This window comes from Ranitomeya imitator, chromosome 10 (genome assembly GCF_032444005.1).
Source record: "Ranitomeya imitator isolate aRanImi1 chromosome 10, aRanImi1.pri, whole genome shotgun sequence".
NCBI classification, from domain to species: Eukaryota; Metazoa; Chordata; class Amphibia; order Anura; family Dendrobatidae; genus Ranitomeya; species Ranitomeya imitator.
The window spans coordinates 42,229,328-42,301,416 of record NC_091291.1 but is presented as its reverse complement, the minus strand read 5'-3'; the positions used below and the strand labels follow the sequence as shown (position 1 = coordinate 42,301,416).

General features: G+C 44.4%; 1 protein-coding gene across 1 annotated transcript; it reads right to left on the bottom strand.

Annotated features, from left to right (window-relative positions):
* Nucleotides 1-39,272: 39,272 nt before the first annotated feature.
* On the bottom strand, nucleotides 39,273-43,824 carry FGF21 (fibroblast growth factor 21). The gene is made up of 3 exons (XM_069741392.1): nucleotides 43,297-43,824; nucleotides 41,512-41,615; nucleotides 39,273-40,689 (listed from the first exon to the last, which is right to left on the bottom strand). The coding sequence occupies exons 1-3, from the start codon at nucleotides 43,559-43,561 to the stop codon at nucleotides 40,396-40,398; spliced, it is 663 nt and encodes a 220-aa protein (XP_069597493.1). The 5' UTR covers nucleotides 43,562-43,824; the 3' UTR covers nucleotides 39,273-40,395.
* Between the last annotated feature and the right edge of the window lie 28,265 nt (nucleotides 43,825-72,089).

Below are 72,089 nucleotides of genomic sequence, written 5' to 3'. Positions count from 1 at the left end.
CCAGGTGTATAACTTATGTTGACGTGTCGTTTAATTCTTCTCTTGTAGTAAAAGTTTATTACAAACCTTTGATAAAGCCCAGTTCTTTCTTTCACAAACACTTTGCATTTGTGACTCATTGACCCGTAAAATTTAAGGCGCAGTCATAGCTGCTAAGCTATTGTATGACATTGACCATGCTTTATCCATAAAAACGCAATTCTTCCAGAAGGTTGCATCAGATCTGGCTACACTTATAAGGAAATCATCTTGACAGGTGGAAAATATAGCTTTAAGGCAAGAAGTAAAATACCGAGTGATCATTTCATCATTTCATCATCATCAGAGCCACAGTATAGATTTACCTTGGACTTAAAATAACTAGATGGACAAATATAGTTTTGCGTGAGAGATGTGGCTGTTTAAGCTCGTCGCTGATGCAACATATGAAGAAAAGACAGCAGAATTGATACTAATTGCCTGCGTGACCGCACATAGGACTTGTCATGTTTGAGGAAAAACTCAAATCTAAAGCATATATTGTGTCTTATGTAATATTGATACTGATGCAATGGAGAATACTTTCCCACATCCTTTCCTATTCGTAAGAATATATTCAGAAATGGCAAATTCGTTGCCGTAAATTCTGTGATGGTTCCATTAACTAAACGGGGCTTGCAAAAAAATCCATGCAACTATTGCAAAAACTACCGCTATTTATGGAAGAAATTTGTTAGATGGAGCTAATTTCCTTACTTGGTATATGTGGACATATCTAAGAGACGCACAATTAGTCATCAATTAGTGACAACATTTTACTTTTTTTTAAATGTTCAATTAGTGAGTATAAACAAGCAATAAAATTGAAAAAAGTTTTAGATTGGCTGAAAATTCAGCTTGTTTGCAACGTTTAAATGTCAATTCTTTGTTCAAAATAAGCTCAGATTTCACCCTTGGATGAAATCTGCATCCAAAAACGCAGCGAAATGCAGCAGATTCTGTATAAGAATTTCCACCAAATATGCAATGTGTAAAGTCAACATAAAGTCTCATTCATATATCCATGTTTTTTCACGTATGTAAAGAATGGTTTGAGCGTACTGACACTGTGAAAATCACTTATAGAACACGAACGTGAAGCATGGACGTCTGAACGAAGTTGTGTTTCATGGGCTGAGTTTGGGCGATAATGCATAGACTGTCTCTTATTTTTTATGCTTTACTAATACAGCGCCATCGTATTCCACAGCGCTTTAAAGACATCATCATCACTGTCCCCATTAAGGTTCACAATCTAGATTCCCTATCAGTATGTCATTGGAGTGTGGGAGGAAACCAGAGAACCCCAAGAAAACCCACGCAACCCATACATACTCCTTGAAGATGTTGTCCTTGATGGGATATGAACCCAGGACTCCAGTTCTGAATAGCAATAGTGCTATCCACTGAGCCACCATGCTGCCTTGTCTCTTCACCTGTAGCGCTGCACAATATGGTAGCCGTGGTCGAGGCACTCACCTTCTCCTATTACGTCCCAGTGCGCTACATGAAGAGTGGTTGCTGGCTGGGTGTTGGTGTTAGGGTATGTTCACACGTTCCTGATTTCCATCCTTTTTTTTTCAGGACTGAAACCGCAGCTCTTGGCAGAAAACGCAGGTCTTTTTTTTGGTCCTTTTTTTGTGCTTTTTTGGTGCGTTTTTTGATGCGTTTTTTGATCCTTTTCTTTATGCAGTTTTCTATGCAGAGTCTGTGTGTTTTCTAGGAAGTTTTTTTAGGGTTAAAATGGCTGAAAATACCCTAACCCTAACCCTACCCCTAACCCTAACCCTACCCCTAACCCTACCCCTAACCCTACCCCTACCCCTAACTCTACCCCTACCCCTAACCCTACCCCTAACCCTACCCCTAACCCTACCCCTACCCCTAACCCTAACCCTATTCTAACCTTAGTGGAAAAAAAAAAAAATTCTTAATTTTTTTATTGTCCCTACCTATGGGGGTGACAAAGGGGGGGGGTGTCATTTACTATTTTTTTATTTTGATCACTGAGATAGGTTATATCTCAGTGATCAAAATGCACTTTGGAACGAATCTGCCGGCCGGCAGATTCGGCGGGCGCACTGCGCATGCGCCCGCCATTTTGCAAGATGGCGGCGCCCAGGGAGAAGACGGCCGAACGGACACCGGGAGGCCGGGTAAGTATAAGGGGGGGAGATTAGGGCACGGGGGGGCATCGGAGCACGGGGGGGGGCATCGGAGCACGGGGGGGGCATCGGAGCACAGGGGGGGGCATCGGAGCACGGGGGGGTGGGATCGGGGCAGCCACACTCCGCCCACGCACTTCCGCCCGCTTCCCCGCACTTCCTGCTGCAGCGGTTCGGCACCACAAACCGCAATAAAACCCGCAGATATATTTTTGATCTGCGGGTTTTACTGCGGATTTGACCTCATAATGGAGGTCTATGGGTGCAGAACCGCTGCGGCTCCGAAAAAAGAAGTGACATGGTACTTCTTTTTTACCGCGGCTATTCAGCGCGGCTTTTTTTCCAGATTCCCGCATCATGTGCACAGTGGTTCCTGTTTTCCATAGGGTACATTGTACTGTACCCTGCATGGAAAACAGCTGCGGAACTGCAGCGGCAAAAACGCTGCGGTTCCGCAGAAAAAAACGCACTGTGTGAACATGGCCTTAGTGTTGCGCCCGTGCAATCCGCCTTTTGCTGATGATATTGGCTGACCAAAACCACAAATTCCACAGATTACTAAAGTAGACTTCCATTCAAACATGGGGACTTTACTGAACTTGATAAGGGTTGTGTACAAGGGATAGTGGACACACTGTCTTAAGCACGTTTCCTTCATAGTAAGAAGCCTTTTCATTCCCACTGTATCCTTCTTTTGTAGGCTACGCCAGGGCTCTGCAGCTCATCTGTTTCGTCTCTATGTCGCCACGACCCGGTATCTAGGCCACAGTCCTGATCAACGAGTTTCTCTCTATGCATTTAGCGGTTCCACGTCTTATCACTATGGACATCCTGGATCTACCACTCGGGACCCCTACTAGCCCCACGCTCTCTATCATCTTTAGGAGGTATTACCTTCGGCACTAGCAAGCACTCTGGTTTATTGTGACTCTGCATCTTATCTGATAACGCCTTCTGGAAGGTCTCTCAGTCTCGTCAGTAACTCTTTAGGATCTTGCTATTCCTCGTTTCATTCTCTTCTAGCTGTAGATCACCTCTTGGCAGCACTGCACACTTGTTACTCTCCAATCTCTATCTGACTCTATCCAGGTAGTACAGTCCTGTCCCTATCAAAGCCCTCCCCTTGTGGGCTAGTCCCAACACTTAACTACCTTTGACCCTGCTGCCTGTTGCTGGGCAGAACGGCCTTACACTACACACTATGCATATTATATTAAAGGGAATCTGTCACCCCATTTTTCGACCATAAACTGCGGCCACTGCCATCAGTGGCTTATCTACAGCATTCCGTAATGCTGTAAATAAGCCCCCAATGTATCCTGAAAGATAAGAAGAACAAGTTAGATTATACTCACCCAGGGGCAGTCCCGGTGCGGTCCGGTCCAATGGGCGTCGTGATCCGAGTCCAGCACCTCCCACCTTCATACGATGACGTCCTCTTTCTTGCTTCCTGTCGCGGCTCCTGCGCAGCCGTACTTTTTCTGTCCTGTTGAGGGCAGCGTAAAGTACTGCAGTGCACAGGCGCCGAGCCTCTCTGACCTTTCCCGGTGCCTGCGCACAGCTGTATTTTGCGCTGCCATCAACAGGGCAGATAAAGTACGCCTGCGCCGGAGCCGCGACATTAAGCAAGGAAGAGGACGTCATCGCATGAAGATGGGAGGTCATCGCATGAAGATGGGAGGTGCCAGACCCGGACCGCGACGCCCATCGGACCGGACCGCACCGGGACCGCCCCTGGGTGAGTATAATCTAACTTGTTTTTCTTATCTTTCAGGTTACATCGGGGGCTTATCTGCAGCATTACTGAATGCTGTAGATAAGCCCTAATGGCGGTGGCCGCAGCTTATAGTCGAAAAATGGGGTGACAGATTCCCTTTAACAATACTTATCATACTCTATACATTACACAGGCAAACACCACAATGCAATACAATTCACATGACACAATTTCTACAAAAAGAATGAACATATGCACAGCAATGTGAAAACGCCTTGCTGTGCTTATGTTCTGTCTTTTGAAAATTCTTTCAACCACTTCAGGCTTCGAAAGCCCTAAAGTGGCTAAAAGACCTGACCTGCCCATTCTTCAGGCTACTTTCGCTTGAAAATCATCACTATTTTACATATACAAGTAAAAAAGCAAAAAGCTGGCGTCAAACCTGCCACAAAAACACTACAGAGGATGCCAGATATGATTCAGGGAAAACACCAGCGGCGTTTTCCTGAATTGTCTTCTGCTTAAAAAGCAATGCAGGTTCGCCGCCGTCCATAAGACGCCTTGTGCGCATAGTTTTTAGCTGCGACACTACAGTACACTGCTATTGCTTTAAACTGCAGTTGATAGCCATGACTACTTTGTTTGCTGTAGGTTTGGCCATATAGCGATTGCAGCATGTCAGGACATTGTTAGACACGCACGCGTACACTCGCATTTTTTATTGTAAGTTCAATTAATGACTTTTGAAGCGAAGAATTAAATTCCTTCGATTTTGCAATGTCTTTTGCTTGTTGCATAAGCTGCCAGGTGTGTGCAGACGTGAATTCACCTTATACAAACGCTCTCTCCTTGGAACACAATAAGAAGAAAATCCTCCGCTTCAGGGAAAAAGTTCAGAAACTTTCCTATACCGTTTCTGTACTTCCTGCTTCTTAAAGGAAAAGCAAAACTGGCCTAAAAAGCATAAATGCTAATTTGTACAGAATTCATTCAAGATGTTTTCAGATGCCCATTTTTCATGTTCGTTCTCTATTGATGTATTTTATGGATACAACATGTAGGCATTAGTGATGAGTGAGAGTGCTGGGATAAGGTGTTATCTGAGCATGCTCGGGTGCTAACTTAGTGTCATCGGCGTGCTCGAATAATATGTTCCAGTCCCCGGGGCTGCACGTCTCGCGGCTATTCGACAGCCACAACACATGCAGAGATTGTCTGTATGTTAGACAATCCCTGCATGTGTTGCACTGTCGAACAAGCCGCGAGACGTGCAGCCCCGGGGACTGGAACATATTTTTCGAGCACGCCGAATACACTAGTACACGAGCATGGAGGATAATGCCTTATCCCAGCACGCTCGTGCATCACTAGTAGGCATTATAGTTTATGGGGCTGTACAAGTGTTTTTTTGCGCATTATTTAAGTAAAAATGGAGACGTGCTATGGATCAAAATCACCCATATAAGTGTATGAATCCATGAAAGTCACGGACAGGGTTTGGATGCCATCCATATGCCATCTGTGCCCTGTTTTTCATATTGCAATGAATAGAAGATGTGTACTTTGTATACAAGAAACTCACAGATGAAGAAAAGAGACAAACACAAAAAAATTGGTCCATTTTTTTATGTACAAGAAAAAAAAATCAGATGTTTGTATGAGTCTTTATTTCTATATTTCTCAATTTCCCCCATTCTCCCATCATTCCATATTACAGGTGATAGTTTTCTTTTTATTCTTTGTTTAATTGAATTTCCTGTCAGGCTACACAAAAAAACATATCCCCATTTCTCTTGTGAGGTTTATACAGAATGACGATAATGGGGCCTCGTTCATCAGAAATGTCTTATGTCGCCCATAGCAACCAATCAGAGCTCAGCTTTCGGTTTACCTCAGCCGTGTAATAACGGCCCCTCGTACCCATCCAGTCAGACCAATGGTCCTGTGCGGAGGGCTGTGGTGTTGTGTGCGAGTGTCTAACGTGCGGTATACAGTACCACAAAAAATTGGGATAATGGAGGCCGATGTACACACAGGATTATTAACCTAAACATACAGCTGTTTTTGACGACGTGTGACATTTTCGTAATAGGTTGTTAAGGAATGTATGCAGTTGGCCGAGGAGTCTGCTTCATACCAAGCACTCGGTCACTGGCTCCCACTCACTAACCACAACATGATTGCAGGGAAATCGATGAGCTGTCATGGCAGTCAGGGCCTACTAAAGACCTGTGTCTCTGCCATTTTGGTTCCCCAACGAAGCTTAGCCACAAGCTGAGCTTGATAGAACCACGATTTTTCCACAGACTGCAGTACTGTGCTATTGTGGTATATAGTATAAGTGATCAAGGGTTCAAGTCTGCTAGTCCTTAGCTGACTGTAAAGTAAAAAGAAAAATATGAAAAAAATATAAAAATTTGGAATCATCCCCCTTTTACGTCATTAAAAATAAAGAAATAACAAAAGTAGGCACGTCCCCAAAAAATAAAATTGTTAAAATCATACATTAAATGCATAAAAAAAGTCTAAATGTCAGAATTGCATTTTTTGGGTCACTGCATGTCCTCCAAAAAAAAAACATCAAAAAGTGATCAAAAAGTCATATGTACTCCATAATGGTAAAAATAGAAAAGTATAGTGCACAAAAAAAAAAACAAGCCCTCACCTAGCTCCATGGATGTAAAAATAAAAATGTGATGTGTCTCAGAAAATGGCAAAAGAAACATTTTTTTTCACAAACTGCAGAATTTTTTTGATCACTAAAATAACAAAAACTGAACAGGTTTAGTGTCACTGTGATTTTATTGATCTCAAGAATAAAAATGCAAAGTAATTTTTAACGCACAATGAACACCATCAAAATGAAACCCACTCAAACAATTATGGAATTGTGTTGTTTTTTTTTGCTTATTTACCCCACTTGAATTTTTTTTTTCCTTTTTTTTTCAGTAAATTATATGTTAACTGAATTCTTCTCACAAAATTACAAGCCCGCATTTGGTCATTAAAGGGACTCTGTCACCTGAATTTGGAGGGAGCAATCTTCAGCCATAGAGGCGGGGTTTTCGGGTGTTTGATTCACCCTTTCCTTACCCGCCGGCTGCATGCTGGCTGCAATATTGGATTGAAGTTCATTCTCTGTCCTCCATAGTACACGCCTGCGCAAGGCAAGATTGCCTTGTGCAGGCATGTACTACGGAGGACAGAGAATGAACTTCAATCCAATATAGCAGCCAGCATGCAGCCGGCGGGTAAGGAAAGGGTGAATCAAAAACCCCAAAACCCCGCCTCTATGGCTGAAGATTGCTCCCTCCAAATTCAGGTGACAGAGTCCATTTAAGGCTCTAGGAAGAAAGGGAGGAAAACAAATGAAATAGCCGCCTTCAAAAATCTAATTTAAATACCCAAACCCAATAATAGCTTGGCTTTTCTTGATGCTTTTTGACATTATAGCTAATATTTGGGGTAGATGTATTAAGCACCTGAAAATATTATTGCAACAGTTACATGTGCAAATAATCTCTTCAGGTCAGGAACTCCATGCCACCTATTAGATGTAGCAATCCTAAAAGTCAGTATTAAGCCATTGCCACATGACTTAGGATAAAAAGCGAAACCAGAAACTCCTGTTTCAGGATGTTTGCTGTTGTGAATTCTGTGGCTGAATTCACTCCTGTGGTCACAAGTGGTACTGCAGCTTCTGAGCTTCCTCCCTCAGGTGTTCTGGTGAGCTCGTTAACTGCTTCATTACTTAACTCCGCCTGATGCTGCTATCCTTGCTCCTTGTCAATGTTCCAGTGTTGGATCTGAGCTTCTCCTGATTGTTCCTGTGACCTGCTGCTCTGTATAGCTAAGTGCTTTTTTGTTGCTTTTTTTCTGTCCAGCTTGTCTTTTGTTTTGCTGGAAGCTCTGAGACGCAAAGGGTGTACCGCCGTGCCGTTAGTTCGGCACGGTGGGTTTTTTTTGCCCCCTTTGCGTGGTTTTGCTTTAGGGTTTTTTGTAGACTGCAAAGTTCGCTTTACTGTCCTCGCTCTGTCCTAGAATATCGGGCCCCACTTTGCTGAATCTATTTCATCCCTACGTTTTGTCTTTTCATCTTACTCACAGTCATTATATGTGGGGGGCTGCCTTTTCCTTTGGGGAATTTCTCTGGGGCAAGTCAGGCCTATTTTTCTATCTTCAGGCTAGCTAGTTTCTTAGGCTGTGCCGAGTTGCCTAGGTAGTTGTTAGGCGCAATCCACAGCCGCTTTTAGTTGTGTTTAGGATAGGATCAGGTGTGCAGTCTACAGAGTTTCCACGTCTCAGAGCTCGTTCTTGTATTTTTGGGTATTTGTCAGATCACTGTGTGCGCTCTGATCGCTAAGCACACTGTGTTTCTGGATTGCCTTCATAACACCTGTCATTAGCAAACATAACAGTACAAGGAGCCTAACTAATGATTCTCAATATAGGGAAAGAAAAAGTTCTGACATCATTTTTTTTTTTTTTTTTTCTGCTCTGTGTTCACTTTTTTTTTTTTTCCCCTAGACATTTGGGTGATTCTGGACACAGGTGTGGACATGGATATTCAGGGTCTGTGCTCTTCAATGGATAATCTCGTTATAAATGTACAAAAAATTCAAGATACTATTGATCAGAAATCTATGTTAGAACCAAGAATTCCTATTCCTGATTTGTTTTTTGGAGATAGAACTAAGTTTCTAAGTTTCAAAAATAATTGTAAGCTATTTCTGGCCTTGAAACCTCATTCTTCTGGTAATCCTATTCAACAGGTTTTGATTATTATTTCTTTTTTGCGCGGCGACCCTCAAGACTGGGCATTCTCTCTTGCGCCAGGAGACCCTGCATTGAGTAGTGTCGATGCGTTTTTCCTGGCGCTCGGATTGCTGTACGATGAGCCTAATTCAGTGGATCAGGCTGAGAAAAATTTGCTGGCTTTGTGCCACTCAGTGGAATGAATCTGCGCTGGCAGCTTTGTTCAGAAAGGGTCTCTCTGAGGCTCTTAAGGATGTCATGGTGGGATTTCCTATGCCTGCTGGTTTGAATGAGTCTTTGTCTTTGGCCATTCAGATCGGTCGACGCTTGCGCGAGCGTAAATCTGTGCACCATTTGGCGGTACTGCCTGAGGTTAAACCTGAGCCTATGCAGTGCGATAGGACTAGGACTAGAGTTGAACGGCAGGAATACAGACGTCTGAATGGTCTGTGTTTCTACTGTGGTGATTCCACTCATGCTATTTCTGATTGTCCTAAGCGCACTAAGCGGTCCGCTAGGTCTGCCGTCATTGGTACTGTACAGTCCAAATTCCTTCTGTCCATTACCTTGATATGCTCTTTGTCGTCGTTTTCTGTCATGGCGTTTGTGGATTCGGGCGCTGCCCTGAATCTGATGGATTTGGATTATGCTAAACGTTGTGGGTTTTTCTTGGAGCCTTTGCGGTGTCCTATTCCATTGAGAGGAATTGATGCTACACCTTTGGCCAAGAATAAACCTCAATACTGGGCCCAGCTGACCATGTGCATGGCTCCTGCACATCAGGAAGTTATTCGCTTTCTGGTGTTGCATAATCTGCATGATGTGGTCGTGTTGGGGTTGCCATGGCTACAAACCCATAATCCAGTATTGGATTGGAATTCCATGTCGGTATCCAGCTGGGGTTGTCAGGGGGTACATGGTGATGTTCCATTTTTGTCGATTTCGTCATCCACCCCTTCTGAGGTCCCAGAGTTCTTGTCTGATTATCAGGATGTATTTGAAGAGCCGAAGTCCGATGCTCTACCTCCGCATAGGGATTGTGATTGTGCTATCAATTTGATTCCTGGTAGTAAATTCCCTAAAGGTCGATTATTTAATTTATCCGTGCCCGAACACGCCGCTATGCGCAGTTATGTGAAGGAATCCCTGGAGAAGGGACATATTCGCCCATCGTCATCACCACTGGGAGCAGGGTTCTTCTTTGTAGCCAAGAAGGATGGTTCGCTGAGACCGTGTATTGATTACCGCCTTCTTAATAAGATCACTGTTAAATTTCAGTATCCCTTGCCATTGTTATCTGACTTGTTTGCTCGGATTAAGGGGGCTAGTTGGTTCACTAAAGGTACCTTCACACATAACGATATTGTTAACGATATCGTTGCTATTTGTGACGTAGCAACGATATCGTTAATGAAATCGTTATGTGTGACAGCGACCAACGATCAGGCCCCTGCTGGGAGATCGTTGGTCGCTGAATAAAGTCCAGAACTTTATTTCGTCGCTGGACTCCCTGGAGACATCGCTGGATCGGCGTGTGTGACACCGATCCAGCGATGTCTTCACTGGTAACCAGGGTAAACATCGGGTAACTAAGCGCAGGGCCGCGCTTAGTAACCCGATGTTTACCCTGGTTACCATGCTAAAAGTAAAAAAAAACAAACAGTACATACTTACCTACAGCTGTCTGTCCTCCAGCGTTGCGCTCTGCACTCCTCCTGTACTGGCTGTGAGCCGGAAAGCAGAGCGGTGACGTCACCGCTCTGCTTTCCGGCTCCCAGACAGTACAGGAGGAGAGCAGAGAAGCAGAGCGCAGCGCTGGAGGACAGACGGCTGTAGGTAAGTATGTACTGTTTGTTTTTTTTTACTTTTAGCATGGTAACCAGGGTAAACATCGGGTTACTAAGCGCGGCCCTGCGCTTATTTACCCGATGTTTACCCTGGTTACCGGCATCGTTGGTCGCTGGAGAGCGGTCTGTGTGACAGCTCTCCAGCGACCAAACAGCGACGCTGCAGCGATTCGGATCGTTGTCGGTATCGCTGCGTCGCTAAATGTGAAGGGGCCTTAAGATAGATCTTCGTGGTGCGTATAATCTGGTGAGAATCAGGCAAGGAGATGAATGGAAAACTGCATTCAATACGCCCGAGGGTCATTTTGAGTATCTAGTGATGCCGTTCGGACTTGCCAATGCTCCATCTGTGTTTCAGTCTTTTATGCATGACATCTTCCGTGAGTATCTGGATAAATTCCTGATTGTTTACTTGGATGACATTTTGATCTTCTCAGATGATTGGGAGTCTCATGTGAAGCAGGTCAGAATGGTTTTTCAGGTCCTGCGTGCTAACTCTTTGTTTGTGAAGGGATCAAAGTGTCTCTTCGGTGTGCAGAAAGTTTCATTTTTGGGGTTCATCTTTACCCCTTCTACTATCGAGATGGATCCAGTTAAGGTCCAAGCCATCCAGGATTGGATTCAGCCGACATCTCTGAAAAGTCTGCAAAAGTTCCTGGGCTTTGCTAATTTTTATCGTCGCTTCATCTGTAATTTTTCTAGCATTGCCAAACCATTGACCGATTTGACCAAGAAGGGTGCTGATTTGGTTAATTGGTCTTCTGCTGCTGTGGAAGCTTTTCAGGAGTTGAAGCGTCGTTTTTGTTCTGCCCCTGTGTTGTGTCAGCCAGATGTTTCTCTTCCGTTCCAGGTCGAGGTTGATGCTTCTGAGATTGGAGCAGGGGCGGTTTTGTCACAGAGAGGTTCTGATTGCTCAGTGATGAAACCATGTGCTTTCTTTTCCAGGAAGTTTTCGCCCGCTGAGCATAATTATGATGTGGGCAATCGAGAGTTGCTGGCCATGAAGTGGGCATTCGAGGAGTGGCGTCATTGGCTTGAAGGAGCTAAGCATCGCGTGGTGGTATTGACTGATCATAAGAACTTGACTTATCTCGAGTCTGCCAAGCGCTTGAATCCTAGACAGGCCCGTTGGTCGTTATTTTTTGCCCGCTTCGACTTTGTGATTTCGTACCTTCCGGGCTCTAAAAATGTGAAGGCGGATGCTCTGTCTAGGAGTTTTGTGCCCGACTCTCCGGGTTTATCTGAGCCAGCGGGTATCCTCAAGGAAGGAGTCATTGTGTCTGCCATCTCCCCTGATTTGCGGCGGGTGCTGCAAAAATTTCAGGCGAATAAACCTGATCGTTGTCCAGCAGAGAAACTGTTCGTCCCTGATAGGTGGACTAATAAACTTATCTCTGAACTTCATTGTTCGGTGTTGGCTGGTCATCCTGGAATCTTTGGTACCAGAGAGTTAGTGGCTAGATCCTTCTGGTGGCCATCTCTGTCACGGGATGTGCGTACTTTTGTGCAGTCCTGTGGGATTTGTGCTAGGGCTAAGCCCTGCTGTTCTCGTGCCAGTGGGTTGCTTTTGCCCTTGCCGGTCCCAAAGAGGCCTTGGACACATATTTCGATGGATTTCATTTCTGACCTTCCCGTTTCTCAAAAGATGTCAGTCATTTGGGTGGTCTGTGATCGCTTTTCTAAAATGGTCCATCTGGTGCCCTTGGCTAAATTGCCTTCCTCCTCTGATTTGGTACCTTTGTTCTTTCAGCATGTGGTTCGGTTGCATGGCATTCCTGAGAATATTGTTTCTGACAGAGGTTCCCAGTTTGTTTCAAGGTTTTGGCGAGCCTTTTGTGGTAGGATGGGCATTGACCTATCCTTTTCCTCGGCTTTCCATCCTCAGACTAATGGCCAGACCGAACGAACCAATCAGACCTTGGAAACATATCTGAGATGTTTTGTTTCTGCAGACCAGGATGATTGGGTGTCCTTTTTGCCGTTGGCTGAGTTCGCCCTTAATAATCGGGCCAGCTCGGCTACCTTGGTTTCTCCATTTTTTTACAATTCTGGGTTCCATTCTCGTTTCTCTTCAGGACAGGTTGAGTCTTCGGACTGTCCTGGTGTGGATTCTGTGGTGGATAGGTTGCAGCAGATCTGGACTCAGGTAGTGGACAATTTGATCTTGTCCCAGGAGAAAGCTCAACTTTTCGCTAATCGCAGATGCCGTGTGGGTCCCCGACTTCGTGTTGGGGATCTGGTTTGGTTATCTTCTCGTCATATTCCTATGAAGGTTTCCTCTCCTAAATTTAAACCTCGTTTTATTGGTCCGTATAGGATTTCTGAGGTTCTCAATCCTGTGTCTTTTCGTTTGACCCTCCCAGACTCCTTTTCCATACATAATGTATTCCATAGGTCGTTGTTGCGGAGATACGTGGCACCTATGGTTCCATCTGTTGAGCCTCCTGCCCCGGTTTTGGTGGAGGGGGAATTGGAGTATATTGTGGAGAAGATTTTGGATTCTCGTGTTTCTAGACGGAAACTCCAGTATCTGGTTAAATGGAAGGGTTATGCTCAGGAAGAAAATTCCTGGGTTTTTGCCTCTGATGTTCATGCTTCCGATCTTGTTCGTGCCTTTCATGCGGCTCATCCTGGTCGGCCTGGGGGCTCTGGTGAGGGTTCGGTGACCCCTCCTCAAGGGGGGGGTACTGTTGTGAATTCTGTGGCTGAATTCACTCCTGTGGTCACAAGTGGTACTGCAGCTTCTGAGCTTCCTCCCTCAGGTGTTCTGGTGAGCTCGTTAACTGCTTCATTACTTAACTCCGCCTAATGCTGCTATCCTTGCTCCTTGTCAATGTTCCAGTGTTGGATCTGAGCTTCTCCTGATTGTTCCTGTGACCTGCTGCTCTGTATAGCTAAGTGCTTTTTGCTTTTTTGTTGCTTTTTTTCTGTCCAGCTTGTCTTTTGTTTTGCTGGAAGCTCTGAGACGCAAAGGGTGTACCGCCGTGCCGTTAGTTCGGCACGGTGGTTTTTTTTTGCCCCCTTTGCGTGGTTTTGCTTTAGGGTTTTTTGTAGACTGCAAAGTTCGCTTTACTGTCCTCGCTCTGTCCTAGAATATCGGGCCCCACTTTGCTGAATCTATTTCATCCCTACGTTTTGTCTTTTCATCTTACTCACAGTCATTATATGTGGGGGGCTGCCTTTTCCTTTGGGGAATTTCTCTGGGGCAAGTCAGGCCTATTTTTCTATCTTCAGGCTAGCTAGTTTCTTAGGCTGTGCCGAGTTGCCTAGGTAGTTGTTAGGCGCAATCCACAGCCGCTTTTAGTTGTGTTTAGGATAGGATCAGGTGTGCAGTCTACAGAGTTTCCACGTCTCAGAGCTCGTTCTTGTATTTTTGGGTATTTGTCAGATCACTGTGTGCGCTCTGATCGCTAAGCACACTGTGTTTCTGGATTGCCTTCATAACACCTGTCATTAGCAAACATAACAGTTTGCTCCTCATCAGTGCAAAGCAGGAAATCTGATTTCGTTGGGTGATAGTCTTCTGACATAGGTTTTAAGGGGTAATGTTTCTCCTTGTGGAGAAGCTAAGTGTGCCATGGCTCATTAAAGGGTTGATATTGAAATTTAGGATTGCTACATCCATTGGGTGTTGCTAGAGTTCCTTTTTTCTTCCTTTGTAAAAAGGCTATTTGCATATTTGCACAACACTGAAATGGGTTGTCCAGGACTATTAAATTTTTTTTTATTATGGGCCTAAAACCTAACAGGTCAACTACCTGCCTGTTCTACCCAGCGCCGGCTCAGAACAACTGCTCCTGCCAACAATTCAGCTGCTCCACATCAACGAAGCAGTTCTTCTTCTTCCGGCCGGGGAGCCGACTGTCAATCAGCATGACGTAAGTGGAGCGCCCCCAGACACAGGGCCACAGGTTTCTCGGTACCGGTCCTCTCTGTCTCAGTTCTGGGGTTGCCACGGTGGCGGGACCCGGTCCGTGACCCTGCTAAGGGGCGTCCAATGAAAGGGTTGATAGTAGTTTGTCAAGGGTTCGTGACGCCACCTGTTGTGTTCGGTCAGGGCGACCGACGCTGCTTGGGGGTCCGCTGGGGTGATGGAATGGCAGCTAGATGCTATACCTTCCCACAGGTGAAGTGTATCCCCAGGGCTTCCCAGTAGTGTAGGTGGCGATGGTGTGATGCGCAGTTAATAACGAGGACACAGGGTTGCAGTCTCTTTACCTCTTTACTGGTGACTTCAGGATCCTCAATCCGGAGCACCGTTAACAGGGCTGTCTGAGACCGGCCGGTCCGAGGGCACATCCAGAGTTCCCTTTGCAGGTGGAAATCAGTGCCTACCAACTAGCGCCTGTGTGTTGCAGTCCTTCCCTGCTGAGCATTCGAGATAGTCCTCACAACACAACTGTCATTTCTATTCTGATGTTCTGCTTCGTCCCCCAGTTTGTTATGGCTAGGACGCACCCGTTTGACGGGAAGGCTCGGAGCTATTCTGAGACCCTAGAGACGCCCCTCTCCAACTTTGCCCCCTATGTCTTCTTAGGTGAAGTATGTTAGACAGCCAACCTGTAATCAACTGTCCTGCCTCTGTTTGAAGTAATGCTTGGAGTCAGTTACTTCCTCGGCGTTCTGGCCACCGGCTACGCGCCTCAGTAGGATGTTGCCGATCTCGGGGCACGACTCATACTGGTTCTCCTTTGTGCTTTGATCTCGTTTCTCACTTTTCCACAATATACTTCGCTTCATGTCCTTTCTTTAGATACCGCCGCAAGGTAGTGCAGGTGCGGTTCTGTAACGATCTGTCCTTGTCGCTAAGTCACTGCCAGGTTCCCACGCCTGACAGGGACTCCTCTGAATCTTCCCCGCAACACCCCCTGCCACGGGATGTTGCCTGGACAAAACCCAGCCAGCTTCTGACTAACTTCCTATCCAACCCCCAGTTTTACCAAAGTGTAAGGAGTGGCCTAATAAATAGAACCTTTTGCTCCCCCTAGTGGCCGGAGTGTGAAGTGTAGTATGTGACTGTGATACCTGGTCAGGTGAACTCCTTTAGTGCCATCAGACGTACCATCACTCCCCTTAGTGGCAGAGTGACATACTGCAACGACCAGGTCTCTGGGGCGCTGCATAAGCAGTCACGTTCCTTCAACATGGCAAATTGGAAGAGTAGCTGCTGCTCTGTCAACGAGACTTCAGTGAAAGTCGGTGAATCACCAGAAGGACTGGTCCGTGCCCGTTGTGTGGCGATAGAGATTGGCGCTGGGCACAACAGGTAGTTAGTTAGCAACTACCTGCCTGTTAGATCTTAGGCCCATAGTAAAAAAAGAAAAATAGTCCTGAATAACCCCCTTAAAGATTTGTCTAGTGTATAGGGTTCCCAATATGAAGACTAGATCAGTAGAATAGTAGAGTTCTTTCTTCATGGATCCACTACTTTGGTAAAAAACTGTATCAATATTTGCGTATAGTATGTGATCCAGCATTATACTGTTCAACATTACCACTGGCTTTGGCTAAAACAAACTACATCAAAAACGTAATACTTTGGATCCAATCTAATAACTAAGCACTATTAGTTCCTAACATATATGCATTTATTAATGAAATGTTGGGAGAAAAGGTGGAAAGGAAGAACTGATATGTTGGATCAATTTGGCTTCCACTTTAAGAACTATATTAAGCACTGCACCAAACCAGCACATTTCGATCTAGAATTAGTAAAATAAATTATTTACTTTTATTATAGCTCAGGGTCATTAACCCTATTACGGATTAGTACTCTTGTATTTCATCACCCATAGCCAATTACAAAATTGAAATGATATCATACTAACACTTTAACCTTTAGGCCTTTTTCAGACTCTCAGTTTTGCATTTTTTACCGAGATCATGTGCCTATTATAGTCTATAGGGTTGTTCATATTCTTTTTACAAATGAGAAAAGCTAACGAAAAGATGATGGTAAAACCAGACACCTAGACCAAAAATGGATAAAAATCAGATTCTGTACACTGATGAAAAACGGTCTGTTTTTCAAGCAAAAAAAAAGAAGAAAAAACAGAACTTTATTTTTTTTGTGCTAAACAGGAGTGGATACAAAAATATGTAAAATTAAAAGAAATCACCGACTCTTCTTATTTGTATCCATGTTTACGTGGAATTGAAAAAACTTTAGAAAAAAATTGGTCAATCACTGCATGTGTGATTTTAAGTTTAAAGGGAACATGTCACGTGTACATGGAGTCTAATTTGTAAACCGCTAGGTATAGCTTATGTTACTGTGAATTGCAGTAAAATTACCGGCTTAGGCTGGTTTCACATTTGCGCTGGGCAGAGCTGCGGAGGGCTGCTTACTTCTTCAGTGAAGCCCCGCCCACTGCCGCAGCTCTTCCATTCAGCTCCGCCTACGTCTGCACGCATCCTGCGTACCTATCTTTAACAATTGGGTACACAGACCATGCGGATGTATGCGGATGCGTCCGCATACGTCGTTTTGACGCTGCGCCGACTGCAACAAAATGCAACATCTACTGACCCAGCAGGACTGCAGTAACACCAGCTTGGCAGTGGGGAAAAACTGCATTTAACCCCCACTGGCCTGAAAGGAAAAAAGTTTAATGTGAGTGGAACCAGAGCTGCCATAAATCCAAAAATGGATTGTGACAAGGGCTACCTTATTGTTGCCCACCACCTGAAGCGGATACAGCGGGGACAGGCCCCAATGCGGTTGTCACATACAGTCACTGTTCCCATCTGATCTGCATACCTGGCTCTGCTTAATCTGTGCTACCTGCTCCATCTGTTTTTCTGCAGCTTTCCTGGTCCTCACTGATCCATGTGTTGTCCATCAAAAATCACTCTGCTGAACCATTGTCGCTGGTCTATGTTACTGACCTAAACCTATGGCTTAGAGACTCCACCTCACTAGGTGAGCCAGTTTACAAATTGTGGGCCAATCTGCATCTCCTTTGAAAACCATATGAAATTTAAAGCCTTTTTCAAACCAGATTTGTTTCTAACCTTTTGAAAACATTTTTATATAGGCAACACTGCCATGATTATTCTGTGGTTTATAAAGATATAAGTATTTGATGTACTTCTTTTACAATGGAAGTTAGTGGGATGACTTGAAAAAAACAATCCAATTTCTCTCAGATGTGAACACTCAACTATTTAATAATAAATTAAAATATTTCTCTAAAACTTTCAATCCTCAACTGTGAGACATAATAAATTAGTTCTTTTCCATTTAGGCCAGACTTTACCAGCACTTTACGTTCAGTGAGGGTTTGACCTCTGAGTCCTCCACAAGTCCTGACAGTAAAGAGGATGCCTAATTTTGCAAGATGAATGGGTTGGAACTAAGGCATACATACATTTTGCTAATAATATTTCTCATTCCAGATGGTTGTTTAGATGAAATTCATAATGATTTCCTATTCTTATTCTTTGAACATCACAAGATTCTATGTCAGTGTTGTAACCTGGGGGGGTGGGGGACTAGCGGCACCGCATACCCCATAGCAGTATAATGCACCCCCATAGTAGTATAATGCAACCCCATATAAGTATAATGCACCCCCATAGCAGTATAATGCAGCCCATAGAACTACAATGCACACCCATAGTAGTATAATGCACCCCATAGTAGTATAATGCACCCCATAGTAGTATAATTCACCCCGATAGTAGTATAATGCACCTCCATAGTGGTATAATTCACCCCCATAGTAGCATAATGCACCCCATAGTAGTGTAATGCAACCCCATAGTAGTATAATGCAACCCCATATAAGTATAATGCAGCCCCATAGCAGTATAATGCAGCCCATAGAAGTACAATGCACACCCATAGTAGCATAATACACCCCATAGTAGTGTAATGCAACCCCATAGTAGTATAATGCAGCCAAAAAGTAGTATAATGCACCCCTATAGTAATAATAATAATAATCTTTATTTTTATATAGCGCTAACATATTCCGCAGCGCTTTACAGTTTGCACACATTATCATTGCTGTCCCCGATGGGGCTCACAATCTAAATTCCCTATCAGTATGTCTTTGGAATGTGGGAGGAAACCGGAGTACCCAGAGGAAACCCACGCAAACACGGAGAGAACATACAAACTCTTTGCAGATGTTGTCCTGGGTGGGATTAGAACCCCGGACTCCAGCACTGCAATGCTAACCACTGCACCACCGTGCCTCCCATAGTAGTATAATACACCCCCATAGCTGTATAATGCACCCCATAGCAGTACAACGCACACGCATAGTAGCATAATGCACCCCATAGTAGTATAATGCAGCCCCATAATAGTATAATGCACCTCCATAGCAGTATAATGCACCCCATAGTAGTATAATTCACCCCGATAGTAGTATAATGCACCTCCATAGCAGTATAATTCACCCCCATAGTAGTATAATGCACCCCCATAATGGTATAATGCATCCCCATAGCAGTATAATGCACCCCCATAGTAGTACAGTGCACCCCCATAGTAGTGTAATGCATCCCCTAGTAGTATAATGCATACCATAGTAGTATAATGCACCTCCATAGCAGTATAATTCACCCCATAGTGGTATAATGCTCCCCCATTATAGTATAACGCACCCCATTGTAGTATAACACACCCCCATAGCAGTAAAATGCACCCCATAGTAGTAAAGTGTACCCCATAGTGGTATAATGCATCCCCATAGCAGTATAATGCATCCCCATAGCAGTATTATGCACCCCCATAGCAGTATAATGCACCCCATAGTAGTACAGTGCACCCCCATAGTGGTATAATGCATCCCCCTAGCAGTATAATGCACCCCATAGCAGTATAATGCACCCCCATAGCAGTATATTTCACCCCCATAATAGTATAATTCACCCCCATAGTATAATGCACATCCATAGTAGTCTAATTCACCCCCATAGTAGTATAATGCACCCCATTGTAGAATAATGCACCCCCATAGCAGTATAATGCACCCCCATAGTAGTATAGTGCACCCCATAGTGCTATAATACACCCCATAGCAGTATAATGCACCCCATAGTAGTGTAATGCACCCCCATAGTGGTATAATGCACCCCCATAGTAATTTAATTCACCCCCATAGTAGTATATTGCACCCCCCAGAGCAGTATAATGCAGCCCCATAGTAGTATAATGCACCCCCATAGTATTGTAATGCACCCCCATAGTGGTATAATGCACCCCCATAGTAATTTAATTCACCCCCATAGTAGTATATTGCACCCCCAGAGCAGTATAATGCAGCACCATAGTAGTATAATGCACCCCAAACTGCAGCTTTCCAAAAAAAGTTTCTCTTTACCTGGCCGAGGTCCAGTGGTGTCCTCTGCTCGATTCATCTGAGGAGTGGACGTCCCGGAGTATGGCAGCGACGTCATACGCCGGTGACATGCACGCTGACATCAGCTGCCAGCCTGTGATTGGCTGGTGGCTGTTAACTGTTGTCGTACGGGAAGATATCCTCCCGCACGGCTATAGATTTTAACTGAACGTGCGTCCGAGGGCTCACGATCAGTTACTGAATCGGCAGAATCCTACTTCTGGGGCCTGGTGAGCAGAAGAGTAGCAGGCCCCCTCTGCTCGCTGGGCCCCATACGCCAGCAGGGCCAGTAATGCCCTGATAGCAGCCCTGACTGTGTGAGCTGAATGTTGAATACTTTCTGTGCAAGCATAATAGTGTTAATGCTCCTATACATATAATATATCTGTCAGCCAAATAATGCTTAAGACAACCATTGAACTAACAGCTCTGTCTCCCGACTCCTCCATACTCAGGAGTGCTCACTCTGCTGAATGTTCCTGTATTCTCTCTGTATTTTCAGACTCTAGTGGCACCTTAGCCCATTGAAAACAAAAGGATTGGCAGTCAAAATCAGACATACCAGATCCTTATCTCCTCTGTTGGAGGTGGATGGGGGTTGAGGTGGGGAGAGTCAGGAGACTGCTTGACAATCTTGCAGGTATTGACTGATTTGGATGACGTTAGTCTAATATGTTTTAGTCCATTAACCATGTAACCTACAAGATGCACATCTTTTTCTACCATTTTCCTCCACCCTACAGAATGGTTGGAAAGAACAAAAAGTCCTATGCAAATAAAATCCCCATATTAAGTTTACATTGGCTTCAGGCTGAATCATACCTGCCTGTGTCATACTTTTCTTTACAGTTGTTGAAGAAATTACACATTAAAGGGAATCTGTCACCCCAAAAATCATATATGAGCTAAGACCACCGGCATCAGGGCTTATCTACAGCATTCTGTAATGCTGTAGATAAATCGATATAACCTGAAAGGTAAGAAAAAGAGGTTATATTATACTCATCCGGGGTGGTCCCGCTGCGGTCCGGTCCGATGGACGTCGCGGTCTGGGTCAGAGATGCCTGGCATCTGCGCACTGCAGTACTTTGCTCTGCCCTCAACAAGGCAGACAAAGTATGCCTGCGCCGGAGCCGGCAGGAAGACAAGAAGAGGCCGTCATCATATGAAGAAGGGAGGACCCGAACCGCGATGCCCATCAGACCCGAAACGAACCGGGACTGCTCCTGGGTGAGTATAATATAGCCTGTTTTTCTTACCTTTCAGGTTACATCGGGGGCTTATCTACAGCATTACAGAATGCTGCAGATAAGTCCCTGATGCCGGTGGCCTTAGCTCATATATGATTTTTGGGGTGACAGATTCCCTTTAATAAGTCTTCCTGAAGGCAGTTTTCAAAAGTCGGCAGGTATGCTGTCAATCGATCTAGCTCTGGGGGCATCAAGAATTCACTGAGCAGTAAATCACGCTTCTTCTTCCACAACGAGCAGCCCCCAACAGCCTATGAGGAGACTGGGTAAAGCAGTGGCTTCTTTGTCATGTCGATTGCTGCCACCAGGACATATGCAGAATTCGAGATGACTTTATCATTCATCAGCTGCTGTGCTCTGCTCAGTGACATGACAAAGCTCAGTATAAGGCAAAGAGAGGAAGATAAACCACCATCAGAAGAGTATGGCTCCCTGATAGAAGATACAGGAGCACTTGGCTGAGCCTTCCTGTGTATGTTGGAGAGTAGTGGAGTAACTACAGTCCGATGGGCCCTGGTGCAAATTTTGGACTTTCCCACCCTGCATGTTGGGCAGGTGTATGGGCTCTTGTAGCATTCTAAATCCTTTAAGGGCATACGTGTCCCCCCATTATGTAGTAATGTCCTTCATCCTGGTATATATGTCCCCCATCCTGGGCCCCTAACTGGTATATATGCCCCACATCCCGGTTTCCTTCCTGGTATATATGTCCCTGTTCTACTGCTGTTCTCTAGCATATGATAATAAACATTTTTTTTACTCACCTGCCCCGCTCCCACGATGTGTGGCGTCCTCATTTGTAATCGGTATAGAGGCCGGTGGCCTGCTATGGACTACATATGACGACACTGCCATGCACTGCCTGCCGACGGCAGCTAATGGCATCTCTGATTGGTCGGTGGCATGTATTATGGCGGTCACCCTTCCTGCATGGGCTCGTTATGCCCCTGGGAGAGGGCTAACTGTATGTTGAACAATTGTTAGGCTGAAAGCGATCTAATCTGTGTGAGGGCACAAAATACTTGCCTTGAATTTGGCACTAAGAAGGCATGTTATGCCACTGTTCTATACCGTATCACCCTTATGAAACCTCACATGCCTGGACACTCTGTGCCTACAATGACTAAGGCTAAAGTTCTGCTGTGTGAGATAACGTCACCTCCAGACCGTGAAGATTATGCAATTATAAGATTTACAGTTGTTTAAAAGCAATGCTGTGTTCAGAGCTGGGTCTTTTATAATAATAGATACAGTAGGCATGTCAGGACCTGTTTCAGAAAGATTCGAGAAAATACAGAATTTTTAATGGATGATTGTATAACAGGACATAATGAGAGTTTTGTGAGGAATGTAATTAGCATGTTAATAAGGGGAAATAGCAATGTCATGATGTCTTGTACAATACACTGTAGCATATTCACTTTTTAACTTAAAAACATCATCTAGTGGAGATTACATTTTTACTATATACTGCTTTTACTTGAATGCCTTTATTGTGTTGTTCCATGGGTGAGCCTGTTTTATAGTTCTCAATTACCGTACTTGGTAGTGTTACTAGGAAAACACAATGCCACTTTGCCTACTGTATTTGGTGGCTGTATATTTGGTCATAGTTATATATGGACAGTGACACTACCATTCAGTCCTGTGCTACAGCATTCTGGAATGCTGTATATAAGTATCCAAGCCATCCGAAAAAAACAAAAAAAAGCCCCTTTTATTATCCACACCTACAAGGCGGTCTGGTCCCATGGACAATGCTGGTCTTGGTCAGGTGCCTCCTGTGTTCTTGTGATGCCATCCTCCTTCTCCAGCAAAGCAGAGACAAGTACGCCAGCACAGTAGGGCGATGGAGAACACTGTGTTGATGACGTAGAACGCGTGATCCACACGAAGCAAGAATAAGGACTTATATACAGCATTCCAGAATGCAGTAACACAAGCATGAAAGTTGGTGACCTTAGGCTATATGGGAAAAACCTGGTGACAGTTTCCTTTTAAGACAAAACGCAAGCCAGAAAGACCCTCAAACAAACAACAACTGAAGTCAACTGCAGTAAAGGCATCACAAAGGAGGTGACCGTGCGTTTGGTAACGTCCATGGCTTCCAGACTTCAGGCAGCCATTGCCTGCAAAGTATTTTCTATAAGGTATAAAAAAAGAAAATTTTATTTTTGGCAAAGTTAATTTGTCCATTTACTTTTGAGCCCCTGAAAGGAGGCGGCTCTGTAGAAAAATGGTTACATTTCCTAAACATTTCTCAGGCTATTTTTGTTCAATCTCTTTAATTAAACCTGAAAGTCTCCACTTCAATTGCATCTCAGTTGTTTAATTTGAAATTAGAGAAAGTGGCATGCAGAGCTGAAATCACAAAGATTCGGTCACTGTCCAAATATTTCTGGACCCAACTGTAGCCTATAAGGCTTCGGTCATGCAGCTTTCGAAGAAAGCCAAGTGAAACGGACAAGAAAAGAAGTGGCATGGCAGTTTTCTAATGTAGCAGCCACTTTCTTCTAGGGGTCACAGTGATAGGAACTGGTAGCATATATTTGTATTGTTAGACTATATTCGTATTAGACATTGGTAGCATATATTATTGATTTACTATCATTATCTATCTTTAGACATCTCTTATGAGTTTCAGCATATCATTAAATTATATTACTTGACATATTATCAGCAATGCTGTAGTGCTAAAGATAAATATGAAAGGCTCAGTATTTACGACATCCAGTCACTTATAGTATCAGCTTTTTCCCAAACACATAAAACCCAACACTGTTCTTTAATCACTGATTTTGACTGATGATTAGAGATGAGCGAACTTGTTCGGAAAATGATCGCCAATCTCAAATTCGGCACATTCTTGTGACAGTGGCAAGTGGGGTTCATATTTGTGGGGTTAATGTCACCTTTATATTGTCCAGTGACATCAAGCCCACGGCTTCGTAACGGGGAGGTGTTTATAAGATGTCTTTTTTTTTTTATCAGATAGATTTTTATTATCCGCAAAGAATAAACAATCAGAATATTTCTCATGGCAATGTTTCATTAAACATTTACAGATAACTTTTTCCCCCCCGACCCAGAGCCCCCCCACCCTGCCCAACCCGAGACCTCAGCCAGAGCCACCCCACTTCCCATCATCATACAACCATTTGAATAAACATCCGTTATATTTCCATTGAATACTAGGTTCCCTATATTCTCATTTATCATCCTAATTCAAGTCCATCCACGGTTGCCACAGCTTGTGGAAGATGTCCAGCTTATTCCTTTTGGTGTAGATACTTTTCTCCAAAGTAAGTATATGCTCCGCTTGCTTAAGAAAGTCTCTTCTTGTTGGAGGTTCCTCTCTAATCCAAAATTTGGCGATCAATTTCCTAGCAATGAATAACAATCGTGCAATAGCTATTTTAAACATGTTGTCCGTAACAATTTCCTCCACATATCCCAATATGCAAGTCAGTGGAACCCTAGGGACAGAACATCCATACACCAGTTCAATACGATTTAAAACAACTATCCAGAAGGAGGACAGTCTAGGGCACTGCCACATCATATGCAATATCCCCGCCTGGGATTGTGAGCACCGAGGGCAGTCCGAGTTCTGCCTAAGCCCAGCCTTGAACAACCTGTCAGGGGTTCTATAGGCCCTATGGATTACGAATAACTGTGATAGCCTGCCTGGTTCACTCATTGATATCTTGGGCACATATTCTAGGACCGACTCCCATCTATCATTGTCAATTATTCCCAATTCAGCTTCCCATTTCCCTTTGGCTCGGATGGGATATTTTTCCAGGAAAGAAAAAAGTAGAAACCCATATATTTCTGAAATCGCCCCCTTCGTGCAGCTATTCTTAAGGATATAGTCGATCATGAGATCAATCTGTACCACTATGGCTCCCCTTTTATTCTGTGCCTGATAAGCATGAGAGATACGATTATACTGGAACAATTCAGACCGTGGCAACTGAAATTCTTCCTGCAACTCCTCAAATGTTTTAAGTCTGCCCTGACTTATCAGCTGCCCCAGCCATTTAATACCTGCTGCAGACCAAAAGTGAAAACCCTCCCTCTGCCTAAATTCCGGTAGATAAATGTTGTCCCAAATAGGCGAGAATCTGGTGAACCCACTCACTTCCCTAATGAGTTTGACTTTTTCCCATACTCTGTGAATTAATTTGATAGTGCACCCATGTGAACCCATTTTTTTGAATTGTCCTCCCTCCAAACTGTCACTCAAAACGTCTGCCTGTAGTAAGAACCTCAAGCTATTAGGTATTTGCACACTCCCTGCCTCCTCCCCCCATCCTTTGAGATGTTGACACTGTGCTGCTAAGAAGTATAGCCATGGATTAGGAAGTGCAAGACCCCCCTCTGTTTTGGCCCTCTGAAGTATCTCCTGTTTAAACCTAGGACTCTTTCCTCCCCATATTAATTCCCCAAACAAAGACCTAATCTTACGGAATCTGCATTGTGTAATCCAAATGGGAGAGTTATGTAGCACGTACAACAACTGTGGCATTACAATCATCTTTAAGAGGTTCACCCTACCAACCACCGATAAATGTAATTTGTTCCATGCCGCAATCTTGGTACGAATTTTCTGCATTAATGGACTTAAATTCAGTTCCTCAAAGGTAGTTAGAGGAAGAGCAATCTGAATACCCAAATATTTGAATTTTTGAACAATCTTTAATTTTGTGGTTATCGCCCTCTCTCCACTGCCCATACTGTCCCCCTCAATCAAGTTTATAAGATGTCTATCCATTACTAATCCTATAATTATATTGTAAATAAACACACAGCCAGAATGAAGTCCTTTAATTGAATCTAATAGATGCACCTTTTCTGGGGTGGCCGTAGGCTGCTATTTTTAGGTTGGGGGGTCAATATCCATAGCCCCTTATCATCCTGAGAATACCAGCTCCCAGCTGTCAGCTTTAGCTCAGCTGGTTGTCAAATATGGGGGAACCCAACACTGTTTTTTTAAATTATTTATGTGGGGATCCCTTTATTCTTGATAACCAGCCTTGCTAATGCTGACAGCTGAAGGTTGCTGCCCTCAGCTGTCAGTCTTGCCTGGCTGGTTATCAAGAATACGGGGGAACTAATGTCAATTTTTTTTTTAATTAGTTGTTTATAGCGCAATTGATGGGTCAATTGGTGCCACAGTTCCTAGTGTCTGCCCCTAATTTTAGCTGTTTTTGGCAGCTCTTTGGCCCCCTGGAAAGTGTTGTCTATGCGTTTAGGCTATGTTCAGACTAGCGTTGTGCGCCGCTGCGTCGGCGACGCAACGCACAATGCACACAAAAACACGGCAAAACGCACGCAAAAACGCTGCGTTTTGCGATGCGTGCGTCGTTTTTTGCCGAAAATCGGACGCAAGGAAAATGCAACTTGTTGCGTTTTCTTGGTCCGACGCTTGCGGCAAAAAAGACGCACGCGTCGCAAAACGCAACAAGCAAAAACGCATGTGTCCCCCATGTTAAACATAGGGGCGCATGACGCGTGCGTTGCCGCAGCGTCGCCCGACGCTAACCCGACGCACACTAGCACAACGCTAGTGTGAACGTTGCCTTAGCTTTGCCTCCCATTGAAATTAATTTTGTTCGGGTATTTTCGGCGAACATCGGGACATTCTCCAATCTGAACCAAACCTTGAAAGGTTCGCTCATCTCTATTGATGATTTATATTTAGCGACAGCAATATCCATACACAGAGAAGGAGCAATGCTTCAACGGAAAAATATCTTTATGGTGTAGGCGAGAAAAACCCTTGTTTGCCGCTGTTTAAAATTGGCAAGACACAAAGAAACATATTGGTCCAAAGCAGGCTATGTATACCCCATATTACCTCTACCTATAGGAATCTATGACACAGTTATGTGCATATATCCTAAGTCTTTGGGGTTCTGCTGTAACGTTCATTTCTGTCTGTGTGATTTCATATGAATCGATTATATACAAAACTGTGGCATACTCCATTGGATCCAGTGTTATTACATTATTCCTTTCCAAGAGTCTCGTGCTGCATAAAGCACCATATTGTGCCACATGGAGGGCCTAAGGCTGTGTACACATGTTCCGGATTTTCGTGTTTTTTTTCGCTATAAAAATGCGATTAAACGGCGAAAAAACGCTCACATTAAGCTTCCTATTAAAAGAATGCCATCCGCATTTTGTATGCGCACAGCATGTTCATTAAATTGCGGAATCGCGGGGATTCCGCACACATAGGAATGCATTGATCTGCTTACTTCCCGCATGGGGCTATGCCCACCATGCGGGAAGTAAGCGGATCATGTGTGGAGGAGAGGAGACTCTCCTCCAGGCCTTGGGAACCATATATGTTATGGACCTGGTGGTTAGGAGCACCCGGAACGACCTGATGGTTAAACTCACACAGGACAAGCTCTGGGAAGTGGGAGCTCTGCTGACCGCAACCCCTAATCCTATCACACAACTAGGAATAGCCGTGGAGCGTACCTAACACGACCTAGACGCCTCTTCACAGCCTAAGAGCTAACTAGCCCTAAAGATAGAAAATAAAGCCTACCTTGCCTCAGAGAAATTCCCCAAAGGAAAAGGCAGCCCCCCACATATATTGACAGTGAGTTAAGATTAAAGTCACAAACACAGAAATGAAACAGGTTTCAGCAAAGGGAGGCCAGACTTACTAAACAGACTGAGGATAGGAAAGGTATCTTTGCGGTCAGCACAAAAAACTACAAAAAGACCACGCAGAGTGTGCAAAAAGACCTCCGCACCGATTCACGGTGCGGAGGTGCCACTCTGCATCCCAGAGCTTCCAACTAGCAAGGAAAAATCATGATAGCCAGCTGGACAAGGAAACAATGAACAAATAAATGACTAGCAGGGACTTAGCTTCTGCTGGAGTAGACAGGTCACCAGAAAGATCCAAGAGCGAACTGAACCAGTACAAGAACATTGACAGCTGGCATGGAGTAACGATCTGAGTGGAGTTAAATAGGGCAGCCAGCCAAAGAATAACCTACGTCACCTGTGGAAGGAACCTCAGAAGCAGCAGCTCCACTCACAGCCACCAGAGGGGGTCCATGGACAGAACTCTCCGCAGTACCATTCATGACCACAGGAGGGAGTTCGATATCAGAATTCACAACAGTACCCCCCCCGGAGGAGGGGGTCACCGAACCCTCACCAGAGCCCCCAGGCCGATCAGGACGAGCCAAATGAAAGGCACGAATTAGATCGGCAGCATGAACATCAGAGGCAAAAACCCAGGAATTATCTTCCTGACCATAACCCTTCCACTTGACCAGGTACTGGAGTTTCCGTCTCGAAATACGAGAATCCAAAATCTTCTCCACCACATACTCCAACTCCCCCTCGACCAACACCGGGGCAGGAGGATCAACGGATGGAACCATAGGCGCCACGTATCTCCGCAATAACGACCTATGGAACACATTATGGATGGCAAAAGAAGCTGGAGAGGAAACCTTCATAGGAACATGACGAGATGACAACCAAACCAAACCCCCAACACGAAGTCGGGGACCAACACAGCGCCGGCGGTTAGCGAAACGTTGAGCCTTCTCCTGGGACAATGTCAAATTGTCCACCACATGAGTCCAAATCTGCTGCAACCTGTCCACCACCGCATCCACACCAGGACAGTCCGAAGGCTCAACCTGCCCTGAAGATAAACGAGGATGGAAACCAGAATTACAGAAAAAAGGCGAAACCAAAGTAGCCGAGCTGGCCCGATTATTAAGGGCGAACTCAGCCAAAGGCAAGAAGGACACTCAATCATCCTGATCAGCAGAAACAAAGCATCTCAGATATGTTTCCAAAGTCTGATTAGTTCGTTCGGTTTGGCCATTTGTCTGAGGATGAAAAGCCGAAGAAAAAGACAAATCAATGCCCATCGTAGCACAAAAGGACTGCCAAAACCTCGAAACAAACTGGGAACCTCTGTCCGAGACGATGTTCTCTGGGATGCCATGCAAACGAACCACATGCTGGAAAAGCAATGGCACCAAATCAGAGGAGGAAGGCAATTAAGACAAGGGTACCAAATGGACCATCTTAGAGAAGCAATCACAAACCATCCAAATGACGGACATCCTTTGAGAGACAGGGAGATCTGAAATAAAATACATGGAAATATGCGTCCAGGGCCTCTTCGGGACCGGCAAGGGCAAAAGCAACCCACTGGCACGAGAACAGCAGGGCTTAGCCCGAGCACAAGTCCCACAGGACTGCACAAAAGAACGCTCATCCTGTGACAAAGAAGGCCACCAAAAGGATCTAGCCACCAAATCTCTGGTACCAAAGATTCCAGGATGACCCGCCAACACCGAACAATGAACCTCAGAGATAACTCTACTAGTCCATCTATCAGGGACAAACAGTTTCTCCGCTGGACAACGGTCAGGTCTATCAGCCTGAAACTTCTGCAGCACGCGCCGCAAATCAGGGGAGATGGCAGACAAAATTACCCCCTCTTTGAGAATACCCGCCGGCTCAGGAACACCCGGAGAGTCAGGCACAAAACTCCTTGACAGGGCATCAGCCTTCACATTCTTAGAGCCAGGAAGGTACGAAACCACAAAATCAAAATGGGAGAAAAACAGCGACCATCGAGCCTGTCTAGGATTCAACCGTTTGGCAGACTCGAGATAAGTCAAATTCTTGTGATCCGTCAAGACCACCACGCGATGCTTGGCTCCTTCAAGCCAATGTCGCCACTCCTCGAATGCCCACTTCATGGCCAACAACTCTCGATTGCCAACATCATAATTGCGCTCAGCAGGCGAGAATTTTCTAGAAAGGAAGGCACATGGTTTCATCACCGAGCCATCAGAACTTCTTTGCGACAAAACAGCCCCTGCTCCAATCTCAGAAGCATCAACCTCGACCTGAAACGGGAGCGAAACATCTGGCTGGCACAACACAGGGGCAGAAGAAAAACAACGCTTCAACTCCTGAAAAGCCTCTACAGCCGCAGAGGACCAATTGACCACATCAGCACCTTTCTTGGTCAAATCAGTCAACGGTTTAGCAACACTAGAAAAATTAGCGATGAAGCGACGGTAAATATTAGCAAAGCCCAGGAACTTCTGCAGGCTCTTCACAGATGTCGGCTGAGTCCAATCATAAATGGTCTGAACTTTAACAGGGTCCATCTCGATAGTAGAAGGGGAAAAAATGAAACCCAAAAATGAAACCTTCTGAACCCCAAAGAGACATTTCGACCTTTTCACAAACAAGGAATTCGCACGAAGGACCTGGAACACCATTCTGACCTGCTTCACATGAGACTCCCAATCATCCGAAAAGACCAAAATATCATCCAAATATACAATCATGAATCTATCCAGGTACTCTCGGAAGATGTCATACATAAAGGACTGAAACACAGATGGAGCATTAGAAAGCCCGAATGGCATAACTCCAAAATGGCCCTTGGGCGTATTAAATGCTGTTTTCCATTCATCGCCCTGTTTAATTCGCACAAGATTATACGCCCCTCGAAGATCTATCTTGGTGAACCAACTAGCCCCCTTAATCCGAGCAAACAAATCAGACAGCAGCGGCAAAGGGTACTGAAATTTGACTGTGATCTTATTAAGAAGGCGGTAATCAATACAAGGTCTCAAAGAGCCATCCTTCTTGGCCACAAAAAAGAACCCTGCCCCCAACGGTGATGACGACGGGCAAATATGACCTTTCTCCAAGGATTCCTTTATATAACTCCGCATAGCGGCGTGCTCTGGCACAGATAAATTAAACAGTCGGCCCTTAGGAAACTTACTACCAGGAATCAAATTGATAGCACAATCGCAATCCCTATGAGGAGGTAAGGCACCGGATTTGGGCTCTTCAAATACATCCCGATAATCTGACAAAAACTCAGGGACTTCAGAAGGAGTGGAAGGGGAAATTGACAGCAATGGAACATCACCATGTACCCCCTGGCAACCCCAGCCGGACACAGACATAGATTTCCAATCCAATACTGGATTATGGACCTGTAGCCATGGCAACCCCAAAACGACCACATCATGCAGATTATGCAACACCAAAAAGCGAATATCCTCCTAATGTGCAGGAGCCATGCACATGGTCAATTGAGTCCAGTACTGAGGCTTATTCTTGGCCAAAGGCGTAGCATCAATTCCTCTCAATGGAATAGGATACTGCAAGGGCTCCAAGAAAAAACCACAGCGCCTGGCAAACTCCAAGTCCATCAAATTCAGGGCAGCGCCTGAATCCACAAATGCCATAACAGAATAGGACAACAGAGAGCAAATCAGAGTAACGGACAAAAGAAATTTAGACTGTACCATACCAATGGTGGCAGACCTAGCGAACCGTTTAGTGCGCTTAGGACAATCGGAGATAGCATGAGTGGATTCACCACAGTAAAAACACAGCCCATTCCGACGTCTGTGTTCTTGCCGTTCGGCTCTGGTCAAAGTCCTATCACATTGCATAGGCTCAGGCCTATGCTCAGAGAATACCGCCAAATGGTGCACAGCTTTGCGCTCACGCAAGCGCCGATCGATCTGAATGGCCAAGGACATAGACTCATTCAGACCAGCAGGCGTGGGAAATCCCACCATGACATCCTTAAGGGCTTCAGAAAGACCCTTTCTGAAAATTGCCGCCAGGGCACACTCATTCCACTGAGTAAGCACAGACCACTTTCTAAACTTCTGACAGTACACCTCTGCTTCATCCTGACCCTGACACAAAGCCAGCAAGATTTTCTCTGCCTGATCCACTGAATTTGGTTCATCATAAAGCAATCCAAGCGCCAGAAAAAACGCATCTACATTCCGCAATGCAAGATCTCCTGGCGCAAGGGAAAATGCCCAGTCTTGAGGGTCACCACGCAACAAAGAAATAATGATTTTTACTTGTTGAACGGGGTCACCAGAGGAGCGGGGTTTCAAAGCTAGAAACAGTTTACAATTATTTTTGAAATTCAGGAACTTAGATCTATCTCCAGAAAACAAATCAGGAATTGGAATTCTGGGCTCTAACATCGGATTCTGAACCACAAAATCTTGAATGTTTTGAACCCTTGCAGTGAGATGATCCACACAAGAGGACAGACCTTGTATGTCCATATCTACACCTGTGTCCTGAACCACCCAAAGGTTAAGGGGAAAAGAAAGACAAAAAACACTGCAGAGAAAAAAAAATGGTCTCAGAACTTCTCTTATCCCTCTATTGAGATGCATTAATACTTTTGGCCAGCTGTACAGTTATGGACCTGGTGATTAGGAGCACCCGGAACGACCTGATGGTTAAACTCACACAGGACAAGCTCTGGGAAGTGGAAGCTCTGCTGACCGCAACCCCTAATCCTATCACACAACTAGAAATAGCCGTGGAGCGTACCTAACACGACCTAGACGCCTCTTCACAGCCTAAGAGCTAACTAGCCCTAAAGATAGAAAATAAAGCCTACCTTGCCTCAGAGAAATTCCCCAAAGGAAAAGGCAGCCCCCCACATATATTGACTGTGAGTTAAGATGAAAGTCACAAACACAGAAATGAAACAGGTTTCAGCAAAGGAGGCCAGACTTACTAAACAGACTGAGGATAGGAAAGGTATCTTTGCGGTCAGCACAAAAAACTACAAAAAGACCACGCAGAGTGTGCAAAAAGACCTCCGCACCGACTCGCGGTGCGGAGATGCCACTCTGCATCCCAGAGCTTCCAACTAGCAAGGAAAAATCATGATAGCCAGCTGGACAAGGAAACAATGAACAAATAAATGACTAGCAGGGACTTGGCTTCTGCTGGAGTAGACAGGTCACCAGAAAGATCCAAGAGCGAACTGAACCAGTACAAGAACATTGAGAGCTGGCATGGAGTAACGATCTGAGTGGAGTTAGATAGGGCAGCCAGCCAAAGAATAACCTACGTCACCTGTGGAAGGAACCTCAGAAGCAGCAGCTCCACTCACAGCCACCAGAGGGAGTCCATGGACAGAACTCGCCGCAGTACCATTCATGACCACAGGAGGGAGTTCGATAACAGAATTCACAACACATATAATTGTTAAAAAAAAAAATTTAAATAAAAAATCGTGATATACTTACCTTCCGATGGCCCCCGGAGTCCTCCCGCCTCTCAGCAGTGCATGCGGCGGCTTCCGTTCCCAGGGATGCTGTGTGCGAAGGACCTGGGATTACGTCGCGGTCATGTGACCGTGACATCATCCCAGGTCCTTCACACACAGAATCCCTGGGAACGGAAGCCGCCGCGTGCACCGCTGAGGAGATCCGGGGCTGTCGGAAGGTGAGAATAACCATTTTTAAATTTTTTTAAAAATATTTTTAACATTAGATCTTTTTACCATTGATGCTGCATAAGCAGCATCAATAGTAAAAAGTTGGTCACACTTGTAAAACACTATGTTTGACAAGTGTGACCAACTTGCCAATCAGTTTTCCAAGCGATGCTACAGATCGCTTGTAAAACGCTAGCATTCTGCAAGCTACCGGTAATTACGCTTGCAAAACGCTAGTGTTTAGCAGGAATATGCATGACAATTCCGCATGTGATATACCCGCGGCAGGAGTTGCGGAATTGCCACGGAAATTTCCGTGGAAATTCTGCAAAGTGTGCACTTAGCCTAAGGCTCAAAAATAAAAAGCTGCAAAGACTTTATGTGCCCACATGTCTAGATTGTGTTCATGTGACCTTAATAACAGTTTTTATTAGTTTATAAATCATTTGCCTCAATTAAGGTCTCTTTGAAACAATAGAAAATTAACACTAATGTCAGGGTACCACGATTATGGGTGTTTCACAACTTCCTTTGCTAATGAAGCTGAGCTAGCAATTAGTAAGGAGATATCGAGCTGATCACCTATTTCCCCTGCAGCCACTGAAATTATTGACCATGTAAAATTTGGAGGGGTCAAGTCTACCGGTGCAAAGAATATAATTTATTGGTCAGAGAATGACTTTTCAGTTGAATTCTGCAACTCCTTTCTTTGCCTTTAATCCTGTCTCCATATATCCCGCTGCAGCGCCCCAGAGACCTGGTCGTTGCAGTATGATGCTCTGCCACTAAGGGGAGTGATGGTATGTCTGATGGTACTAAAGGAGTTCTTCTGACCAGGTATCACCAGCACACATTACACTTCACACTCCGGCCACTAGGGGGAGCAAAGAGTTTTATTTATTAGGCCACTCCTCACACTGGTAAAACTAGGGGTTGGATAGGAAGTTAGTCAGAAGCTGACTGGGTTGGATTCAGGCAGCATCCCGTGGCAGGGGGTGCTGCAGGGAGAAGATTCAGGGGGGTCCCTGTCAGGCGTGGGAACCTGGCAGGTACCTAGCGACCAGAATAGAACGTTACGGAACTGCGCCTGCACAACCCGCGGCGGTATCCTAAGAAAGAGACACGAAGCGAAGGATATTGTGGAACAGTGAGAAACGAGATCAAGCACAAGGAGAACCAGTAGGAGTCGTGCCCCGAGAACGGCAACATCCTACTTGGGCGCGTAGCCGGTGGCCGGAACACCGAGGAAGTAACTGACTCTATGCCTTACTTCAAACTCCGCAGGACAGTTAATTATAGGTTGGCTGTCTACCTTAAATTTCCTATGAAGACATAGGGGGCAACGCGTGGAGCGGGGCGTCTCTAGGGTTCCGGAAGAGCTCCGAGCCTTCCCGTCATACGGGTGCGTCCTAGCCATAACATACCTGGGGGACGAGAAACTAGAAACATCTGGAACGAAATAGAATGAAAGAGAAAGGACTAGAAAGAACGAACGAACTAGAACAGAAGTTGTGAGGACTATACCGAATGCTCAGCAGGGTAGCACTGCAACACACAGGCGCTAGTGGTAGGCAACGATTTCCACCTGTAAAGGGAACTCTGGATGTGCCATCGGACCGGCCGGTCTCAGACAGCCCTGTTAACTGTGCTGTGGATTGAGGATCCTGAAGTCTTCAGTAAAGAGGTAAAGAGACTGCAACCTTGTGTCCTCGTTATTGTCTGCACCTCACACCATCACCATCCACCTTACTGGGAAGTCCTGGGGACATACTTCACCTGTGGGAAGGTATACCATTTAGCTGCCATCACATCACCCCAGTGGACCCCAAGCAGCGTCGGTCACCCTGACTGAACACCACAGGTGGCGTCACGAAACCTTGACAGACTCCTATCACCTTTTATTGGACGCCCCTTAGCAGGGTCACGGACCGGGTCCAGCCACCGTGACAACCCCAGAACTGAGACAGAAAGGACCGGTACCGAGTAACCTGTGGCCCTGTGTCTGGGGGCGCTCCACCGCCATATAAGTTTTGGTAATGAAATTGCTCTCGTCTGCTTGATTTTAAACCAGTTTATTTATTTCTATGCACTATAGCAAAAGAGTTTAGCCAAAAAAAGCCCATAAAAAGTACAATTTCTCAAGGTCATATGATGGGTGCTAAAGAAACCTTCTGCAGCAGAGCAGAGATCTACAAGGTGGGCCATTTATATGGATACTCCTGGGTGGGCCATGTATATGGATATGGATCGCCCCCAAGGGCTATGGGGAACTCGGTACCAGGCCCTTCTGTAGTCGATGGGGATGTCACGGCGGCTGACCCGGTCCGTGGCCCTCGGGAGGTCCGTTGATGTAATGAGGGAAAGGTCTTTTAAGGGACAGTGTTCGTGACGCCACCTGTGGTATTCAGTCAGGGTGACCGACGCTGCTTAGGGGTCCGCTGGGGTGATGTTATGGCAGCTAGATGGTATACCTTCCCACAGGTGAAGTATGTCCCCAGGGCTTCCCAGAGTGTAGATGGTGAATGGTATAAGGCGCAGTGAATAACGAGGACACAGGGGTGCACTCTCTTTACCTTTTACTGAAGGCTTCAGCATCCACAGTCCAGGGTAGGGACCACAGGGTAGGCAGAGTCCGGCCGGTCAGAAGGCAAATCCAGAGTCCCCTTTGTCCAGGAGGAATTCAATAGCCTTCCCCTAGCGCACAGTAACGTAGTAGGTCCCTACTTGCATAAGCTACCATAAGGTCCTCACTGTTGTTACTCCTCTCTGTCCCCCAGATGGTACGGATAGGACAAAACCCATATGATTGATGGCCTGAGGCTTGTTTATAGGGACCCTAGAGACGCCCCGACCCCTATCAGTTGCCACTGTGTCTTCTTAGGTATAAAGGTCGTACAGCCAACTTGGAATTAACTGCCCTGCCAGTCTCTGAAGTAACGGCATAGAGCTCTTTACTCCCTCGGTATTCTGGCCACCGGATCTGCGCTTCAGATGGAGGCAGCCTGCTTCTAGCTGGTCTCCCACTGATGTTTCACTCCTGATGCTATGACTTCTTTTCTCACTCACTAAAGCACAATTCCTTTCTTGTCCTTTCTTAGGGTGCTGCCGCATGGGTTACAGGCGCAGCTCCATGTCCTTCTTCCTCCTCAGACTGTAGTCTGGATCTGACCAGGGATCACCCCAGCCAGCTCGACCGGGAGACCTTTCCTCGTCGGTCCCCAGCCAGGAACTCTCCTCAGTTCCCATAGTTCCTCCTGGTGGACTGGCGCGTGAAGTGTGTGTGTGGCTGTGATACCTGAACAGAAGATCTCTTTCATTGCCTTCAGATGTAACATCACTCCCCCTGGTGGAAGAATAACATTACTGCAACGAACCAGGACTCTGGGGCGCTGCAGATACACCTAAATAAAATGGGAATGGTTGGTGAAATCAACTTCCTGTTTGTAGCACATTGGAATATGGGAGGGGGAAAACTTTTCAAGATGGATGGGGACCATGGCGGCCATTTTGAATTTGGCCTTTTTGGATCCAACTTTATAAATGGCCCACCCAGGTCTATCCATATAAATGGCACACCCTGTATAGATCCCATATATGGAGCAGACTATGTAATAACATATTTCTGTGCAGATGATACCACTGTGTCTTTATACATTCTATACGTATCTACTGCTAGTAATACATTTTATCATTGCATTTATGATTATATTTTATATTTGGTACACAAATATTGGTACATTGCACAACTTATTACATTTGTATGGATGTAATTGTCACACGACAGTTATGTGATTGCATAAGCAGCACAAAGTCCTTGTATAGTGATGAAGGAAAAGGAGTGGATTTTTCCACGCTGCTTGGGAACTGATGAAAGAATCCAGGATATACAAGAGCGGTAAAATTGTGGTTTTATTATCGACGCGTTTCATGTGGTGATATCTTAAAGAAGTGTATCAACTTCGAAACGCGTCAAAAACTGCAATATTACAGCTCTTGGATCCATTCATCAGTCCACCAGAAGCGCAGAAAAATCCACTCCTTTTCCTTCATCACAGCAATTCTGGTCTGGCAAACTGTGGATCATCATCAGCTGATCACCTCAAATCCTCGAAATTGTTGTGTGCTACACAAACGCATCAGGATAGCATATCTCCCCATTTACATATTTTTTTTGCTATCGGATAAGACCAAATTTCGCTTATTTGTTATTTATTACGTATTCTTGTATAGTGAAGGCTGTTTTATACTCTTTAATATGTGTTTTATGTACTTTTGGTTTTCATTATACTACATGACAAGAGCTACACTCTTTCTGTTCAGGACGCCATGTTATTTTACAATAAAGGGTGGTCCTAGCCAGTGGCGTAATTTGCACCTGAGTGGGCCCCAATGTAAAATCTCCTACTGGGCCTTCAACCATTGCAGATTTTTAATATTAATAGTATTTTAATATTGACTTTGCTTCTGGGCCATGGTGCGGTTGCATCCCTTGCACCTATTATAGTTACGGCCCTGGTTCTAGCTAATCTTATGACTGGGGCGGACACACCATTGGTGCAACATTGGGCCTAAGGGGTAAGAGGATCCACTACCCCTTCCAGAGGGGAATCACCAGAACATAGGTCCCATGTCCCTCGTGTGAAAGGAGGAACAGCCAAGAATGCAGCCACTCGAAATTCTATGTGACTGATCGTGATCCAAGTAGTAACGTTTCTCCTTGCAGACAGTGACATGTTAATCATGTTGAGATAAGGAGACTTAAGGTACCGTCACACTGAACGATATCGCTAGCAATCCGTGACGTTGCAGCGTCCTGGCTAGCGATATAGTTCAGTTTGACACGCAGCAGCGATCAGGATCCTGCTGTGATGTCATTGGTTGCTGCAGAAAGTCCAGCACTTTATTTCGTCGCTGGACCTCCTGCAGACATCACTGAATCGGCGTGTGTGACGCCGATTCAGCGATGTCTTCACTGGTAACCAGGGTAAACATCGGGTTACTAAGGGCAGGGCTGCGCTTAGTAACCCGATGTTTACTCTGGTTACCATCATAAAAGTAAAAAAAAACAAACACTACATACTTACCTTCCGCTGTCTGTCCCCGGCGCTGTGCTTCTCTGCACTGGCTGTGAGCGCCGGCCAGCCGGAAAGCACAGCGGTGACGTCACCGCTCTGCTTTCTGGCTTCTGTGCTCACAGTCAGTGCAGGAAAGCACAGCGCCGGGGACAGACAGCGGAAGGTAAGTATGTAGTGTTTGTGTTTTTTTACTTTTACGATGGTAACCAGGGTAAACATCGGGTTACTAAGCACGGCCCTGCGCTTAGTAACCCGATGTTTACCCTGGTTACCGGCATCGTTGGTCGCTGGAGAGCTGTCTGTGTGACAGCTCTCCAGCGACCAAACAGCGATGCTGCAGCGATCGACATCGTTGTCGGTATCGCTGCAGCGTCGCTTAGTGTGACGGTACCTTTAGAAACGTTGGATCCCCTTCAGACGCCTCTCCAACAACCAAACCAGATCACGTTGCACTGATGAAGGGCAACATCCCGAAACATAGTGTCTGCAAATTGAGATTCTGGTTTGGCTTTTATCCTAAATCATGTGACAAGGCTCGTTAAAGGGTCGACATTGACTTTTAGGATTGCTACTTCCGATTGGTGGCAGTAGGGTTGTACTCCTCGTTCTCTCTGAAAAGACTATTTGCATATGTGACTGATTGAAATAGTCACACTCAAAGAGACATGGAAACAGCTGGAATAATGTGATTTGTAAAGTAGACATAGTAACTTTGTGATTTCCCTCCACTTCCATAAGAACGCAATAATTTACGGTAATAAGTAGTATAAAAGGACACATACAAATAGTCAGTTTCAAAAATAGATGCCCATTTTTATTTAAATAAATAATCTCTGTGCATGATGAAACAATAAATAGAATAACTATTATTTCATAATAGCAATAAATAAATAGGATAAATAAATAATATAGAACATAAACTAATAGTAACAAAAAAATACATACATTACGCAAGACATTACATTGTTCCAAAACTGATGCTCATCGCGGCATAACTCTCCATGGATATGTTTATACGCGACAGATTATTCACAAAAATTTCTATGACCGAAAAAATCCATTGTGGTTTGGATAATGTGCTAATGGATTTCTGCATGACCCATTAAGATGAATAAGACATTTTTTCAATAAATATACTACAGATTAATATTTGTATCTGCCTCAAGGTTATCACCTTCAGGTTTATTGATTTTAAGGCTTTTTTTTAACTTTTCTGATGGTTTGGCTACAGAGAGCACGTCATCAAGTTGAGGCTCTAACAAAGCAGTTTGTTGTAGTATTTCGTACCTTCCTGTAGCTGAAGTAGATGAAACAGTTCCCCACTTATTAGGAAACAATATCGGTTTTAGCTTCACAAAAAATGCATCGAAACTCCATTAAAATGGCATTGTATAAACCAGACCTTAGGGTCTGTCAATGTGAAGGTTTGGGGCAGTTCATAAGAGAAACAACAGGTCATGATTAAAGGGCGAAAACACACAATGAATGTAGAATAGTCTGCGAAAAGTGGAAAGTCTTGTGGGATTTGCATAACGTATAGTTACATAAATAGAATAAAACTAAAATTTCACATGACAATAGGAAACATTTGGACATCCACTTGATCTTCTAAATCTTGAAAAATCTATTTCCAAGATCATTCGAATGGGGGTCTCCACAAATATTATAAGAGGGCATGGAGACGTCAGGTTTGAAAGGCCTTCAACTAAATTTAAAAAAGTCCTCAAGCAATATGGCCATCCTGCAAAGGAAAGGATTTCCAAAAAGTGTCTTTCCAAGTGTCTCATGCATAGACTTTAGGTCTACCTTTTTTAAGGCCTTCCATTCTTTAATTGTTCTTGATTTTTGCTCTTTAGCAAATTAGGATCAATGGAGAAACCTTGTTTATGATGCAAGCAATAGTATCTTCGCTGACTAAGAATCCAGGCTGGGACTGAAGATGTTGGACTTGTCTATCATATCGAAAGGATCTTCTGAGTCTAAGTAGCTTCCAGGATGATCATCGTAAGTATGATCTGCTGCGTATAATGATTCCAAGGGAATAGAGTTCTCCAGTGGCATAAAACGGACCATCTGTTTGCCAAATTGGTGCCCTCCTCTGGTTGGAGTTAGGGTGAGGGCAGCAGGATGATTTTCTGAGTAATACAGGTTGTACCCGTCGGTTAGTGGCACTTCGCGGAAGTTGCAATCATCTTCTTTATAAACCATCTGTTAAGATAGCCATTAGATAAAAAAGTTACATTTAGTTTGTTTATTTTTATTTACAAATAGTCACAGAAAAGTGATAAACACTAAACACTGTTTGAGATAACCAGCAATAACTTTCGTGAATAATTATTTTCTGGTAATCTTGTCTAGATAGGGGTGGACTTCTCAAAAGGGCTGATCTTTTGGAAAGTTTCTGCTTTATTAATATTCTGATTTGCAACTACAGGATACACAACAAATATTTGGGCTGTTTCACTAGTCCATTGAACTGGGGCATCTACAAGATAGTCTCAAAGAGTAAACCACTAGCCACACATCTCGGAAGAGGTAGACCGGAGACTACCGGGTGACTTGGAGGGGGCGCTAAGAGATAAGATACAGATGATTACATATTTAATATGGCTTGTTATATATGTTTCCAATGGGATCCAATTGCAAAATAAAACAGCAACCTCCCACAAACATTTTGAGGGCTGCGAGTTTCAAAGCTCAATGCAGATAACAATTCTATCTTATCTAAATGTATAAAAGGTTCAATAACCATATAGTTTTAAAGGCTTGTTTTCCTATTTCTGGAGACTATTATAGTTAGTAGTAACTACTACTCCGAGTCCTAATCGCAAAGGTCATGAATATATTCTGTTTTGTTCTCGTTTACTGTGTGGCTTCAAATTGTGACCCCAAAAGAGTCAGAAATAAATCATTAGAGGTCTGTCTGCTCTGTGCTTTTTGGATCAGGTAAACATTAGTGGTCAGCATTAAGTTGTCCAATGGATGGTGGAGACCATGGGCAACGAGCTACACTTTCCCTAAAACACTTACCGATCCGTACAGGTGGTGCCGGGAGTCCATGCAAAGATACCGAGTCGTTTTCAGTGCTCTAATTACCAAAATACTTGGTTTTACAGCTTTGATTTCCAGCAGACCTAAAGAAAAATATCTAGTGTTAGTTCTGCAAGAACAATGGATTAAAATTATGCTGGATCAGAACATTACAATTCTGGGATGTATTTAAAAGCAAAGTCTGATGTCAAAAAGGAAAAAGCGAAAATCTACGGTTCAAAAATGAACTCATAGTGGTTACATCATATCTATAGTGCACATGACCTCTACAGCCAATCACTAGACTCGGCGGTCTCGTGATTTCTACCTCGTCATTACCGCTGAGGCCAGTGATTGGCTGCAGAGGTGATATTCACTGTAGCCATGATATCACTGCTACATCCTGAAGGGAAGCGACAGAGAAGCAATGGGGGTGAATAAAGCTCCAATTATCATTTTTAAACATAGAATCCCATTGATTAAAAAACATTGTTCTTGCAAAAACCTTTTGGAGAGGATCAGTGACTGCAAAATTACAATTCTGTAATGGAAATGTCCTATCCTGTCTTCCATTAACATCCCAGCTACTGGCCATGGTCCTGAGATTCTGACCTCTGCACCTTCAACCACGGTTTGTGCAAGTGAAAGACATCTTGCGTTATCAATCTCTTCTCTTAGCCGAAGGACTTGTACTTAGAAAACTATGCATTCAGCCTTTATATGGAGAGCCATGTAAGTAATCTATGAGTAACTAAGCTGTTCTTATTCTGGGGAACCCATTAATTTCATCGACCATATTTAATATGGCCTCTGCAGTGGAAATATGTAGTCCTCGACAACTTCCATCAGGAAGTCAGTTTCATCGGTCCCCATAATAAATGAGTTCTAATAAGAACTCTCCTGGTAATCACACGGCAATAATGTGCCTTCATCTGAAGATCCGGACCATGTACACACTTACATAAACCTTCTAAACCATCCTAAGGCATCCATTGAAGGTTGTAATGATAAAACGACTATTCTTCATAAACATTGCCACATGTCTCACTCCTATCTACACTTTATCCACGGTAATTCATAGTCTTGCTCATTTACGGACGGCCAGGAGTGCGTTATGTCATGAGTCTGATGTAATGCTGGTGATATAGCAATTAGTGCCATAAATACAATTATTGGTATAGTATAAAAGAGCCGCCAGCAGACGCACAGTGACCTTTGAATTTTTATTTACTTCCTTTAGGGACACAATCAGATAACTCTATATTATATGAATTAACGACAACTTTCATAGTTCACATGTGCATCAACACGGAATCAAAGGAGCTTACAAAATAATAATTGCACTATTGCTATGTACTAGTTTGTGTTTTATGATACATTAGATCATTTTCTTGCTTGGATGTTTCATGTTTTGTTTTGTTGTTTTGTTAATGTACTACTGTTTTTGGCAATGATAAAGTTTAGAGTCAATTCACGGACGGAGGTCGAAGCCTGACTGCAGAGTCATCGTGAGAACAAGAAATGCTGTCTAACACTCTCCAAAAGATATTGTGATCACAGTTAACCCATTTCACATTCGCAAGGGACCAGAAAGCTGATGGAGAGAACTAACGATTTCCCTATATTTTTGACGACTCTTTAAGACCAGATTTTCAAAACAGCCCCCCCATGTCCACACTTAGTAGCAGAATTTTGCGCACATCTGAATTTTTGAATTTTCAATAGAAACAAGAATAACCGTGAACATATAAATAGTAAAATAAAAACTGAAACGGATATACTCACTATATATGTTCTTCTCCTTGGTGCCACTGACTTTTCCTTCAGGGGTGATCTGGAGATGTAGATGTGTGTGCTCATTATCTGCATAGAGATGTCTTAGTCGTACTTGGTCTGCAAAGCCAAAAATAGGGCTGTTGTCTCTGATAGGACTAGCTAGTGCCCTTTTCGTGTTACTGAGAGCCAATGCAATGAGATAAAACCCCTTCACTAAGAACCCTCGCTTTAAGGCAAATCGTCGTCCTTCCATTATGGTCATGTAATGGTCCATAAGAATAAATAATGACGCAAAATACAATATAAATGCAAAAATAAAAATCAAATTTAAACTATAAATACTATACAAAAATGGATTTTTGTTTGTGTCCAATAAAAAAGAATTCGGTAGAAAAGATAAAATAAATAAATAACTCCTATAGAGAAATAGAAACTGTCTGTGCCCTGGGAATACCTAGTTCTCTTAGTTTGAACTCACGTTTCTAATGACAAAAACGAAGACGAGGAGACCTATTTATACTCTGGTACTCTGGTCTTTAACCCTTGCCACCAGCAATTTGACTGTGATTTTTTTTTTCTTTTCTGTCCCCCCCACCCCAGATCTGAGTCACTGAGCATGAGAAGTTCACTTAAAGCAGAATGTGCTATTTACTTTTTTGCTAGCCGGGGGAAGCACATTACAGTAAACATTTTTTCATGCTTCCGACCAGAGATCACCAGGGCTGGGGTTACAAAATGATGCAACATTGAATGGTGATATAAACTGTTTGGGGAGAAGGCGGAGGGAACGGTGCTTCACCCATTAACCCTTACCCTGCTGCTTATCCCTCCTCAGTGCACTGTTATTTTTAGGCATTAATAGAAAGGGAAATGTCACTTGTTTGTTTAGTATCTTTTCTTCTACTGTATGTATTACCTCTGTTCCTTTTCCATCACCTTTTGGAAAACAGATTACAGTCTTTATCAGCAAGGAATTTAATTTTGCAGATTTAGTTCTAAACTCCCGTAGGAATAAATATTCTGCACCTGAAACAAGCCTATTTTGGGATTATATAATGTTACTATAATAAACAGAAACCTGTGAAACCCATAAAGGCAACAGGTTTCTGCTAATAACCAAGAAAAATTATCTTTCACAATTGGTGCAGAATCCAACCAGAGGAGCAGCACTTTTAGACCTAATACTATCTAATAGACCTGACAGAATAACAAATCTGCAGGTGGTTGGGCATTTAGAAAATAGCGACCACAATATTGTGCAGTTTCACCTGTCTTTCACTAGGGGGACTTGTCAGGGAGTCACAAAAACATTGAACTTTAGGAAGGCAAAGTTTGAACAGCTTAGAGATGCCCTTAATCTGGTAGACTGGGACAATATCCTCAGAAATGAGAATACAGATAATAAATGGGAAATGTTTAAGAACATCCTAAATAGGCAGTGTAAGCGGTTTATACCTTGTGGGAATAAAAGGACTAGAAATAGGAAAAACCCAATGTGGCTAAACAAAGAAGTAAGACAGGCAATTAACAGTAAAAAGAAAGCATTTGCACTACTAAAGCAGGATGGCACCATTGAAGCTCTAAAAAATTATAGGGAGAAAAATACTTTATCTAAAAAACTAATTAAAGCTGCCAAAAAGGAAACAGAGAAGCACATTGCTAAGGAGAGTAAAACTAATCCCAAACTGTTCTTCAACTATATCAATAGTAAAAGAATAAAAACTGAAAATGTAGGCCCCTTAAAAAATAGTGAGGAAAGAATGGTTGTAGATGACGAGGAAAAAGCTAACATATTAAACACCTTCTTCTCCACGGTATTCACGGTGGAAAATGAAATGCTAGGTGAAATCCCAAGAAACAATGAAAACCCTATATTAAGGGTCACCAATCTAACCCAAGAAGAGGTGCGAAACCGGCTAAATAAGATTAAAATAGATAAATCTCCGGGTCCGGATGGCATACACCCACGAGTACTAAGAGAACTAAGTAATGTAATAGATAAACCATTATTTCTTATTTTTAGTGACTCTATAGCGACAGGGTCTGTTCCGCAGGATTGGCGCATAGCAAATGTGGTGCCAATATTCAAAAAGGGCTCTAAAAGTGAACCTGGAAATTATAGGCCAGTAAGTCTAACCTCTATTGTTGGTAAAATATTTGAAGGGTTTCTGAGGGATGTTATTCTGGATTATCTCAATGAGAATAACTGTTTAACTCCATATCAGCATGGGTTTATGAGAAATCGCTCCTGTCAAACCAATCTAATCAGTTATTATGAAGAGGTAAGCTATAGACTGGACCACGGTGAGTCATTGGACGTGGTATATCTCGATTTTTCCAAAGCGTTTGATACCGTGCCGCACAAGAGGTTGGTACACAAAATGAGAATGCTTGGTCTGGGGGAAAATGTGTGTAAATGGGTTAGTAACTGGCTTAGTGATAGAAAGCAGAGGGTGGTTATAAATGGTATAGTCTCTAACTGGGTCGCTGTGACCAGTGGGGTACCGCAGGGGTCAGTATTGGGACCTGTTCTCTTCAACATATTCATTAATGATCTGGTAGAAGGTTTACACAGTAAAATATCGATATTTGCAGATGATACAAAACTATGTAAAGCAGTTAATACAAGAGAAGATAGTATTCTGCTACAGATGGATCTGGATAAGTTGGAAACTTGGGCTGAAAGGTGGCAGATGAGGTTTAACAATGATAAATGTAAGGTTATACACATGGGAAGAGGGAATCAATATCACCATTACACACTGAACGGGAAACCACTGGGTAAATCTGACAGGGAGAAGGACTTGGGGATCCTAGTTAATGATAAACTTACCTGGAGCAGCCAGTGCCAGGCAGCAGCTGCCAAGGCAAACAGGATCATGGGGTGCATTAAAAGAGGTCTGGATACACATGATGAGAGCATTATACTGCCTCTGTACAAATCCCTAGTTAGACCGCACATGGAGTACTGTGTCCAGTTTTGGGCACCGGTGCTCAGGAAGGATATAATGGAACTAGAGAGAGTACAAAGGAGGGCAACAAAATTAATAAAGGGGATGGGAGAACTACAATACCCAGATAGATTAGCGAAATTAGGATTATTTAGTCTAGAAAAAAGACGACTGAGGGGCGATCTAATAACCATGTATAAGTATATAAGGGGACAATACAAATATCTCGCTGAGGATCTGTTTATACCAAGGAAGGTGACGGGCACAAGGGGGCATTCTTTGCGTCTGGAGGAGAGAAGGTTTTTCCACCAACATAGAAGAGGATTCTTTACTGTTAGGGCAGTGAGAATCTGGAATTGCTTGCCTGAGGAGGTGGTGATGGCGAACTCAGTCGAGGGGTTCAAGAGAGGCCTGGATGTCTTCCTGGAGCAGAACAATATTGTATCATACAATTATTAGGTTCTGTAGAAGGACGTAGATCTGGGTATTTATTATGATGGAATATAGGCTGAACTGGATGGACAAATGTCTTTTTTCGGCCTTACTAACTATGTTACTATGGTACTATGTTACTCATTAGATTAGTTTGGCTCCCACTTTTGTTCTAACCATCCAGAGAGTGAGAAAACTGTTTCATGCCTCAACATTCAAGTCTATGGGCCCGATTCATATAAAGCTTTCAAAAGTTTTCAAAAGTCACCAACTCAGAGCTGTAGCTAAATTTTGCGGCTTTTGGCATCTTTTTACGTCAGTTTGTCCCAGGAGAATGGAGTGCCGCTGGGGCATGACGCAAACAGCTCATCTACTTCACGACAAGGTCTCACATGCCATAAGTTCCTCAAGTGAGGTTTCTGGCACAGCACATGGAGGTGTGCAGCACTCGTCAGACACTCTAGATCAGTGTTCCCCAACTCCGGTCCTCAAGAGCCACCAACAGGTCATGTTTTCAAGATATCCTTAATATTGCACAGGTGATGGAATTATTGCCTGTGCAGGTGATGCAGTTATCACCTGTGCAATACTAAGGAAATACTGAAAACATGACCTGTTGGTGGCTCTTGAGGAGCGGAGTTGGGGAACACTGCCCTAGATTCATGAAGAGTCATCCACCCTTTCTTCAATCAGGACCACTTTTCCCACTGCAGCTCCATGGGATTGACAGATCTCCAGCTAAATACACATTTGAGAGAGATCTGTCAATCAGCTGAAGCAGTGCTGGGTGAAGCCAGCCCGGGGCGGAGACTTATTACTATCCTCTCTTCCAATGCATCCAAGCTAAATCTTCAAACTGGGTTTTTTTCTGAAATTTTGGAGCATAGCAAAGGAACATGTACCTGGCTGTAATTGGGCAGCCAGGTTCTGATTCATGCTTCATTCATGATTCATTCGTGGATTGTGCAGCATGAATTGACTGATAGATTCGCTTAAAAAAAAAAATTAAAACACTTATGTGTTGTTTCAGTACTTTTGTGATGGTATTAATAGTTCTATTGTGATATTAGTCAGAATTATATGATAATATCCAATCTATATGTATAATCGTCTAAGGTCCACTTCCGTCTGTTTGTCTGTCTGTAACAGAAATCACGTGTCGCTGATTGGTCGCGGCCAGCTGGGCGCAACCAATCAGTGACAGGCACAGTCTGGCCGCGAATTGGCTCCTCCTTACTCCCCTCCAGTCAGCACCCACATAGCGTTTTAACAGTCTGTTAACGCTGCCAATAACCCTATAAGTGTGACCAACTTTTTACTATTGATGCTGCCTATGCAGCATCAATAGTAAAAACATATAATGTTAAAAATAATAATAATAAAAAAAATCATTATTCTCACCTTTCTGCATCCACGGCAGCCTTTCCCGCTCCTCGCGATGCTCCGGTCCCAAGAATGCATTGCGGCAATGACCCCAGATGACGTAGCGGTCTCGCGAGACCGCTATATCATCACGGGTTATTGCCACAAGGCATCACTGAGAACGGAGCGTCGTGAGGAGCATCGCTAAAGGCCTGGGCTGGATCCGGGGGCCGCCGGAAGGTGAGTATATAACTATTTTTTATTTTAATTCTTTTTTTAACAGGGATATGGTGCCCACATTGCTATATAGTACATGGGTTGTGTTATATACTACGTGAGCTGTGTTATATACTGCGTGGGCTGTGTTATTTACTAAGTAGGCTGTGTTATATACTGCGTGGGCTGTGTTATAGACTACGTGGCTGTGCTATAGACTACGTGGCTGTGCTATATACTACGTGGGCTGTGCTATATACTACGTGGGCTGTGCTATATGCTACGTGGGCTGTGCTGTATACTACATGGGCTGTATTATATACTGCGTGGGCTGTGTTATTTACTGCATGGGCTGTGTTATATACTGCATGGGCTGTGTTATATACTACGTGGCTGTGCTATATACTACGTGGCTGTGTTATATACTACGTTGGCTGTGTTATATACTGCGTGGGCTGTGCTATATACTATGTGGGCTGTGCTCTATACTACATGGGCTGTGTTATATATTGCGTGCGCTGTGCTATATACTACGTGGCTGTGTTATATACTACATGGGCTGTGTTATATACTGCGTGGGCTGTGCTATATACTATGTGGCTGTGCAATATACTATGTGGCTGTGCAATACACTACGTGGCTGTGTTATACACTACATAGCTGTGCTATATACTACGTGGCTGTGCTATATACTACGTGGATGTGCTATATACTACGTGGGCTGTGTTATATGCTATGTGGGCTGTGAGACTCCTTCGCCCGGGGCCCTCAAAAACCTGGAGCTGGCCCTGTCTTCACTAATTGGTCGTGCTCAGCCGGCCGCGAACAATCAGTGACAGACGCAGTCTGGCCGCGAATTGGCGCGGGTTTGAACCACGCTTCGCTAATTGGTCGTGCCCGGCCATCTGAATCCTGTGTATTCATTGCATTATTCTGAAATCTTCATTAATAAACTACATACATATTCTAGATAACCCGACGCGTTAGAATCGGGCCACCATCTAGTATTTAATAATTTTCTACTTTATGATTTATTTTTTTTAAATCTGGTGTTTGAAACCTTTTTCTGTCAAAGGCCATTTGAATATTTACCATATTTTTTGGACTATAAGATGCACCAGACTATAAGACGCACTTAGGTTTTAGAGCAGGAAATAGAAAAAAAAATGAAGCAAAAATGTGTTCATGACACACTATTATGTGGGGGTCTGCTGCTGACACTGTTATAGGGGTAATGTCCCATAACTCTTTACTAATGTCCCTAATCCTGGTATATGTGGTCCCCATCCTGGTATATATGCCCCTCTCATCCTGATATATACCAGGATGGGGACATAAATATGGCCCCCATCTTGGTATACATGCCCCCTCCATCCTGGTATACATGCCCCCCTCCATCCTGGCATACTTAGCCCCCATCCTTGTATACATGCCCCCTCATCCTGGAATACATGGCCCCCATCATGCCGCACACATAAAAAAAACATTTTACAAATTGGTCTGGTTTTGTCAGTTTGGATTATTGTGCACTATTGAAGAACAGTCCATCATATGAGTATTAAAGCCACTGTTCATATTGTGCCTCTTAACCCCTTCATGCCGCAGCCAATTTTTGTTTTAGCATTTCCGTTTTTTCCTCCCTTTCTTCCCACAGCCATAACGCTTTTATTTTTCTGTCCACATACACATATGAGGGCTTGTTTCATGTGGGGCAAATTGTACTTTTGAATGGCACCATTAATTTTACCAAATAGGGTCCTTCAAAACAAAAAAAAATCCAAGTGCAGGGAAATTGTGAAAAAGACCCACAATTCTGACTTTGTTTTTTGGAAATTGCTTCTACGGTGTACATTTTGTGATAAAAATGAACATGCAGTTGGATTCTCCTCATCAGTACGATTACGGTGATACCAAACATGTCCAGTTTTTTTTAATTATTTTAGTGGTGAAAAAAAATTCTGAAGTTTTAAAATAAATTTGGGTTGGGGGGGGGGGGGTGTTGTGTGGCTATTTTCCGAGGGGGGGCGGTCCGATCCGATGGGCGTTGCGGTCCGGTCCGGGGCCTCCCATCTTCTTACGATGTCGTCCTCTTCTTGTCTTCACACTGTGGCTCCGGCGCAGGCGTACTTTGTCTGCCCTGTTGAGGGCAGAGCAAAGTACTGCAGTGCGCAGGCGCCGGGCCTCTTTGACCTTTCTCGGCACCTGCGCACTGCAGTACTTTGCTCTGCCCTTAATAGGGCAGACAAAGTACGCCTGCGCCGGAGCCGCAGCATGAATACAAAAGAGGACGTCATCGTAAGAAGATGGGAGGCCCCGGACCGGACCGCGACGCCCATCAGACCGGACCGCAGCGGACCGCCCCTGGGTGAGTATAATCTAACCTCTTTTTCTCATCTTTCAGGATACATCGGGGGCTTATCTACAGCATTGCAGAATGCTGTAGATAAGCCCCTGATGCTGGTGAGCTTACCTCACCATCGATTTTGGGGGTGACAGGTTCCCTTTAAACTGTGTTTGGGAGAAAAGTTGTTCACAGGTTAGTAGGAATTGGTTGAATGAGTGCGGATTACAGATATGTGCTGAACTGCTGTACTGGCAAATATTTATATACAGTAATTAGCTCAGAGTCTGTCTTCCATTTTGCCTAACCTTTGACCTATTTAGCACTTTTTCCCAGTCCCCACTATACCTGTATTGTAGCAAAAATCCTTCTTGTCACTTTTAATGTTGCAGTTACTTATGTTACTCTTTCCAATTTATTCATTTTTATTGATATATTAATAATAATTATTAATAATAATTCCTGGCCATTACAAATGTATGTTTTAGTGTGTATAAGAAATAAAGGGAAAGAGAGAAGAAAAAAGAAAGAGAATCTGATTAATAGTAACAATAGTTATTATTATTATCATTAATCAGAACCCTGCTTCTCTCCTTTTTTTCCCTCCCTCTATTTCTTTTATACAATTGAATTCCTAATGGTGATGAATAGACCCTAATAGAATTTACCCCAGAACTGCTGATGTAAGAAATTATCAATTAGTCAAAACACAAAGTGAGACAGTAACAAATCTGACTCCCATGGTTAGGCGTGGTGCTAGCCAACTCAGCTTCGTGGCTATCTCTTAGACCTGATGAGGCTGGACTTGTGTTTACCATGTCCAAATGGATCAATAATCCTTTTTTAAAGTTTTCTCACCTAATATTAAAATTACTGTTTCGTGAGGCTAGCTCTGTCTAGTATTGATGTCAGGATTAGGCAGCCACTCTGACATAGGTTTTCAAAGTAAGTACACCAGCCGAAAATCGATTAAATAACGCGTGCAGTTTGCATTTAAATCTGTCAACAGATCCACTTTAAAAGTTATGGTTTATTGTTAACATCATTTATTATGCTTGCTTATATGGAGCCATTAATTTCACAGCACTTTACAGGTATTGACTTCACTGTCCTCATTAGGACTCACGGTATTGATGGTATTGAGGATGTCTTTGGAATGTGGGATCAAACCAGGGAACTTGGAGGAAGCCTAAGCAAATGCATTATCATTTTATTCACAGCCAAAAACAATTAGGAAAGAGAACCAGCAAGTAAACATTAGACAAAATAGTTGACAAAACCCCTTGATGAAGGTATGCACCAAAACGCGCATCGAGGTGAGTGCTGCACTCCAGGCAGGATCCCACCAGGACCAGGTAATACCCCTTTCCACCCCTAGATGGATGATGTCACTCTATCCATGGGCAAGTGCAATAGTCATTTCTAATGTGTCAGCATTGAACTTGGCATACTGACACTAGTGACCACACACAATACTGATGCCATTGTGTGCCCAAACAGGATAAGTTTATTTACACCTAACTCTAATAAATACATATCTATCTGTCCTGTTCTATATATTACTCAGTCTGAGCATTGATTAGATCTGTATCTCCATATCTATATGTATAGTCAATGCAATATCTTTGCCCCCGTTTTATCAACTACTTTGCCTAATCTTTACTTGGTGGTTCTGTGCCAATTGTTTTACCTCTTTTCTAATACTTCCCTTCAGGGACTATGTGTAAGGGATTAATTAATTGAGTGTGCGCTCTCTTCTTTGTTGACACCATATACTCTGTTACTGTGAATAAAGGAATTTTTATTATCTTTTACCACTGACCTCTTTTTCGGGTTTCTTTATTGGTTTGGTGTATTTTTCGAATGGTCTATTCAATTAATCCATACAGGTGTGGCACGCCAGGAGTTTGGGTAACACAGTGGTGCTGCCTTCCTCTCGGGGAGGGTAATGCCATGCCTGGAGACAGGAGGGATCCCTTTGGCAGGTAAGCTGTACATGTAACACTTTCTGATTCCAGGCCAGAAGGGGGAGCTCTAAACCCTGTTTTAGGGAAACTTCCCTCAATATACATCCTGGTCTGGAGGAGGAGTTAGTTAGTCTGGTAGAGACAAGAGACAGTGAAGGAGCACAGAGGAACAGAGGAGCCAGAGGAGGGCTGCGATTGGGCCCCTCAAAGCTGAGCACAGAAACAGGGCACCGGGAGCCTGAGGCTGTGTGGAACTGCAGAGAGCTGAAAGTAACCTGCCCACATAATACTGTACCTGAGGTACATCAGCAGTTAGAGCCCGGAGTAACCGTGTACTGAGACCGGCTCAAGTTGCCTACCAAGCAGGTACTGTCCCAGGACAGGAGAGAACTAGGACCTTGTCAGGACACTACAGGCAGCAAGGGACTAATAGACCAGCACATAGTGGAAGGCTCCCAAACTGACCTGGCAAAGGGAATTCCAATTGTCTTCAGGCTGCCTGGACTCCATCTACACCTGTTTCCGGTACCCTGGACTGAGGCTGCTTAATACAAGTAAACCAGGTAAAGACTGCAACCCTGTGTCCTCCGTTTATTTACCAGCAACCCACCATCCTTGCCATATACATTGGAAGCCCTGGGGACCCCGCTTCACCTGTGGGAAGCATCACCATCTTTGCAGCAGCAACATCACCCCAGAGGACCTCATTTAGCAGCGTTGGTCCCCTCTGACCGAGAACCACAGGTGGTGTCACGAACACAAACTTTATTACTAAAACCCCTTTAAAGACCTTTCCCCTTTACTTGAGTGTCCAGGGCCACGGACCGGGTCGCTGCCACCGTGACCCCTTTAATTGCAACTGGACCCGGTACCGAGTACCCCAGGCCCTGGCGGGCGACTCACAAGCATACATCTATCTATGATGAGGGTCACATTGTTCAAGAATTTCGTACACAGATATGCGAGTACGATGTAGATGTATTTTATCTGCTTGTCTTTTACAACATTTGTTCAATAGCCAAAAACAAGAAGAGATCTTAAAAATACAGAGAGACATGAAATCTACTATATAATTGTCTAAGGGTCTTTCTTTCTGTCTGTCTGTCTTTCTGTCTGTAGCGGAAATCCCAAGTCGCTGATTGGTCGTGGCAAAAAGGCCACGACCAATCAGCGATGGGCACAGTCTGGCGGCAAAATGGCCGCTCCCTACTCCCCTGCCATCAGTGCCCGCTCCATACTCCCCTCCAGTCACCGCTCACACAGGGTTAATGGCAGCGTTAACGGACCGCGTTATGCCGCAGTTTAACGCACTCCGTTAACGCTGCTATTAACCCTGTGTGACCAACTTTTTACTATTGATGCTGCCTATGCATCATCAATAGTAAAAAGATCTAATGTTAAAAATAATAAAAAAAATAAAAAAATCATTACATTTTCTCCTTCCATCACCTTTCCCGCTCCTCGCGACGCTCCGGTGACCGGTCTATGCATTGTGGTCTCGCGAGACCGCTACGTCATCATCTCGCGAGACCGCAATGCACTCTTGGGACCGGAGCGTCGCGAGGAGCATCGATAAAACGCCTGGGCTGGATCCTAATGCCGATGGAAGGTGAGTATATAACTATTTTTTATTTTAATTATTTTTTTAACAGGGATATGGTGCCCACATTGCTACATACTACGTGGGCTGTGTTATATAGTATGTGGGCTGTGCTATAGACTACATCTCTGTACTATGTGTGCTGTGCTATATACTACGTGGCTGTGGTATATACAGTTATATCAAAAAGTTTGGGCACCCCTATTAATCTTAAGCTTAATGTTTTATAAAAATAGTTTTTTTTGGCAACAGCTATTTCAGTTTCATATATCTAATAACTGTTGGACACAGTAATGTTTCTGCCTTGAAATGAGGTTTATTGTACTAACAGAAAATGTGCAATCTGCATTCAAACAAAATTTGACAGGTGCTTAAGTATGGGCACCCCACCAGAAAAGTGACATTAATATTTAGTAGATCCTCCTTTTGCAAAAATAACAGCCTCTAGTCGCTTCCTGTAGCTTTTAATGAGTTCCTGGATCCTGGATGAAGGTATTTTTGACCATTCCTCTTTACAAAACAATTCCAGTTCAGTTAAGTTTGATGGTCGCCGAGCATGGACAGCCCTCTTCAAATGATCCCACAGATGTTCAATGATATTCAGGTCTGGGGACTGGGATGGCCATTCCAGAACAGTGTAATTGTTCCTCTGCATGAATGCCTGAGTAGATTTGGAGCGGTGTTTTGGATCACTGTCTTGCTGAAAGATCCATCCCCTGCATAACTTCAACTTTGTCACTGATTCATGAACATTATTGTCCAGAATCTGCTGATACTGAGAGGAATTCATGCGTCCCTCAACTTTAACAAGATTCCCGGTGCCGGCATTGGCCACACAGCCCCAAAGCATGATGGAACCTCCACCAAATTTTACTGTGGGTAGCAAGTGTTTTTCTTGGAATGCTGTGTTTTTTGGCCGCCATGCATAATGCCTTTTTGTATGACCAAACAACTCAATCTTGGTTTCATCAGTCCACAGGACCTTCTTCCAAAAAGAAATTGGCTTCTCCAAATGTGCTTTTGCATACCTCAGCCGACTCTGTTTGTGGCGTGCTTGCAGAAACGGCTTCTTTCGCATCACTGTCCCATACAGCTTCTCCTTGTACAAAGTGTGTTGTATAGTTGACCGATGCACAGTGACACCATCTGCAGCAAGTTGATGCTGCAGCTCTCTGGAGGTGGTCTGAGGATTGTCCTTGACTGATCTCACCATTCTTCTTCTCTGCCTTTCTGATGTTTTTCTTGGCCTGCCACTTCTGGCCTTAACAAGAACTGTACCTGTGTTCTTCCATTTCCTTACTATGTTCCTCACAGTGGAAATTGACAGGTTAAATCTCTGAGACCGCTTTTTGTATCCTTCCCCTGAACAACTATGTTGAATAATCTTTGTTTTCAGATCATTAGACAGTTGTTTTGAGGAGCCCATGATGCCACTCTTCAAAGGAGATTCAAACAGGAGAACAACTTGCAAGTGGCCACTTTAAGTAGCTTTTCTCATGATTGCATACACCTGGCTATGAAGTTCAAAGCTCAATGAGGTTAGAAAACCAAAAAAAGTGCTTTGGTAAGTCAGTAAAAAGTAGGTAGGAGTATTTAAAACAAGAAAATGATAAGGGTGCCCATTAGGGTTGAGCGAAACGGGTCGAGATTTTTCAAAAGTCGCCGACTTTTGGCAAGGTCGGGTTTCATGAAACCCGACCCGACCCCAGTGTGGGGTCGGCCATGAAGTCGGCGATCTTTTGAATCTGGAATCGGAATTCCGATACCGATTCCCGATATGTTTAAGATATCGGGAATTGGTATCGGAATTCAGATTAAAGTGTAAAATAAAGAATTAAAATAAAAAATATCGCAATACTTACCCTCTGACGCGCCCTGGTACTAACCGGCAGTCTTCCTTCCTTAGAATCAGCCTTCCAGGACCTGGCGGTGACGTCGCGGTGACGTCGCGGCTTGTGATTGGCCGCGCGGCCGCCCATGTGACCACTCGCGCGACCAATCAGAAGCCGTGACGTCACCGAAGGTCCTTCAAGCGCTGATTCTTAGGAAGGAAGGCTGTCGGAAGGAAGCAGGGCGCTTCCGAGGGTGAGTATATTCCTATTAGGTATAGAGAGGTGGAGAGGTGTCTATCACATGCCCCCATTACTAACCACGTAATCAAAAGTAAGAAAGACATACACAGAAAAAGTCCTTTAATTGAACAAAACTCTCCCAGACAAATCCCCTCTTTTTCCATTTAATTTAATGTTAATGCTCAGCCTGGCAGCTAGAGAGCACTGGGCTGAGCGTGAGACCAGTGGGATGTCATTAAGGTGATCTAGTTGCCGGGCTGAGCGGTAAAATTACTGATGTTGCCGCTCAGCAATGCAACCAAATGTAGCAAGGGCTAGTCGTGGGACATCAGCATTATGGATTATCGGCGGACAGGTGAGGATTACTTTGATTTTTAATTATTATTTTTATGTTAATAAATGGGAAATGCTCCTTTTCAGGGGCATCTGCAGACTGCTATTTTTAGGCTTAGGGCAAATATTCATGGCCTCTTCCCAGTCTGAGAATACCAGCCACAACTGCCTGCTTTAGCTTGGCTGGTTATCAAAAATGTGGGGACCCCATGCCATTTTGTAAAATTATTTATTAAAACAATTTAAAAAAAAACGGCATGGGGACACTATATTTTTGAGAACCAGCCAAGATCAAGTTGACAGCTAAGAGCTGCAGACCACTGCTGTCTGCTTTACCTGCACTTGTTATGAAAAATAGAGGAGACCCCACATTTTTTTTTTATATGGGTTGACCAATCACAGCCATGCGAATACTTGACATTGTTGTGATGGGGATGGAAAAAGCTTATTGATTGGCTGAGATGCAACCTTTCAACAAGATTTGCTGAACTCGAACAGTAACGTGAACTTCCGTTAGAAGTCCGTGTTTGGGGTCCATGCACGGACCCTGAGCTTTACCGTTCGGATTTACCCATCTATAATTATGTTGGCTTAATTTACTATATATTGAAACTTTGTAGCTCTCAAGCAATTTCTGGTAGATGTTTGCCTGCAGATGAGTTTAAGTCCCTTAATTGAACCCATAAAGGGGTTCCTGTTAATAAAAATCTACTCTATTCACAAGAATTTTTATTCTGTAGTTTGCTGCTTATTTCCTAGGTTACCGGCCACCTATTCAGTCTCAGAAGTGCCCAAAACTCTTTCCTATACAGCTTCCAAGCACTGCAATGAAGCTGCTGCACCCCTAGGATGGGCAGTGTATTACTCCCATCCTGCAGAGGGGTTCAGAAAAACTTATTGCTGTAAAATAGTGAAATTTCCTTTCTTTTTTTAAAGCACATTAGTGGAAAATCCAGGAATGCTTCTCCGTTTTCCGTTTGGTCTTACTACAATGAAACCACTGATTCATATTCACAATCATTTTCTTATCTTTATGTAGGATTGACACAATGATATAGAAATAAATGTCACACATGGAAAATAACCATGCAGGAATTTTAGGTAAGTGACTCACAGCATGAAAGGTAAAATAATCTTCATTTAGAAATGTTGCAAGATATTCAGGTATCTCTGAGAATTTATTTTACAGCTGCAGTTAACGCTTAGATTTTGCCTAAGCAGAAAGCAATTATGTAACTTTTTATTACTTCAATGGTCATGTGCAATATTATGTTTAAAAATGGAATTTATGTTTTAGTCTAATGAGAAATCATACTAGGAAAACTCCTCTTCATACATCTCTAAAGGCTCATGCCCACTTGCGATGAAATCGGATAAATTCAATCCGATAAAAAATCGGATTGAATTCGGACCAATGTTAATCTATGATAGTGTGCTCATCTGCGTTATTTTTTTCCTGCTCGGATCGGATCACGATCGGACTGGAAAAAAATCGCAGCATGTTGCGAATGTAATCAGAAAACGGATTGCGTCCCGCAATAGAAGTCAATGGGTGTGATAAAAAATTGCACAGCACTCGCACCATGGAAGTGCTGTGCGATTTTACCGCACCGGTGACCTTTGAAAAGCCAGCATTTCATATGCGGCTAATGTAAGAAACACACTGACAGGTTATAATATAAAAGATAGATTACATATATACACATAGAATAGGTATATATATATCCTACATAATAATCGCCATTTGGGACTTCCGGCCACTGACCCCGAATCCCATAAGGCAGTGCGCAAGGCCACGAACTGTGCCTGCGCAAGTGACATACAGGGTGTCCGGTGGTTGCTGGCCGATGCTGCGTGGGTGTCCACGCTGCCTGGGGCTTTGCCGACATTTTGCGACAGGCCAGAGCCCCAGCACTTCCACTGTTTCATGTGTGGTGGTCTCCGGGAATATGGCCACCATCGGGGGCGGGGCATGCGCAGATGGTGATCTCGGGACCAAGATCTCAAGAGATGAGATTTCAGCGCTGAGATGTCATCTCTGGAGATCTTTGTCCTGAGATCACCATCTGCGCATGCACCACCCCTGTTGGCAGCCATATTCCACCGCCATATTACACATATTACCATATAAACTTACCTGGAGCAGCCAGTGCCAGGCAGCAGCTGCCAAGGCAAACAGGATCATGGAGTGCATTAAAAGAGGTCTGGATACACATGATGAGAGCATTATACTGCCTCTGTACAAATCCCTAGTTAGACCGCACATGGAGTACTGTGTCCAGTTTTGGGCACCGGTGCTCAGGAAGGATATAATGGAACTAGAGAGAGTACAAAGGAGGGCAACAAATTTAATAAAGGGGATGGGAGAACTACAATACCCAGATAGATTAGCGAAATTAGGATTATTTAGTCTAGAAAAAAGACGACTGAGGGGCGATCTAATAACCATGTATAAGTATATAAGGGGACAATACAAATATCTCGCTGAGGATCTGTTTATACCAAGGAAGGTGACGGGCACAAGAGGGCATTCTTTGCGTCTGGAGGAGAGAAGGTTTTTCCACCAACATAGAAGAGGATTCTTTACTGTTAGGGCAGTGAGAATCTGGAATTGCTTGCCTGAGGAGGTGGTGATGGCGAACTCAGTCGAGGGGTTCAAGAGAGGCCTGGATGTCTTCCTGGAGCAGAACAATATTGTATCATACAATTAGGTTCTGTAGAAGGACGTAGATCTGGGGATTTATTATGATGGAATATAGGCTGAACTGGATGGACAAATGTCTTTTTTCGGCCTTACTAACTATGTTACTATGTTACTATGTTACACCACCGCACATGGAACCGTGGAAGTGCCGAGGCTCTGGCCTGTTGCAAAATGTCAGCAGAGCCCCAGGCAGCGCCGGACACCCACGCAGCACCGCTGGGCCCTGGAGACACCCGCAGCACCGGCTAGCAACTGCCAGGCACCCAGAGACACCCGGCAGCAGCACAAGAACCCCGCAGCAGCACGCCACACATCGGAGCCCCCCCTCATCCCTGCCTGCGGTCTGCAACATCACCCCATTCCTGCCACCTCCGGCAGCGACCCAGAGACCGCAGCCACCACCCCCGGTAAGCAATAAGATGCAAGGATTATAAGATGCAAAGAGTAAAAAAGTAGGGAGCACCACCAAAGGGCATATCCATATAGAAACAAATATGAACAGGGTTGCTGTACAATCACGGAAGAGCTATATATGTAAGAAAAAAAGGAGAACCGTGCATAAAAGGTGTACACCCAAAATGATGAAGAAATTTTATATATATATATATATATATATAAATCCATGTGCAAAATTTATTAGTAGACAAAAACCCACAATAAAAACATTTAAACACAAGGCACATCACTCAAAGTCCCATATAACTATAATGCATAGTAGTACAGTACCATAATGAAACACATCATATCTACTATATAAAGCTGAATGTGTGTATGTGTGTGTGTATGTCCGGGATTGGCATCTGCACCGTCGCAGCTACAGCCACAAAATTTTGCACAGTCACACGTCTGGACCCTGAGAGCGTCATAGGCTATATTGTGAGGTGAAATTTTAACCCCGCACGTTCCAATTCACCAAACAATTTTGCCCCTATCTACATAATGGGGAAAAAAGTGAAAGGAAAAGTGTTGGAGGCGTTGAAGCTACAGCCACAAAATTTTGCACAGTCACACGTCTGGACCCCGAGAGCGTCATAGGCTATGTTGTGAGGTGAAATTTTAACCCCGCGCATTCCAATTCACCAAACAATTTTGCCCCTATCTACATAATGGGAAAAAATGAAAGGAAAAGTGTTGGAGGCAAATTGACAGCTGCCAGATGTGAACAAGGGGGACGTAAAGAGTGAGAGCGATGGCGCTAAAGAGTATATACCGTACAGTTGCTAAGGTGGGGCCCCGACATGGGATACTCACCACACACGGGGATATGAACACACACACAAAATGCGCCACACACTTCCACGTGCTTGAACACATATCACCCTCAGCACACATTTCACCACACATTCTCCAACCTCGCCACATAAAAGTCGAAACACAAAAGTCGCCGCTCAAAACTCGCCACGCGTAGAACTCGCCACATGCAAAAACTAGGCTCTTGCAAAACTCGCCACAAGTGCAAAACTCACCTCATGGAAAACTCGCCACACGCAAAACTCACATACACACATACACACATTCAGCTTTATATAGTAGATGACATGCAGGTATATACTATATACAGGAGGAGATGACATACAGGTATATACTATATATAGAAGGAGATGACATTCAGGTATATACTATATATAGGGGAGATGACACACAGCAGGTATATAATATATACAGGGGAGATGACATACAGGTATATACTATATACATGAGATGACATACAGATGTATACTATATATAAGGGAGATGACAAACATGTATATACTGAGGTGATGAGGTGAAAATGAGAGGTGTGAGGTGAAAATGAAAAGGTGTGAGTGCAAAATGAGAGGAGTGAGGAAAAATAATGGAGTGATCAGAAAATGACAGATGTGAGGTTGAAATGACAAGTGTTAGGGGGGAATGAGAGGAGTGAGGGAGAAAATGAGAGATGTGATTGGGAAAATGAGAGGCGGGATGGGAAAATAAGAGAAGTGACGTGCTATAACTAACCACAGATATTTACTATGCCCAGGCAACGCCGGGCTCTTCAGCTAGTATGTGTACAAATTGACCCTAAAATATATATATATCAATACCAGTTAAAAATAATAACTTAATGTTAAATCAAATAGAACCTCACACTGGGCGTCCCCAGAGAGATAAATAGATAAGGACCTTAAATAGGACCACAATAGACCCTAAAGTAAACATAAGACCCCTCTTAACAAATAAGGTACCGTCACACTGGACGATATCGTTAACGATATCGTTGCTTTTTGTGACGTAGCAACGATATCGTTAACAAAATCGTTATGTGTGACAGCGACCAACGATCAGGCCCCTGCTGGGAGATCGTTGGTCACTGGGGAAAGTCGAGGACTTTATTCTGTCGCTGGATCTCCCGCTGACATCGCTGAATCGGCATGTGTGACGCCGATTCAGCGATGTCGTCACTGGTAACCAGGGTAAACATTGGGTTACTAAGTGCAGGGCCGCGCTTAGTAACCCGATGTTTACCCTGGTTACCGTTGTAAATGTAAAAAAACAAACACTACATACTTACATTCCCGGTGTCTGGTCATGTCCCTCGCCTTCAGCTTCCCTCACTGACTAGTGAGCGCCGGCCAGCCGTAAAGCAAAGCACAGCGGTGACGTCACCGCTGTACTTTACGGCCGGCGCTCAGTCAGTGCTGGAAGCTGAAGGCGAGGGACATGACCAGACACCGGGAATGTAAGTATGTAGTGTTTGTTTTTTTACATTTACAACGGTAACCAGGGTAAACATCGGGTTACTAAGCGCGGCCCTGCGCTTAGTAACCCGATGTTTACCCTGGTTACCTGGGGACTTCAGGATCGTTGGTCGCTGGAGAGCTGTCTGTGTGACAGCTCTCCAGCGACCAAACAGCGACGCTTGTTGTGAATTTGCTTTTTGGCTCCCTCTAGTGGTTACTAGTTTTTTGACTCTGGTTTTTCTGTCTTTCCTTTTATCCGCACCTGGGTCGTTAGTTAGGGGCGTTGCTTTATAAGCTCCCTGGACACTCAGTTCTATGCCTGGCAACGTAGTTATCAGAGCTAATCTGCTGTGCTCTTGTCTACTGATCCTGGTCCGGTTATTCAGCTAAGTCATTTACTTTGCTTTTTGCTATTTGTTTTTGGTTTTGTATTTTTGTCCAGCTTGTTCCTAATCTGTATCCTGACTTTTGCTGGAAGCTCTAGGGCGCTGGTGTTCTCCCCCCGGACCGTTAGACGGTTCGGGGGTTCTTGAATTTCCAGTGTGGATTTTTGATAGGGTTTTTTGTTGACCATATAAGTTACCTTTCTATATTCTGCTATTAGTTAGCGGGCCTCTCTGTGCTAAACCTGGTTCATTTCTGTGTTTGTCATTTCCTCTTACCTCACCGTTATTATTTGTGGGGGGCTTCTATCCTGCTTTGGGGTCCCTTTCTCTGGAGGCAAGAGAGGTCTTTGTTTTCCTCTACTAGGGGTAGTTAGATTCTCCGGCTGGCGCGAGTCATCTAGGATCAACGTAGGTATGACCCCCGGCTACTTCTAGTGTTGGCGTTAGGAGTAGATATATGGTCAACCCAGTTACCACTGCCCTATGAGCTGGATTTTTGTATCTTGCAGACTTCCACGTTCCTCTGAGACCCTCGCCATTGGGGTCATAACAGTTTGCCAGGCCTATATTAAATGTTTAATGCATTGCAAAAGAGGGATTATAAGAAAGAAGATTCTGAGTTTTTTTTTCTCCTCTCTCATTTTTTTTTTCTTCATCCCCTTTACCTCAGAGTGGCTTATGCTTGCTGCAGACATGAATGTCCAGACCTTGATTACAAGTGTGGACCAGCTGGCTACTCGTGTGCAGGGCATACAAGATTATGTTATCAGAAGTCCTGGGTCAGAACCTAAGATACCGATTCCTGAACTGTTTTCCGGAGACAGGTTTAAGTTTAGGAATTTCAAGAATAATTGTAAATTGTTTTTGTCCCTGAGACCCTGTTCATCTGGAGACTCCGCTCAGCAAGTAAAAATTGTTATTTCGTTCTTACGGGGTGACCCTCAAGATTGGGCTTTTTCGCTGGCGCCAGGAGATCCGGCATTGGCTGATATTGATGCGTTTTTTCTGGCGCTCGGTTTACTTTATGAGGAACCCAATCTTGAGATTCAGGCAGAAAAGGCCCTGCTGGCTATGTCTCAGGGGCAGGACGAGGCTGAAGTGTATTGCCAAAAATTTCGGAAATGGTCCGTGCTGACACATTGGAACGAGTGTGCACTGGCCGCTAATTTTAGAAATGGTCTTTCTGATGCCATTAAAGATGTTATGGTGGGTTTTCCCATTCCCACAGGTCTGAATGATGCTATGGCACTGGCTATTCAAATTGACCGGCGATTGCGGGAGCGCAAGACCGCAAATTCCCTCATGGTGTTGTCTGAACAGACACCTAATTCGGTGCAATGTGATAGAAAAACCGCAAATTCCCTCATGGTGTTGTCTGAACAGACACCTGATTTAATGCAATGTGATAGAATCCTGACCAGAAATGAGCGGAAAATTCATAGACGCCGGAATGGCTTGTGCTACTACTGTGGTGATTCTACACATGTTATCTCAGCATGCTCTAAACGTATAGCTAAGGTTGTTGGTCCGGTCACCGCTGGAAATTTGCAACCTAAATTTATTCTGTCTGTAACTTTGATTTGCTCACTGTCGTCTTATCCTGTCATGGCGTTTGTAGATTCAGGTGCTGCCCTGAGTCTTATGGATCTGTCATTTGCTAAGCGCTGTGGTTTTACTCTTGAACCATTAGAAAATCCTATTCCTCTTAGGGGTATTGATGCTACGCCATTGGCAGCAAATAAACCGCAGTATTGGACACAGGTTACCATGTGCATGACTCCTGAACACCGCGAGGTGATACGTTTTCTTGTTTTACATAAAATGCATGATTTGGTTGTTTTAGGGCTGCCATGGTTACAGACCCATAATCCCGTCCTGGACTGGAAGGCTATGTCAGTTTCTAGTTGGGGCTGTCGTGGTATTCATGGGGATACCCTGCCTGTGTCTATTGCTTCTTCTACGCCTTCGGAAGTTCCGGAGTATTTGTCTGATTATCAGGATGTCTTTAGCGAGTCCAGGTCCAGTGCATTGCCTCCTCATAGGGACTGTGACTGTGCTATAGATTTGATTCCAGGCAGTAAATTTCCTAAGGGAAGACTCTTTAATCTGTCGGTACCTGAACATACCGCTATGCGTTCGTATATCAAGGAGTCTTTGGAGAAAGGACATATTCGTCCGTCTTCTTCCCCTCTTGGTGCAGGATTCTTTTTTGTGGCTAAAAAGGACGGATCTTTGAGGCCTTGTATTGATTATCGGCTTTTAAATAAGATCACTGTCAAATTTCAGTATCCTCTGCCGCTGTTGTCTGACTTGTTTGCCCGAATTAAAGGTGCCAAGTGGTTCACCAAGATAGACCTTCGTGGTGCGTACAACCTTGTGCGCATTAAGCAAGGTGATGAATGGAAAACCGCATTCAATACGCCCGAAGGTCATTTTGAGTACTTGGTGATGCCTTTTGGGCTCTCCAATGCGCCTTCAGTTTTTCAGTCCTTTATGCATGACATTTTCCGGAAGTATCTGGATAAATTTTTGATCGTTTATCTGGATGATATTTTGGTTTTTTCTGATGATTGGGACTCGCATGTGGAGCAGGTCAGGTTGGTCTTTAAAATTTTGCGTGAAAATTCTTTGTTTGTCAAAGGCTCAAAGTGTCTCTTTGGTGTACAGAAGGTTCCCTTTTTGGGGTTTATTTTTTCCCCTTCTGCTGTGGAGATGGACCCGGTCAAGGTCCGAGCTATTCTTGATTGGACTCAGCCCTCGTCAGTTAAGAGTCTTCAGAAGTTCTTGGGTTTCGCTAACTTCTACCGTCGTTTTATCGCTAATTTTTCTAGCATTGTGAAACCTTTGACGGATATGACCAAGAAGGGCTCCGATGTAGCTAACTGGGCTCCTGCTGCCGTGGAGGCTTTCCAGGAGTTGAAACGCCGGTTTACTTCGGCGCCTGTTTTGTGCCAGCCCGATGTCTCACTTCCCTTTCAGGTTGAGGTGGATGCTTCGGAGATTGGAGCAGGGGCCGTTTTGTCGCAGAGAGGCCCTGGTTGCTCTGTTATGAAACCTTGTGCCTTTTTCTCTAGGAAGTTTTCGCCTGCCGAGCGAAATTATGATGTGGGCAATCGGGAGTTGTTGGCCATGAAGTGGGCATTTGAGGAGTGGCGTCATTGGCTCGAGGGTGCTAAGCATCGTGTGGTGGTCTTGACTGATCACAAAAATCTGATGTATCTCGAGTCTGCTAAACGCCTTAATCCGAGACAGGCCCGCTGGTCATTGTTTTTCTCCCGCTTTGATTTTGTTGTCTCGTATTTACCAGGTTCAAAGAATGTGAAGGCCGATGCTCTTTCTAGGAGCTTTGTGCCTGATGCTCCTGGAGTCGCTGATCCTGTTGGTATTCTTAAGGATGGAGTTATCTTATCAGCTATTTCTCCGGATCTGCGACGTGTGTTGCAGAGATTTCAAGCTGATAGGCCTGAGTCTTGTCCACCTGACAGACTGTTTGTTCCGGATAAGTGGACCAGCAGAGTCATTTCCGAGGTTCATTCCTCGGTGTTGGCAGGTCACCCGGGAATTTTTGGCACCAGAGATCTGGTGGCCAGGTCCTTTTGGTGGCCTTCTTTGTCAAGGGATGTGCGGTCATTTGTGCAGTCCTGTGGGACTTGTGCTAGAGCTAAGCCTTGCTGTTCTCGTGCCAGCGGGTTGCTCTTGCCCTTGCCTGTCCCGAAGAGACCTTGGACACATATCTCCATGGATTTCATTTCTGATCTTCCGCTATCTCAGGGCATGTCTGTTATCTGGGTGATATGTGATCGCTTCTCCAAGATGGTCCATTTGGTTCCTTTGCCTAAGCTGCCTTCCTCTTCCGATCTGGTTCCTGTGTTTTTCCAGAACGTGGTTCGTTTGCACGGCATCCCTGAGAATATTGTGTCAGATAGAGGATCCCAGTTCGTTTCCAGGTTCTGGCGATCCTTTTGTAGTAGGATGGGCATTGATTTGTCTTTTTCGTCTGCTTTCCATCCTCAGACTAATGGACAGACGGAGCGAACCAATCAGACTTTGGAGGCTTATTTGAGGTGTTTTGTCTCTGCTGATCAGGACGATTGGGTGACATTCTTGCCGTTGGCTGAGTTTGCCCTTAATAATCGGGCTAGTTCCGCCACCTTGGTTTCGCCTTTTTTCTGCAACTCTGGTTTCCATCCTCGCTTTTCTTCAGGTCATGTGGAGTCTTCTGACTGTCCTGGGGTGGATTCTGTGGTGGATAGGTTGCAGCGGATCTGGAATCATGTGGTGGACAACTTGAAGTTGTCACAGGAGAGGGCTCAGCGCTTTGCCAACCGCCGCCGCGGTGTGGGTCCCCGACTACGCGTTGGGGATTTGGTATGGCTTTCTTCCCGCTTTGTTCCTATGAAGGTCTCCTCTCCCAAATTTAAACCTCGTTTTATTGGTCCTTACAAGATATTGGAAATCCTTAATCCTGTATCTTTTCGTCTGGATCTTCCTGTGTCGTTTGCTATTCACAATGTATTTCATAGGTCCTTGTTGCGGCGGTACGTTGTGCCTGTAGTTCCTTCTGCTGAGCCTCCTGCTCCGGTGTTGGTTGAGGGCGAGTTGGAGTACGTGGTGGAGAAGATCTTGGATTCTCGCCTCTCCAGGCGAAGACTTCAGTACCTGGTCAAGTGGAAGGGCTATGGTCAGGAGGATAATTCCTGGGTGGTCGCCTCTGATGTTCATGCGGCCAATTTAGTTCGTGCCTTTCATGCCGCTCATCCTGATCGCCCTGGTGGTCGTGGTGAGGGTTCGGTGACCCCTCACTAAGGGGGGGGTACTGTTGTGAATTTGCTTTTTGGCTCCCTCTAGTGGTTACTAGTTTTTTGACTCTGGTTTTTCTGTCTTTCCTTTTATCCGCACCTGGGTCGTTAGTTAGGGGCGTTGCTTTATAAGCTCCCTGGACACTCAGTTCTATGCCTGGCAACGTAGTTATCAGAGCTAATCTGCTGTGCTCTTGTCTACTGATCCTGGTCCGGTTATTCAGCTAAGTCATTTACTTTGCTTTTTGCTATTTGTTTTTGGTTTTGTATTTTTGTCCAGCTTGTTCCTAATCTGTATCCTGACTTTTGCTGGAAGCTCTAGGGCGCTGGTGTTCTCCCCCCGGACCGTTAGACGGTTCGGGGGTTCTTGAATTTCCAGTGTGGATTTTTGATAGGGTTTTTTGTTGACCATATAAGTTACCTTTCTATATTCTGCTATTAGTTAGCGGGCCTCTCTGTGCTAAACCTGGTTCATTTCTGTGTTTGTCATTTCCTCTTACCTCACCGTTATTATTTGTGGGGGGCTTCTATCCTGCTTTGGGGTCCCTTTCTCTGGAGGCAAGAGAGGTCTTTGTTTTCCTCTACTAGGGGTAGTTAGATTCTCCGGCTGGCGCGAGTCATCTAGGATCAACGTAGGTATGACCCCCGGCTACTTCTAGTGTTGGCGTTAGGAGTAGATATATGGTCAACCCAGTTACCACTGCCCTATGAGCTGGATTTTTGTATCTTGCAGACTTCCACGTTCCTCTGAGACCCTCGCCATTGGGGTCATAACAGACGCTGCAGCGATCGACATCGTTGTCGGTATCGCTGCAGCGTCGCTTAGTGTGACGGTACCTATAGACATATGGCTCCCTGAAAGTGTGGAGAATAAAGGGAGGCTATAGATAATGAACAAAAAAGGGGGAAGGGAGGAAGAAAAGAATGACACCAAGAAATAGAATGACCATCTAATCACCAGATAAGGCAATTCAAAAGCGTCAAAGGTATCATTAAAGGGACAATGGTTCAGGGACCAGAGCGACATGGGAAGCCCCACGCGTATCGCTGCCGACCGCAGCTTCGTCAGGGGAACTGTGTCAGGGGAAGGAATCAAACAACCTTAAATAGTGGATCAATCAGGCATAAAGTGTGACTGGTGTGTAGAAAGGTACGTACCCAGAAACCTATCCTGGCCAGGATAGACGCATGCGCCAAAGAAGTAACCTTTCATATAAGAAAGAGTAACCAGATGCAAAGGGCGCAGGCGCAAGAAAGCCAATGACGTTTGTTAAAGGACCAGCGCCTGCGCCATGTAACGCGATCTCCTGATAAGGGGCACAATATTCAAAGCATAGGCGCGAGAAGACCAAAAGGAAATCAGCCAAATGAGCATATATGCTAATAGAGACCTTCCAAAGAGGACCTGTATAATATAAACACAGATCTTATATGGTTGATATTGCTGTTCTGTCCACTGCAAAGATATAAAATAATTTCTTGTGGACCAACTTCTATAAGGGTCCAAAATCCCCCTTTCGCCGGTCCTATAGAACTCGAAACTGATGATTATCTCCCCCACCCTACGCCCTCAGGAGCAGGACTCACCAAAACTTCGACACAACTACAGGTAATTAACTTTTCCAATTACACCTTGTCCGCGGCTGAATTTTCTGTGCTACCAAAGGGCTTCACTTTTTCTCCCTCTAAGACATTAGACAAATTTGTTCTAGTTAAGGATCTTTTTCTGTTTTGCCGGAAACTAGTTTTGCAGGTTATCCACCATAAACCTGAAATGGCAAGCAATTTGTGGACGAGGAATCACAGGACCTTCAGGATCTTCTTGATCTTCTACAGGAGAATGAAGGTGGACAAGGTAGGAATCTATTTCCCTGGCCTGTCATGATTCCAATGGCTGGGAATCAAAAAAGGACAAGCACCAACGAGCTCTAGGGTGATGGAACCTGAGCTGACCGCGACCCTAAACCTGAACACACAAATAACAATAGCCGGGGAACGTGCCTACGTTGATCCTAGACGTCTCGCACCAGCCGAAGATCTAACTTCCCCTATTAGAAGAAACACAGACCTCTCTTGCCTCCAGAGAAATACCCCACAGAAATAGCAGCCCCCCACATATAATGACGGTGAAATGAGAGGAAGGCACATACACAGTATGAAAACAGATTCAGCAAAATGAGGCCCGCTAAAACTAGATAGCAGAGGATACAAAAGTAAACTGCGCGGTCAGCAAAAAACCCTTCAAAAAACCATCCTGTAATTACTTGAACTCATGTTCCAACTCATGGAACATGAGGAGCAATTACAGCCCACTAAAGCAACCAGCAGCAAAGAGACAATTATATGCAAGCTGGACAAGACAAAAATAAAGCAAAACGTGGAACAAGAAAATCAAAACTTAGCTTGTCCTGAAGATTACTGAAGCCAGAAGCTGAGGTAACAAAACACTCTGATAACCTTGATAGCCGTCGGGGAAATGACAAGAAAGCCCGGTTAAATAAGAAACTCCCAAATCCTAATAGAACAGGTGGACACCAGAGACAGCAGAACACAAATCACCCAGTACCATCAGTAACCACCAGAGGGAGCCCAAAAACAGAACTCACAACAGTACCCCCCCCTTGAGGAGGGGTCACCGAACCCTCACGAGAACCACCAGGGCGACCAGGATGAGCCCTATGAAAAGCGCGGACCAAATCATCAGCATGAACATCAGAGGCAACCACGCAAGAATTATCCTCCTGACCATAATCCTTCCACTTGACCAAATATTGGAGTTTCCATCTGGAAACACGAGAATCCAAGATCTTCTCCACAACATACTCCAATTCTCCCTCCACCAGCACCGGAGCAGGAGGCTCAAGCGAAGGAACAACAGGTACCTCATACCTCCGCAACAACGACCGATGGAACACATTATGAATAGCAAACGATGCCGGGAGATCCAAACGAAACGACACAGGGTTAAGAATTTCCAAGATCCTATAAGGACCGATGAACCGAGGCTTGAACTTAGGAGAAGAGACCTTCATAGGAACAAAACGAGAAGACAACCACACCAAGTCCCCAACACAAAGTCGAGGACCCACGCGGCGACGGCGATTAGCAAACTGCTGAGCCTTCTCCTGGGACAACTTCAAATTGTCCACCACATGACTCCAAATCCGATGCAACCCATCCACCACCATGTCCACTCCAGGATAATCAGAAGGCTCCACCTGACCAGAGGAAAAACGAGGATGAAACCCCGAATTACAAAAGAAAGGAGAAACCAAGGTAGCAGAACTAACCCGATTATTAAGGGCAAACTCGGCCAGCGGCAAAAAGGTAACCCAGTCATCCTGATCAGCAGAAACAAAACACCTCAAATAAGTTTCCAAGGTCTGATTAGTTCGCTCCGTCTGGCCATTCGTCTGAGGATGGAATGCAGACGAAAAGGACAAATCAATGCCCATCTTAGCACAGAACGTCCGCCAAAATCTAGACACAAACTGGGATCCCCTGTCAGAAACGATGTTCTCCGGAATCCCATGCAAACGAACCACGTTCTGGAAAAACAGAGGGACCAACTCAGAGGAGGAAGGCAACTTAGGCAAGGGTACAAGATGAACCATTTTAGAAAAGCGGTCACACACAACCCAGATGACAGACATTTTTTGAGAGACAGGGAGATCCGAAATAAAGTCCATGGAAATGTGCGTCCAAGGCCTCTTCGGGATAGGCAAAGGTGACAACAATCCACTGGCTCGAGAACAGCAAGGCTTAGCCCGAGCACAAACCTCACAAGACTGCACAAAAGAACGCACATCCCTCGACAAGGAAGGCCACCAAAAAGACCTGGCCACCAAGTCTCTAGTACCAAATATTCCAGGATGACCTGCCAACGCAGAAGAATGGACCTCGGAGATGACTCTACTGGTCCAACTATCCGGAACAAACAGTCTCTCAGGCAGACAACGATCAGGTTTACCCGCCTGAAACTCCTGCAAAGCACGTCGCAAGTCTGGGAAGACGGCCGACAAAATCACCCCATCCCTAAGGATACCAGTGGGCTCAGAATTTCCAGGGGAGTCAGGCACAAAACTCCTAGAAAGAGCATCCGCCTTCACATTCTTTGAACCTGGCAGGTATGAAACCACAAAATTGAAACGAGAGAAAAACAGTGACCAACGAGCCTGTCTAGGATTCAGACGCCTGGCTGTTATGGCTGGCAATCAGGCAACACAGCGTGCAGTAATCAGCGCACATACAGAGATCTGGCAATAACCAAAAACAATAGGACGAGCTCTGAGACGTGGAATCTCTGTAGACTGCAGTACCTGATCTATCCTCACACAACTATAAGCAACAGTGGATTGCGCCTATCACTACCTATGCAACTCGGCACTGCCTGAGGAGCTGACTAGCCTGAAGATAGAAATACAAGCCTGACTTACCTCAGAGAAATACCCCAAAGGAATAGGCAGCCCCCCACATATAATGACTGTTAGCAAGATGAAAAGACAAACGTAGGAATGAAATAGATTCAGCAAAGTGAGGCCCGATATTCTAGACAGAGCGAGGATAGCAAAGAGAACTATGCAGTCTACAAAAAACCCTAAAACGAAAACCACGCAAAGGGGCAAAAAGACCCACCGTGCCGAACTAACAGCACGGCGGTGCACCCCTTTGCTTCTCAGAGCTTCCAGCAAAAGTTAATAGCAAGCTGGACAGAAAAAAACAGAAAACAAACTAGAAGCACTTATCTAGCAGAGCAGCAGGCCCAAGGAAAGATGCAGTAGCTCAGATCCAACACTGGAACATTGACAAGGAGCAAGGAAGACAGACTCAGGTGGAGCTAAATAGCAAGGCAGCCAACAAGCTCACCAAAACACCTGAGGGAGGAAGCCCAGAGACTGCAATACCACTTGTGACCACAGAAGTGAATTCAGCCACAG

What these genes read in the sequence shown, in the direction of transcription:
- FGF21 (XM_069741392.1), bottom strand. Translation starts at nt 43,561, where the DNA reads ATGGACCATTACATGACCATAATGGAAGGACGACGATTTGCCTTAAAG. An exon ending in CAAGGAGAAGAACATATATA is followed by an intron (nt 41,616 to 43,296) that starts GTGAGTATATCC and finishes ATTTTTCTTTAG; the next exon opens with GTCTGCTGGAAATCAAAGCT. An exon ending in GGCACCACCTGTACGGATCG is followed by an intron (nt 40,690 to 41,511) that starts GTAAGTGTTTTA and finishes CTATCTTAACAG; the next exon opens with ATGGTTTATAAAGAAGATGA.